General features: G+C 46.3%; 2 protein-coding genes, 1 long non-coding RNA gene and 1 other non-coding gene across 12 annotated transcripts; 2 read left to right on the top strand and 2 right to left on the bottom strand.

Moving 5' to 3' along the window:
* Window positions 1-2586: 2586 nt before the first annotated feature.
* On the bottom strand, window positions 2587-10220 carry EIF5 (eukaryotic translation initiation factor 5). 3 transcript variants are annotated; one of them, XM_069018349.1, is made up of 12 exons: window positions 10145-10220; window positions 9781-9974; window positions 7457-7736; window positions 7122-7203; window positions 6719-6891; window positions 6265-6376; window positions 5451-5590; window positions 4786-4944; window positions 4423-4584; window positions 4003-4167; window positions 3649-3783; window positions 2587-2984 (listed from the first exon to the last, which is right to left on the bottom strand). In XM_069018349.1, the coding sequence occupies exons 3-12, from the start codon at window positions 7526-7528 to the stop codon at window positions 2892-2894; spliced, it is 1293 nt and encodes a 430-aa protein (XP_068874450.1). In that variant the 5' UTR covers window positions 7529-7736; window positions 9781-9974; window positions 10145-10220; the 3' UTR covers window positions 2587-2891. The 3 variants fall into 3 exon arrangements, with proteins under 3 accessions (XP_068874450.1, XP_068874451.1, XP_068874449.1); XM_069018350.1 differs by lacking the exon at window positions 10145-10220 and adding an exon at window positions 8275-8470 and having other exon boundaries at window positions 9781-10133; XM_069018348.1 differs by lacking the exon at window positions 10145-10220 and having other exon boundaries at window positions 9781-10133.
* On the bottom strand, window positions 5791-5914 carry LOC138112140 (small nucleolar RNA SNORA28). Its single transcript, XR_011151571.1, has one exon. It is a non-coding gene; the product is annotated as a small nucleolar RNA SNORA28 (small nucleolar RNA).
* Window positions 10221-20356: 10136 nt separating the features above from the next.
* Window positions 20357-24621, top strand: LOC138111877 (uncharacterized). Of its 2 annotated transcripts, XR_011151487.1 has the most exons (4): window positions 20357-20442; window positions 23258-23383; window positions 23729-24026; window positions 24295-24621. It is a non-coding gene; the product is annotated as an uncharacterized lncRNA (long non-coding RNA). The 2 variants fall into 2 exon arrangements; XR_011151486.1 differs by having other exon boundaries at window positions 23729-24621.
* Window positions 24622-42889: 18268 nt separating this feature from the next.
* LOC138111875 (tumor necrosis factor alpha-induced protein 2-like) lies at window positions 42890-67188 on the top strand. Of its 6 annotated transcripts, XM_069018342.1 has the most exons (12): window positions 42894-43255; window positions 44608-45202; window positions 46847-46964; window positions 50558-50632; window positions 52768-52868; window positions 53868-53960; window positions 55296-55428; window positions 56371-56481; window positions 58246-58401; window positions 61397-61518; window positions 63005-63190; window positions 65091-65180. In XM_069018342.1, the coding sequence occupies exons 1-11, from the start codon at window positions 42970-42972 to the stop codon at window positions 63183-63185; spliced, it is 1971 nt and encodes a 656-aa protein (XP_068874443.1). In that variant the 5' UTR covers window positions 42894-42969; the 3' UTR covers window positions 63186-63190; window positions 65091-65180. The 6 variants fall into 6 exon arrangements, with proteins under 6 accessions (XP_068874448.1, XP_068874446.1, XP_068874447.1 ...); XM_069018345.1 differs by lacking the exon at window positions 58246-58401 and having other exon boundaries at window positions 42891-43255; XM_069018344.1 differs by lacking the exons at window positions 63005-63190; window positions 65091-65180 and adding an exon at window positions 61681-62320 and having other exon boundaries at window positions 42893-43255.
* The last annotated feature ends 2748 nt before the right edge of the window (window positions 67189-69936 follow it).

Genomic DNA, 69936 nt, shown 5'->3' with positions numbered 1-69936 from the left:
TGGTAAGGGAAGCCACTACCACAGCAAGGTAAAACAAAAGCACACATTTCTGTGCCTACTGCAATCCCTTCAAATCACTTTACCCATCTTTAGTCCTTGCCTCACTACAAGCCCAAGCTGTGCATGCTCAGGAGCAAAGAGGACTCTTTTATCTAATACATGTCCTACCAGATGCAGCTGAGGAGGCACTGGCCTCTAATGACAACTTGTAGGCTTTAACAGAAGTAAAACCAGGCAACTTTACTTCTTATGTGCACAACAACAGTCAGGATTTCAAACCCTGGTTGAAGCTGCTGAGCCTCAAGCAAAGCTGGCAGTGGAGCACTGCCTTGTCATGCTGGATGAAGAGCAGCTACTGCCGAAGGCTGCCAAGCTGCAGCAAAGCTCCCAATTTAAGCTCCTGCAAGAAGATGAGGGTTTGTAAAGCCGAGGCTGATGGACCTGCCACAAGACTCTCCACCTGCCCACAGGCAGTGCTCACACTGAGGTTTTCTAGCAGGGAGACAGTGCAGCACCAAGTGAGGGAAATCACCCAATGCTGTTTCCTTCCCGGGTGCCAGAAGTCTACCTTTGAAGCTTGCTTGGAGCAGATTTTATCTGAACTCCGTTGCCTTTTGAAGGTGTACTTGTTATTTTTAATCACATAGCAGAGGCAATACATTCAAAGACTCATGAAACAATTTTAAGTCAGACTTCCTTCCCTAGAGAAACAGTCACACAACAAACACTAAATTTTTATGAGCTGGTGGAATCATCCGTTAATGATCTGAGACAGAAACAGCAACATGAATGTGAAAATAGGGGCAGAAGTATAACTCAGCACCAGGAATCTCATAGCAGCAGCCTCAGCACTTCTAGAAGCCTCCACCATGACTGAAATTAGGGCACCACTTTGTGATACACTCACTCTGATGCACCTGTGGGCTACTACAGACAAGAACACTTTCATTCCCTGCATGCTCCTACCCTGTTTACACCAACTCTACCATCCTACAGCTTTGGTATGACATCATCAGTTCACTGACCCTATGAAAAACATTTTTGGGTGGATTCATTTCCTAGTTTCCTTGCTGGAAGGAACCGGTGTGTCTTGCTAGTCTCTACATCCTAGAGCAAAAAACCAAAATCCCAGAGATTATCACCATTGGTGGCAGCTTTCAATTGCCACTGAGTCTGCCCTGAAATGGGACTGACCACCCCCAAATGGTACTTCACTGTGTCTCAACTGGGAGCAGCCAACACCACAAAAAACCTTCAGCCAGAAACCTTCTGGTCATGAGAGTAACAGGGTGTGCTCACAACAGCTACACAAGGGAGGCATGAGCCTGCACCAGGAGAACAGGTCTTCCTGCCAGGGCACACAGGGCTTAGTAATTCATCTTCCAGGTTCCCAAACATGCATGAAAATGGACACTTCGGAAACAAACCTGGTTTAAACCCAGTGGAGAACAGATTTTCTTTGGACAAAAGAAGCCAGGAATAAACCTGTCTCTAAATTAAAAATGTTAATTCTTGTATTTTTTACATTACTGCAATAAAAGTCCATGTAAGATAAAAGGGGACTTTCAAATGCTTCAGGGCTTTACCCCATCGTTCTAGCGCTGTTTGCCACACCTGCTAGTGCCAAGTGACGACTCACTGCCAGGGCCACATGCAACACAACACTGCAGAACAGCAGAACCTGCAGCCCAAGTCACCCCTGCTGTAATTATCCAAGCACAATCTTTGTCCAAATTCTGCCAGAATAACCTGACTAGAAAAAGCAGCTCACTGTGCAGTGCAGCCTTGATCTCTCAAAACTTCTCATACTGAATCTAACAAAAAACCCCAAACCCACTCTCTTGCCACTCAATTTTCCCAGCAGGCAGCTGTGAAGGGCAACAAAACCCCCACCCTTAGCTCCTCCCTGGCCAAAACCTGTCACACACCATGTCGTACCAGGTTCCTGATTTTGATGGCCCAGGTTTTTCATTCGGCATTTCTAAAAATAATCTGATTCCTCAACACTGGCATTTAGGACACTCACTTCCAGAGATAAGCAAGTGAACTTCGGGGACTTCTTGGGCTTGAGGTACCAGATCTCCTCCTCTGCCCCTCCCTCCCCCGATGAGGCTGGAGCTGGACACCACTTGGCCTGTGCCATGGTGACACTGCACAGCTGGACACACAGCAACAGCTGGGCTCCTCAGGAGCAGTACACACCAACTGCAGCAGTAGCAGCTCCTGCAGTTTTAATCCTGGATTTGGAGCTGTTGAAAACCATAGGAAAGGAAAAAAAACCCAAGCCAAAATGCAACTCATGTAGTGAACACCAGTGGAAGTTTGCTTAAAAAAATCCCAAGCCTGCAAAGATAAGAACACAGACAGCTGTCCTGTTTTAAGAAGCTGGCAGCTGCACACTGTTGCTTACCCAACACCTGCTTCTTGCCCAGGTTTCAAATCTCCACTGTTGGAACAGTCTCGAGGGTTAAGGTGGGGTTTTTGTTGTCTTATTCTGGAGATTGTCATTGTGTGACAAGCTTTGCAAATTTCACTGAGCTGTGTAAATACTTACTTGGAAAAGCAATAAGGGGGTTGAGGCATAAATGAAGATTGACCAAAACCAAATCCTTTATTTCCACAACTGTATAAATGTGCTCCAAGTATGTGTCCAACACAAGTTAGAAAAACAAAATAGAACATGCCAGTTGCAAACTAGATCAGTTCACCGACGTGCTGACTCCTTGGTATTAGGCTTAGTTACACAAGACCAGTCACAGTAAAAAGATACATTTTAGAGTACAAAGTAGCAGGACGTTAAGCCATTTCAGCTTGTGCACATACAAGTCACACTTCTGGCAGAAAACGCAGAGAAGTTTGCATTACTATGCTGGAAGCTATGTTGCATCACTTTAAATGGCATCAATATCAATATCATCATCTTTATTGTTTGCAGGCTTCACAGTTTCAACTTTAGGTACACTGGCAGTTGTGGAGTACACCACCTGTGGAGACAAGACATTCCTTTAACTACAGCACCTACTGCCACTAAGCACTGGAGTAATTCCAACACCCAACCACACAACCACCCTCCTGACCATGGCCATGCACCACTCATCATGCTGCTTTGTAAGGCAGAGCTGTGCACGTGCACCGGGGAGGAAGAAGCATCTCACATCCCAGAGCAGAATAATAGAATGCTGGGAAGAGAACAATCAATCCCCGTGTGAAAACACTCCCAGCCACAGCCAGCTGGAGTGTAACCAACAGAATTTACCTAGGCCTGAACTGTGAGGAAACTGGTTATTCTGCCATCAGCTTAACAAACACACCCTCACCAACTCATCTAGAACATGAGACTCGATGCTCAATACCTCCGGTCAACCTTACACTCCATGAGCTGCTAGTGTGCAAGAGACTGTCACTATGGAATGGTACAGTCCTGGGCTATCCAGGTGCACTTCAGTTATTACAGTGATGTCAGATAGACAACTGACAACAATTAGCAACAATGCTGACAAAACATTGTAAATGGAACGTTCCTCCTGTTCCCAGCATGCACAGTAATATCCCAAGTAATCCCTTTCAGAATGCACCAGGACAAGGTTACAAGACTTAAGCATGCAGGTGCAACCTTGGAGCTGCTGACAGTAAATGAACCTTTCCTACCTCTATGTTTTCATCTTCATCCTCTTCTTCATTACCGGAAGATTCTTCTTCAGCTTCCTTTAGCCATTTAATAAATGGTTCTGCTTTGACACGGATTTCTTTGGCAAGCTCCTTTGAAACGTATTTCTTTGAGGCCTGAAAGACAGAGACTTCATGTGAACACTGAAGGAGTTTACACCAGACTGTACCCAAACTGCTTAAATTGGAACTCTAACCTCACCCACTGCCTTCCATAGCCTGTTTTTGCAAAGGAGGCTTCTCACTGCACAAGCTACACCAGAATGGAGAAGCCAGATTCAACAGGCTACCTTCAGGTGTTTTAACTGCTACAGTACATTACATACTGCCCTTTACCTTTTCTGCCCAGCCAAGGATGACTTCTTCTTCCAGAAGATCTGCATCATACATTTCCTTCAAAATATGTGGTATTTTTGAAATAAGCTGAGACTGATGCATGGCTACCACACACTCAAAGCCATGGAGAAGGTACCTCTGAGCTTTCTTGTTGTTGTGGCAGAACTAGAATTGTGATAAAAGCAAAAGTGACTGAATGAGCTTTTTTACTTTCTCTCCAGACTGAACAGAGAGCAGAAGCAGCTCTATGATTGTGGAGTTTACAATAGTTCATACAATCTTTCCCAGCAGTTGCCCCCAGCTAAGGAGGGGTTTAAAAGTAAAACACTACAAAAACCCAAGAATTCTTGCCCATAGTACCAAGCAACTGCTACAAAACTCCAAACAGTTGTCACAATGAGTGCAGAAGAGATGGCTTACACGAAGGAAGTGACGTCTGTATTTTCTTATTTGTTCACGAATCTTTTCGTCAAAAAGGACTTCAGTGAGAACAAGTGGGCCCATAGCCTTTACATCCAGTCTCTCTGCTTCTGCTACAATGTCTTTGTCAGAAGTATCGATGACACCTTCTTCCTTCTTTTTCTAGAGGGAAACAGGTGCAGAGAGAAACATTTTAATGCCACTTGAGGTCTGCATTAATACTCTTTGCACTCTTCCCTTCCCACCACTGGTAGAACCAGTACTCTGCAGAAGCTTGAGCACGTTGCTTTTAGTTTCCTTACAAACATTTTGTACCACTACATCTGAGTAGTTATATCAAGCAAACAACCATAGAATAGTTACCTTTACAAAATCAAATAGTAAGTTGACTCTCTCCTCCACAGTTCTTTCCAGGTCTTCACTAAGTGTGAGGTTCTTTGCATGGTCACTGATTTCATCCATTCTACGCCTCTGGGCCTCTTCTGTTGTGTCCTCACCCCAGTCATCATCATCCTCCTCCTCCTAAAATACAAAAGTAAAACAAGAGATTCACACAGTATTACTGCCGGCTTACTATTAGGCGATGGTAGAAATTATACAGACATGACAGCACTTTTATAAAACTAAAGAAATGCTTATAGTACAATTTGCAAGTCAAAGACCATGGAGAAAGTGCAAACAGGAAAGAAGTAATGGAAGCTAGACCTGAGTCTATAGCCATCTGTAGAGCTACTTGAACTGCAGTTCTACCATTCTACCTAGTACACAAGAGACAATCCAGGTGCCTGAAAAGAAGTGATAAAGGACAGGCAGCTTTCACTTAGCAAGGAGCACAAACCCTAGTACTGATGAGCTGATAAAGCTGCTGTAGAGGAGAATCAGGGATCCTTCTATTCCAGCACTAAGTTCCAGATACAGTAAGACCTTTAGGCGCAATGTTGACTAGCAAGGAATGCCAGTGATTTCAAAGGTTTAAATCGGAGCAAGACACCATACACCCTTATCTCCCCACTTTCCCTTCTACTTACCACAACCTGTGGAGGAGTAATCTCCTCTGGTGGTGGGGGTGGAAGTGTCTCATTGCTGGACACAGAACCATTCTCTTTGTCCTTGCCTTTTCTGTTCTTCTTCTCCTTTTCTTTCTTTCCTGTACCAGTGTCACCACTTTCTGCAAGTGAATTTTAATGTTTTGTTCTATGAACTAGAGCAAACTAGAAAGTCCCTGCACCTCTGCCATATCCCCAAGTGGGTTTGGATGCTTTCATCAGCTGTAAGTTATGGGTAGTACCCATCCCAAAACACACTCAGGGAAGATGTACATCTGGTGGGGAAACCCCAGTTGCAGCCAAAATCTTGTCTGTCACCAAGATTGTCCAAGTCTATATAACAGGTGACCTCACAAAGCAGAGACCCCTGGAATAGGTTAGACTTTTCTATTCTAGCAAGCTCAAATTGCAGCAGGCAACTGGATGCTTACTACAGAGTGTTGCTTGCACAGATTACAGTTCGCATTTACTACAGTTTTTACAACCTACTCTCACACTTAACACTGATTTAAAGGAACAACTGCCATGAGCTACTGCTAACTACCTTCCTTCCTCCTAAGTTTAGTCCTGCACAGGGAAATCCAGCTTTTAACAAATAGCTCTACTTCGGAAGGACACAATATAATGAGGAAAGAGACTACCAGCACAGCTACTTCATCTTGATCCTTAAACATACTCTAGAGTATGCTAGTGCCTGCTTACATCAATTAGATGCGAGCCACTTATTTTTCTACTTCCATAACACCACTAATACAGAAGTTCTCTTTATCCCCAGAAGTAAAGAAAAGGCACTTACCAGGAGGGTTTTTGAGAATGAACGTGCAGAGTTTATGGTTTGTGTCAAGCATGCCTCGATAGCCACAGGCTTTGCAAGAGTTACCTATAGTTTGTTTCTTAGGATTGACATGCTGTAAGAGACAACAATCTCCAGTGAATTTAGATCTTACAGAACAATTATGCATTAAAACCTAATGTCTACATGATTATCTCCAAATTATTAAGGTAGAGGTTTAAATACTTTGTTATCACCCCCTGAAGACAAAGTTTAAAAGTAGCAATTTATCTCATAATTTAGGAACTATTAGAAATGTAAAACCTTCCCAAAGGGTGCAAGAACGTGTACTTGATTTTCTGCTCATAGATACTGCTATACCTGTTTTTAAGTCTGCTTTTAACTTTGCACTACTTCTACAAACATTTAATATAGTGTTTCCATAGTGACACTGTTGATGTGGACAGAGAGCACTCACCAGATCAGTTTCAGGATTCTCACACTCAGGACAGAGAACAAATTTTTTAATGAATCCATCCAACATGTCTTGCAGCTTATTCGCCTCATGAGATCCATTGACAATGTAACGGTCATTCTTAACATCAAACTGGGTCTGTGCTCCCAGCTCACAACCAAAAAATTTGGTAGGATCTGTAAAGAAAGCATTATAGTCACTGCCATGTTCATATCTTCACTATGATTCTTTAACAGCAAGTAAATAGGCTATTGCTTCTCTCTGTCCATTATTTCAACCCAAGATAATCATGTTTCTTTCTTACAAATCTTTGAAGACAGTATTAATGCTTTATTAGCTAATTAACACTACCACTTCAAACACAAAAGCATTAAAAAATGCTGTGTCATTCCACACTACTACTTACACGTTGGAGGCCGATTAAGCGCCTTTGCAACGTCAACCATGTTGACTATAACCGTCTTTATTCCATTTCCTTTGCCCTCCACCTAGAGAACAAATAATGGTTTAAGGTTAAATGCCTGCAACAGCCAAGCCCAGCGTGCATTTCCCATTAAACTACACCAAAATTCTGCTTTGAAGTGCATCTCCTTCCAGGACCTAATGTGCACTTATGTGGACACTGAAGGAGCAGACACCTTCCCTCCCCTGAGCGGCCAAGCATTATCATTGCCTCTTTGCCCTCCTGGGAGAACCAGTCATGGGAGAACACTCCCTGCTTACAGCTGCTTAGGAAGTTACCTTGGCAATCAGACGGGGCATTTTGTAGCGATAGAACTGATCTGAAACACTGCGGTTGACGTTGACAGACATTTTGCCTTATTAGTAGCTTTATCAATAAGATGAAGAGATCTTTGATTGCAGTTTTTTGGTATCTTCTGTCTGGAGAAGACGGGATGACATAAACGACTGCAAGAGTTCTCGGTCTCTGACATGAAAAAATTTTCGCCACTGAGGCTGTAAGGTTCTTGCTTGTATGCTATGTTTCCCCAATACAGGTACCAGTGGCTGCGCAACAGCTCTGCAAGTGTTAACAAACAAAAAAAATTTAAGTTTAGCTTGATGTACGTCAATCTACTTTTGCTACAAAGCTATTTAAGGGATTGTATCTAGGGTGAGAAAAAGGGAAAAGTACATTTGTTATGCTACAGCTTTCTTCAACCTATGGAACTGAAAACAACAGCCTTGGATTGTACTGCTAAGGAACTTTTCTTTAACTACACCACAAAGCTTTCCACCCTCTCTAACTACCCTAAAACCACTAAACAGCTTAGGACTACTTTTTTATACAATTAACTCCTGAAGGAGTTCTGGGATCACTAAGGAAGAGCACACTCTGATTTATTATGCAGACCAGTGACTTGCCCCATAAGGGTCATGTGGTATGGTTTCAGACTGAAGGGCACAGGAAATCAGGAGGAAGATTTGGAAATCCATTTTAAATTCCGTATCATAGCATGAACCTATCACATAAACTGAAGTCTGCCAAAATGTTGAGAAATATAAGTAAGATGAAGCAGCAGCAATCTGTAGCCCAACATAGTTTGTACATGGCTTACCAGTTTTTGGATCGGAGTGGAAAAGAGTTGAAAATTACGTAATTCTCCCTCTCACTTATGGATTCTCATAGCAGCTTCTGTTGAGTTCTGACTTAACAATAAGCCTGATAAAGTCTGACAGAAGTTGCTTCACTGTAGAAAGCCTAGCAATGCAGAGGTACAGAGCAGTGCAGCAGCTTTTCCAGTTGATTTTTTTCTTGGGGGAAGGGAGGAAGGGGAGGAAGGGGAAGGAGGATGAATCCTATTATTAACGTTGCCTTGAGCAGTATTTACATATTTAAATTAACACGTGCCTCTATAATCAGATCTAAGAGTATTTAAGCCACAACCGGTTGACTACACAAGCAACCCTAACTACAGAGCATGGCTATCCTGACACGTCATCATGTTGTTATCGTTAATGACAGAAGCGTTGGCACATTAAAAAAGCCTTCTTTGTATTTATGTGTGAGAGCGTGCCGCCTATGGTGCAACACGATCTGAACCCCTCTGGTCAGGTTTACAACTTCTTTACACAATAAGCAGATAGACTGGTACGTGCCTTGTGTTCTACATTATTAGCCCTGATGCAATTTTACCCTTCCTCAGCAAAAAGTACACTACGGACTCCGTTTAAAACACACGGTTTCCTTCCCCAGGATGTCTAAAAAGAACCACCACGTAACCTGACCACGCGTTTGCAGAAGTGCTGAGGAAGCAGCTCTCTCGGTGACCGAGTTCCCAGAAGAAGCGTGCCGGTTTTCCCTCCTTCCAGAGTACAGCATTTGTCTGCTGCAGGCTGAAGCTCCCTCTCCTGGTCCCTACGACACCTCATGCCAAGCACCACCCCCCTATATGCCGCGCACGGAGGAGAGAGCGGGAAGGCAGACCGACTCCCTGCCGCACAGCGCCGCGTCCCCGCCCCTCTCGCGGTGAGTCATAAATGCAGCAATTAAGCACTGAGTCAGCGCTGGGAGCCGTGGGGGAGTCACCCCCGGCCGCGCATGCGCCGCGCCGCGGGACGGGGGCGCTCCACCGCCCCCCCACGCCCCGGGCCGCCCCCCGCGTGTCCCCCGGGGCCGCCCCTCGGGAGAGGGGCCGAGCGCCCCCCCCGCGGCCGGTGGGAACTGCGCCACCGCCCCCCCCCCCCCGCCACAGCGCGGGAGGCGCGGCCCCGCCGCCGCCATCTTGTCTCGTCGCATGGCGGCGGCGAAATGAATATAAATAAATAATTAAAAAAAAAAAAAAAGCCCCCCCCCCCCACCAAACAATTACCCTGCAGCTGAAGATCTACGGCTTTTAGATTTAAATTTTGTTGTGGGTTTTTTTGTTGTTTGTTTTCCACCGCCCCCCCCACAGTGCTTCTCTTTCCTCTCCCGTCAAAGTCCCGGACGCTTCGTTACACAAAACCTTTGCCAATATCCACCGTTCACCGGCAGCCTCAGGCCCCAGCCCAGCCTCAACCGCCCGTTCCTCCCACTCTCACCCCGCTGCCCCCACCCACCGTAGCCCACTACTAACACTCACCGTTTTCGTCCAATAAAGACATAAACCCAACGCTGCTCGCCCCGGGCTGCGACGAAGCCGATTGTGAGAGGAGAATAGGGCCGAGGGGGCGCTTATATCCAGACGGGAGAGGGAGGCGGAGGCGGACGCCGCAGCCTCCGGGTCCCGGCGTCCTGGAGCGGGCGGTATCACCAGGGAGAGCGGTGCCGGGCAATCTGCGGGCAAGACACAATCAGGAGCATCGTTAGCGGCGGCACCTGTGAGGGAGAGGGAGGAGGAGGAGGGGGGAGAAGAGGGAAGGGGGGAGGGAGAGGCGGCGAGCAGCGCGCAGCTGAGGCAGGAGGGGGCGGCGGACGGGACCCGGCAATGGCTGCCCCGAACTCACCTCTAGAATGTTCTCGCTCCGACTGAACAACGCCAGAGCTGGGATCAATCAGCCAGCGGCGCGCCCCGCCCCCCGCTATCGCTATTGGCTCGCTGTTCGGCTCGCAGCGAAGCTATTGGCTAAGGCCCCGCCGCTCCCCCCACCCATTGGTGAAGACCGCTATCAATCAAGGCTTTGCCTCCCTCCCCCCCGTGCCCTCCCCTCGCCAGTGCCCCAAAGGACATCGCGTCTACAGCGACCGAGTCTCGCGAGAGAGCGCGGGGCGGGGGGGTCGGGGCTGCGCGGGCCGGGCCGGGCCGGTGCGGCGGGGCCGAGGGGCCGGCTGGGGTTGAGGGCGCTCCGGGCCTCCCCGGCCCCTCCGGCCCCTCCGTCCTGCCCGGAGTGCCGGGACACTGCCCCGGGGGGCGAGCTGCTCCCTGGAGGGCAGTGACCCAACGCTTGACATCTTAGCAACTATGTTACAAGTTATATTACAAGTGATTTGAAGCAATTAAATTGCTGAATAAGTTGTGTTTTTCCTGCATAGCCGGCTTTTGGGGTGTGGGGAAGAGCCTGTTACTTAACCCCGGTGTCATAAAGGCTCAGCGTTGGGTGGCTCTGGGCTGCCTTACAAAGGATGACACAATTGTCATATGCATGTACTCTGTTCTTAGTGGAAAATGTTGCCAGGCCTTTGTAGCTGAATTGAGGCCCTGAATGAAACACGTTTGGATTTATTTTCACGTCAAAAGCAGAAAACATGCGTCCTTTCTTCCCTGTTATGTATTCTTTCCCATCTTCTTCCACCTTCACTCTTCCAATATCACAGGAATTCCATGTTTTGGGTATTTTAGAGTGTCAATAATGTTCAAGTGGGAAAGAATTTTTTTTCTGACTGTGAGTTGAGTGGATAACCACCTGCCTTACCCCTATAAACACTCCCCAGCAGAACAATGCTCCTCAGTTCCTATCACTGTCTTACTCAGTAACGTAAAGCTTCTTGATGGCTCTGTGGGAGTATAGAGGAAAAGAGAGGGAGCGACAATAAAACTAGTAGTGACATTAAATAGTGTTATGTACTCTAAATCTCTTCCTGCCTGAAGGTAGTTTTGATGCCTAGTTTTCCTGGCTGACTTTGATATCACATTGATGTGGTCAAAGGAGATACCCCTCCTGTTGAACCTTGAAGTACATACTGAACATTTTTGGTCTGATATGCAGAAGAACTGCACTCAGGAAGCTGGCTGATAAACAAGGCTTTCTTAGAAGTCACAAAAGCAGGGCTACTGCCACTTCCAGTGGCACACAACAACAGTAAAAAATCTTGTTTCCTCAGCTGGAGCAACCAGAGATAAATGTGCACATCTTGGTGTTTTCTATCAAAACCCTCATTGTGGCAGCTGCCCTTGCTACGTCTCCTTTCAGCACATGGAATAGCTGGTCTTTCTAGCCAGGACACTGCCCTGTAAAGCATCATGGAATGGTTTGGCTTGGAAGGGACCTTAAAGATAATCTAGTTCTAACCCCTCACCATGGACAGGGACACCTTCCACCAGACCAGCAACATCCAACCTGGCCTTGGACACTTCTGGTGATGGAGAGTCCATCATGTAAGTTTGTCTTGGGCTTCACAATCAGCATTTGAAAAACGTAAAAATTCCTCAGGATATGTTAATTGTCTCCTTGATAAATGCACAGCAACACTTTCTGAAACAAGAGAGAGTGTTAGGGCAAAATAAGGAAGCATCTCCAAAGTTTGTGAGGCTTGGCAGTTACCATGACGGAAAAAAAGTCATAAAAAAGTGGAAGGCAAGAAAAGCACCTCAGGAAATCCTTTGCTGTAAAAATATGTGGCACATAAAACTTGCTAAATGCCTCCTGTCTGTGGCTTTAGCTCTGTGTTACAACACCTAGGGGGTTAATAAATTACGAGCAGGATACTGTTGCCAACACCACTTAGTGAGCTGCTTGGAAAGAGACCCTGGATTTGGTACTATTTGATTTAATGAAAAACTCTGAACCCTTGCGATTACCATCATAAAGAAAGATACTTTTTTATGTATAGTACATAAATTGACAAAAGTTAAAGAGGTCCCTTTTAAGATGGTGATTCTTCTGCAAAGAGCAGGTCTCATCCAGGTGAAGTCACATGATGTTCTCCTGGATTATGCAAACAAGACTAAAACTGGGGATTATTGACTTCATGGTGCCTCATTGTTGATTTTTTCCTCAGCAGAAAATTCATTAATATTGAATGTTGCATCCCAAATATTTTTACTGAATCTTAATATTTACAGTTTGTTCATTTTAATATTTCATGGTGTGGACAAGACAGAAAAATATTTTCTCTCCTCCCACTTTAAAATATCACGATTTCATGAATCCTGAAGTTCATAGTTCACATTGCTTGTGTGACTTTCAAAATCCAGACTGCTTGTGTACTTTGTATTTTATTGACAGAAACTATGTATACTCTTGTAGGTATGACATTTTAAATTACATTAGTAAGTCAGGTTTTGCAAATGGTTTAATCTCTAAGAATAGGAAGTTTTCCACAGTTGAATTTAGGGTGCATTTCCTTATCACAGAAATGCTTTATTATTACTGAGTTCAGCCTTGAACAATCCAAGTTTGTTCTATGTTGCTTTAGCCAGTTTTTATTAGAAATAACCAAGAGTCAATGACTGTGACAATACAGCATAATCAAAACTCTACTGAAATTCTTAACATATTTAAAATCTTCACAAAGTGGTAATCTGAACAGTTATGATGTGTCCTCTTTATCTCTGATTGGCAACTTTGTGTCCTGTCTGTGGTTTATTCAGCAAGTTTGTCCACTATCAGTGGTGTGGCTGGCTGTAAACATAACAGTAATGCAATGCCCTCTTGGTAGCCCTGGCCTTGAAGAATGTTTTGTCTCTGCTGCGTGTGTTATCTCCCAGTGGCTGGGTCAGAGCTCTTATTTCATCCAGTGCAGGCAGGAACATTAGCACCTGAGTAAGGGATTCCTCCTCATGCCATCTTCACAGCTTTGGCTGTAATTTCAGGAGATAGAAGGAGGGCCAAGCTTATCTATAGTTACGTGGAATAGAAATAGCCTTTCTTCTTCCTATCTTGGCAATGTGTAGAGAAAGCTTAATTATTTACATTCTAGGTTGGAATAGGTAATCTTTAGGGAAGGGTGGGTCCAAAATCCATCGGGGTTGACACTAGACATTGATCAGTCACAAGGGCAGAGGTTAATTCTGGTTTTACTGTTCAGGAGCTTCACAGTAATTTCTGTCCGGCACCTCACTGGTCATCTTGGGGAAGTTCACTTTGTGAAATGCTTTCCTTTCCATGCTCTGTAGCACCATCATTCCTGCTAGCTATTGTTAGTAGCTCAGGAATTAGTAAACAGAGAAAAACATGAGAGCAAGTGTGTGGCGTTAGACACACATGTAGCCATTATTTATGGTTGTTATTTTTGTTGCTTCTATTACTATGCAGAAATGCAAAAATCTCCCAGGTGGTGTTTGGGTCTGAGTGTCCTGAAAGGCCTCAGTGTGAGCTGACAGCATGAGGTAAACTCTGCCCCAAATCTGGTCTTGTCACCAGTGAGGTTCCCTGTACCCTCCTTCTTTCTCTTCTGGTGTATGTCTGCCTATGTAAGGGAGTTACCTCAGCAAGGAGAAGCAAACAGCTTCTCTGCAGAACATAAACCAGTATTTGATAGCAGTGAAGTCCCTGCCTTGGAGACCTGTCTTTTCTCTGTGTGTCTCAGCAGTAGGTGGAAGAGCTGGTGATAGGAATCAGGGAATCCAGGTTTTCTCAGTTTGTCCAGGTAGCAGCTTTGGCTACGGGCCGAACTGGCAACCACTACCATTATCCAGCAGTTGCATGCCTGTGGTTGGCAAATCTGCCTGCTACATTTATATGGTTGCTGAAAGAAGTGGATATGGAAGATAAGGAGTCCCTGGGAATACAGCTTCCAGCTGAGAACATGCTGTCAAAGCTACCTGCCTGTTCATTATGCCCATTAGTAACCACTGCATTTACATTTCCCTGCTTCTTGTCAGTCAAGCTTCAGACATCAAAATCTGCTCTTGCTTTAAATCTCTCTTTCAGTATCATTTTAGCAATTTGCACTTCCGTTTCATTAAAGGAATTGCTTGCATCCTCTGCAGCTGTCATGTGCTTTGCCAACACCTCCACAGACTAATCCTCCTTCACCCTGTTTCTTTGGCTTCTTGTGGTCTGGCAACCAGTGCTGTGATTATCAGTATAGATTTCCCAGCAGATGTTAATTCTAAGTAGTAAAAAAGAGTAATGAGTACTTAGAGCTACCTATTGGTTTTCTACTTTTCCGAAGGGAAAGGTGTAGTAGCCCCTGGTATTGACAGCCTGTCTCCAAACCCCCTCCCAGTCTGGGGAGACCCTGGAGATCTTAAGTGCTCTCAAAGCCCTTCTCCTGTGAGCCAAAATGTGTCTGCTGAGCTTGTTTCTAGGGGTCTGCACTGCCAGGTGCAGCAAGTTTTGCTCATCTGTTCAGCCATTTGAGCATGGAGGAGTTTCTTTTCTTTATGACATGATGAGGGCATTGCTGGGAGAGCTGAGGTTTGGAGGCAGTACTGAGACCCACGTAAGGATTAAGTTTGTGCTTCTGCTGGCAGATCTAGGAAGAGGATAAGTTATCCCTGATGCTTGTGCTGAAAGGAAAGGAAAAGCCAGTTTTGAAGGCAAAGGAAAATTTTCATGTTATCCAAAACAAAACCTTTGAAGGCACTGCTTGGCTGATAGGGCAGTGCTGTGCATTTGGAGACAGACAGACACATCACAGAAAATACTTTTTTCTCTGAAGTCTGATTTTAAATCCCTAAAGAGTTGCCTCTCTTGCAACGTTGAAGGTATTTTGCAGGGAACTACAGGTCTTAGAGGATAATGTTGAATTTGTACATCATGGTTGAGAATTTGCTGCTTGTTTGGTATGTTTGGCCAGCAGCTTGAGTACAGCTGGTGCCAGCTTTTTAATAAAAACACAAGGACTACCTTTTGTAATGAAGCAAGTAATACATGACTGCCATGCAGTGCCAAAGGCTTTGAACGCTCTGGTGGTTTGCAGCTCAAATATTTATATTACTAAAGTAAATTATTTCCCAAACTACAAAACAAAGCAGGGGGAATGCTACTTAAATAGGAAAATAGAGGCAGAAACTTTGTCCTATGGTTTGCATATACCAAGCGTTATGTATGCTCAGGGTATTACACAGACTAGTAGCAATATTAAAATAGCCAATAACACACATGGTTTCCAAGAGTGGTGTAATAAATTAAGTCTGGTTTTGACCTGTGGGGATTCTTTGACACCTAATAAAAGCCGACTTGAAGCACTAATAATGTCTCGCTCTACCTGTGAATGTCACTGTGTTTGGAATTATGCAGGGGGTTCAGGAACAGGTAAATGGTGCTGAAGACACAGGCAAGTGCATACTCACACACAAACACACACACCACCATTGCATAAGTCTTTCTTGTTTGTTTAAGAAATGAGGCTAAAAAAATCCTTGAATATGCATCCGGGTCAAACATGGTGCTGACTATGAAGTGAAGTCTGGCATGATTTTACTGACTTGATGTAGACTTTTTTCTTTTGAGAATAATCCAGGAGACACTGAAGGCAAAACTTTCTTACAAGGACTTTACTTGAGTTGTTTCCAAAATCAGTTTTTCAAAAGTCTTAAGACACACAGTCGGGCCAGTGAAGGTTCAAAGGCATAACGTAGGGTGAATTTTCCCTTGAAGCTCAAGGGTGTTATTTGAAGAATGAAAATCTTATCCACATTGATTGTTTTTGAGTTTTTTACCTGGGATAGTCTTAGGAGACAAGCTTTCCTGAAACAGGCCTTTTCATAGAGTTGAAGGGATCTAAAATAAATACTAATGATAACACAATTTGTGGCTACCACACTCATCTGGGAAACTGTGGCACCAACAACTGCATTACATTATGTGGTAGCTGTGAACATTTTGACACTGTAGTTCTTTCAGAACTTGATTTTAGGATTCCAAAATGATTGTGTGCATGTGAGATCACATGTATAAAGCATTATTCAGCACTTAGTCTAATTTATACTTATTTCACCAGTGTCCCTAAGATCCCTTAAGGCTTATTTGCACAACTTATTTCATGCACAGTAGCATTTTTACTTCAGTGCCTGACGTGGACATGAGGCATCTGAATAAGCTGCAACTTGGGGCTGTACGATTCTCCACAGATTTTGTATCTGCTATGTCTTCTTTGCAATAAAGGACACAAAGCAGGACTTCTTAAAGTTCCTCACAACCACTCCAACCTTTAAAAGATGAGATGATCAAAAAATACTCTGGCTGTTTTCAGTGCTGTTTTGCTGCATCTCAACGACAGTTAGTTTTTAATCATTCTCATGAATGATTTACTGTTCCCTTTCTATCATGTTACATTTTCATTATTGCCTCCAGCAGACAAAAAGCTTTCAAAGGGTTCTTTAGGGTTTAATGTATTGTTTGTCCTAGATATTTGGCATGACTTATTCAGAAATGTGTAATAAATACACAGCTCTTCTCCTTTCTGATTGCTTGCACATCCAAAACATATCCCTGTACTCGCCCTTGTGAAGCAAATTAACTCTATCCCAGCTGAAACCAGCACAGGCATTTGACAGATTAATGGATGACCAGGTGATGGATGAATAGTGTCTTCTAGATGAAGTTAGGAAGGGGGTGTGTGCGTGCAGGTGGGATCTTGAAGGTTGTGTGTAAATACATGTGAGCACATTCAAGTCCATGGAGATGCAGCATTTTATACCTGTGGATAATATGCTGGTTTAACTCAGAGGCTTTACTTCTGAGATATCTTTCCTGGCACTAGCTTTGTGTACTTATCCCTGATTGTGGACATATAGATATAATACTTCTGTCTTCAAAGACATATAAATGGTTATTTTTTGTTAGTAGATATCCAGTTCTTTTGATTGGTTGCACCTAATGTGGCTAAAGAAAGCCTTTAGTTTCCCTGCTTGCTTTTTTTTTTTTCTGGTGCACTGAGACACAGAGTGCTGCGACAAAGGGTTTTGATACTTTAGTCTATATGCTCTGAGGGTAAGTCTCTGTGTGGGTCTGTGTGCTCTGAAGGATGTTTATAGTAGACGTTTGATAAAACTTCTTTTCATTTTATAGATTATGAATTGTGAATCTCAATGCCAGAGACTTACAGTAAACAGCTGAGTCATAAAGATGAAGCCTGAAATTTCTCCTCTCACAGATGTGAGGGAGTCCCACTGAGTTCCTCTGCAGAGAGTCCTGAGCTACTGAGTTCTACACCCTGAGAAACATTTGAGTGGGCAGGAGCATGAACAGCTTGTCCCCTGCACCTTGTCCAGCGCTGTGCTAACTCTGGTGCACAGAAGGCATATGCTGGGATGTGTGCAGGCAGATCGCTCACAGCTCACTCACATCCTGGAGCAGCAGGGAAACAGGCAAAGTACTGGTGGGCTGCCAAGTCCCAGCCTGCTGGCTAGGCTGCTTGAGAGTCAGCACAAACCTGCTATAGAGCGAGCCACTCAGGGCTTCTCTTACCCTAGCAAAGGTCTTAAAAGCAGCTCTGTAGCTTACTTTGGGTTGTAGCAGATTTGCCTGATTTTTGCCTGTTTACCTATCATGCTTCAGATCTGCAAATAGTGTTGTGTTTCTCATACTGATTCTAACCTATCTCAACATATCTCCTTAGGAATCTTTGGAAGACATGATCAGTGTTGGGGAGGTCTGTCTCCCTACATCTGTGGACTCTGCACAGGGCTATTGCACAAAAGGCTGTACAATGTATTCTTCCAAAGACCTGCTGATGAGAACACATGAATCAAAGGAGAGTTAGTGGTCATGGGTTTCCCACAGTGGTCTCTTTCATAGAGTGATAACTAATGACTGCTTCTCAACAAATAAATAAAAATATCAGACAAAACAAAGTCAGTCTTAAGCCTGTACTCAGGACCAGCTAGGCTTTAGCCATTTACTCTGACCACTCTTGAAAGCTTGGCATGCATTGCTTGCATGGGAGAGCTGTGCCAGAGCTGTGAAAAGCCATATATGTCTTAAGTCTTGTTCTGTGTCTTTTATGTTGTCCATTTCCCACTGGCACTGACTGCATTTAAAGCTTTTTAGAGGGCCTGTCATTGTGCTGTCCATGCAGTTAAGGCATGGACAGACAGTATTCTGTTCTTAAATCCTGCTTTGAAAATCTCTTCATAATATGTCCCTGAAAGAAACTTCTGGTTTGTTTATTTTGATTTGTCCTTTGGCTGTGGCTGGATGCCCAGTCATGGGCCAGAATCAAACTGGCTGAGTACCAACACAGGGCAATTTGCAGCTCCTTGTAAGCGATTTCAGTTCATTTTGGCCGTGCCTCTGCAGCATTTCCCAGAGCCAGTCATCTGTGCTTCAGCTGATTGGGGTGCAAGCTGAACTCTGACTTGCCTGGCTGAGCCTGCCAACAAAAGCATTAGCTAAGCAGAAACAGTGTGTAGCTTGGGGCAGAGGTGAGCATGCATTAAGTATCCACATCTTGATACTGAAAGGGTGCAGCTACAATCTAAACAGGGTAAAGGGGACTGGGCAGACAGACAGCTGCCTGAGGTGACCCAGGACTGCACGCCATGCTGCTCGCTGAGAAAGGCCTCTTTGTCTCCCTGCATTCTGCCTGCCTGTTTTGAGGGAGATGCAAAACAAATGCAAGAAACCAAACTATATGGCCTTGATGACATTTTTCTGTTTCTTGGCATTGGTTTGTTGTGCTTAGAAAGGCCTTGAATGTGTTGGACCATAGTGTGTATCTCATCTCCAGCCAAATCAGAGATATTTGTGCAGCTGGCTTGAAGTTCCCCTTTCCCTTATATGCAGGCTAGGGGATGGAGAGAGTTTCTGAATGCTGGGGCACCTTTCCATCACAAGAATTCACAGCTGAATCACAGCTGAGAGACAGGATATAGATACTCAAGTTCTTCGTCTGTGTTGAGGAAGAAGTGGAGAGGAGACGTTTAACCATCACCTACCCCTTTATCACCAGCTGTTGTCTGCCAGTATTTGTATTGCTTCTCTGTTCCCATTTAGATTACAGCTTGACCAGTGTGACCTGGATTTTCAGACCTTATTTTGAACACAGCTAGTGCAAGTCTTGCTTTGGTTGAAGCCCTGCTCTGTCCATGAGTATCTCTCAAAGAGACAGGAGAGTGTTTCTTATCAGTTTTAGAGGGATAGTCTTACCAGAGTTCTTGTACTTCACCTGGATATGTGCAGTTCCTTTTTGTTGTGACAAGGCTTTGCCACTTTGATAAATTACTCCTGCCATAGGCCATAGATAACGTGATAAAATAGACTTCAGTTGGAGTTACAACTGGTTTTCTTTTCAGACTGTCTTTCATATCTATTTCTGCACTGGCAAAATGGTCAGACTATGGACCTTGAAGTTGTAAGACTGAACGTGAGAGATACCAGTTCTGTGCTTCCCTGAGATTTGACAGCATTCAGGAATTTGGATGATAACTTGACTTCCATAACCACAAAATTCCTGTTTGGCAAAATAGTTTTCTTGAATGGCATGCCCCAGTTCTGTATTCAGCTCGGCACTGTTTGGCGGGGCTGTTTTGCGGGAAGAGATAGCTTCCTCCTCCTGCAGTTCATTCAGATCCAGCCAGGAGACATGTTGGGCATTGGCCTGAGGTAGCACAGTCCTATAGCAGGCCTGGCTGCTCTTAGTGAGAGGCAATTCTAGCAGTGTAAGTGCTTATTTCTTTTAGTTGCCCCCTACTGTGGTGCCCAGTAGTGACAACCTCTGAGCCCCTTGGCGTGACAGTAGCTTTGGTCACTTTTGGGAATTTGGAACTATTTGCCTTTTCATGAGAGGGCTGAGACAAGCCCCACGTCTGAGCTCCAACCCTGTGTCTTACTTGAATCTTTCCCATTTCCCATTAACTGTGGAGCTTTAAAAGTTAAACAGCAAGCCTCTTCAGACTCTCTTCTTTCTTTGTTACTCTCATGTTCGTTCTCATTTCAGCTCCCTAAGGGGAAAACCAAATGTCATTTGCAGTTCACCGCTGAGTATTACATTTATTGCCCCTGTCTTGCTCTCTTTCAGAGCATGAACCCAACAAGCCAACTTCTTATCAGTTTGACAGGCTGTGACTGTTGTCCTGGTGACTGGTGTAGTTGCACTATCAGCATGTACAGAAGGCAGAGAAAGAGATGCCTCAATGTGTGGGTGTAGCTGTGCATGCACATGACATGCCAGGAAGTCACTGGGATACGTGCAGGTAAGATCCAAGTCTTGGGCTATGTATGTGAAAGATGAAGCAAAAACAAAACGGAGAAGCATGCAAAGTTAATAGCTATAAGAGAAGAAATGGGGCTGTGTGTAGGAGTTGCAAATGCTCTGCTCTTCTCAGCATCTGATCTATGTACCCATAATTTAGTGCATTTGTATTTGAGAGATACTTGCCCGCCAGCCTGCTGTCTTTTTCTACCCACTCCATTTCTCCCATTTCTTACATAGGTTTATGGACATGAGAAAGAATAATGTTAGTAACACTTACGAGTCACGTTTTCCGTCCAGACACAGCATATTTAACCCATTCATACACATGTCCTTGACAGCATCGACTCCAGTTCACTAATTACTCACATGAATCAACCAGACTGATTTTTGCAGTGCCCTGTCACAGATTATCTCCTAGGTGCTAACAGAAAGCCCTGCTTTGAGCAGCATATGATCCAAATGGATGCCAAGGAACAACAGATGGAAAGAGATGGGTAAGGGAGCACAAAGAAATAGTGAGACATCATTACTCAGCACATAGGCAACAGTGTCAGCACACCAGCTGCCTAGTGCTTGGGACAGCTTTTGCGGGCTATGTGGTGTGTTCTTGTTTTGGTATTGGCTGCTTCATGTAATTATCGTCAGCTTTCAGCCATTGAAGAAAATGTGGCATGGGTAACCTAGATAAAACAGATCCTGGCTTGTACAGGCTATATGTTATTTAGGGGATAAGAACTTGTTCAGGTCTTCTACAGGTGAAAGGATTGTAAGAAACCTGCCAGTTTCTGTCCTGAGTGGGGACAGCTTTAACCTGCTGAGGTGAAAGTGGGGCACAGGCCAGGGGCTCGTGTTCTATGTGTGGTGCCATGGTGCTGTAGCTGTGGTTGCTATGGGGAGGGAGTGTCTGGTTAATCCCCAACCCAGCTAATCTTCCATGGCTAATTGAGAATTGAATACGTTCGGTTTACTGTAAAATCTGGGCTTTCTGGACACTCATTACTAAGTATGACTCCACAGTCACCAATGAGTTCTGCACTAGATGCAAAATCATGGGCAGACGTCTGCTGCCTGTCTTGTTTTGCTTGTATATCTATGTGCCCAGCATTACCCTTGCCTGGGTTTGCTTATCTGTGACCTACAGAGGCCTTGCAACAGATAGGATGCTCTGCTAGCCCTGCCAAATCTCTGCTCACATCTGTGTATTCCAAACAGCCTGTGTGGGGGGGCGTTTCAGTGGGACACATTGCAGGCAGGAGCTGATGCAGCAGATCTGTCTCCTCTAAGGCAATGCTTCAGGGCAGGCTGTGTTTCAAGGGTGGTCAGTAGGGAGAAGGGATAGGCCTGTGAACAACATTAGTTGGACCCTGTGCCAGGAATCCTGGTGGGATATGCCACATCTTCTGGCTGAAGGATCAGAGCTCTGATGACTAACGAGGAGAGGTTTAAATATGTTGTGGGATGGAGCTTCTGTCATGTAAAATTCATGGTGCTGGCAGGCCATTTTTAAATAAAACATTGCCCTCTCTGAAAAAGACACAAAGTCTTCATTTCATGCTTGCAAAAAAAATAAAAAAAGAAAGAAAAAAGGGATATTTAAAGAATGAGTCTGATGTGATTTTGAACTTGGTCTCCCAGCAGCTTTGTACTGGAATGACACATAACATTCCCATGAGGAGAGGTAACAGTGAGGGGAACATCACTTTGGTGAGAGGAGGAGAAGACTGGTGCTTTCGATTTAGCAAGAATAGAGGAGTGGCATTTCTCACCTCTGCACCACCTTCAGCTTCTGGGGTGGCTCTGTGACCTTGAGAGACACCATGCATGGTGCTGGTGGGCTACAGAGCAGGCTTGCACCAGCTCTCCTGTTACAGCACAGCTGATAACCCAGCTCCTGTTACACCTTTCCTTCTGCTTTTTGTTGGCCTGTGCCTATTGTCCTGCACTCATTAGTACTTCTTCTGTTACCAAGATCAGACTCTTTTCCTTCAGCTGCTCATAACTTCCATGGGTGTTGTGAATACTGAAATTTCTAAGGGACTTGTGAAAGTCCTGTGTACCTTGAGCAAGTAAGGCGTGATTATGTAGCCCTTCCTTTGTAACATGAATTCTTCCTCTTAAGGGAAGCCAGATAAATGAGGAAGAAGCTATTGTTTGTCATTGTTACAAAAGGATCTTGAGCTAAACGGGACTCTGGCACCAACTACTGACTGTGTAATTTCTGAAATGGCTGCAAATCTGTTTTTGCCATTAAAGAGTGCAGTGAATAATTGCTGCTTTCAGTTCTTTTTCAAGGGAGTATTAGCCTGCTGGTTTAAACGATAAGATAGAGAATGCATGTATAATTATATAAACATGTACTGATTAAGTATATGGGAATTAATTGATCCCCCCGAAAATATGGTTACAGAAAATTCAGTGCAACATCACATGCGAGGTGTTGCAGGTTATAGACAGCAGAAGCGATCTGTGTGTGAGTATTATATGAGGGATGGAAAAAAATGGAAAATTTGGGGTATAAGAAGCTGTCCTCATAATGTTTGTCCCAAACCAGTGGTTTCCCCAGGAGCAATATTAGAAACATGTGGCACATCAATGTTAGATGAATGTAGTGAAGCATGGCTAACCCTCCAGCCAGCTTGTATCAACCAGGCCATTCCAGCTTTCAGAATATGTCCCATGTTCTTAAAACACCTCTGAGCATTCCTGAATATCATTCTTGCTCTCTGCCTCAGACACAGAGTTGAGTGCCAACGCTATGCCATGTGTAAGGGGCCTGCCCTTTCCCTGTTCATTTGTGCTGCTTCTCTTTGCAGGATAACCTGCTGTTGCCTGTCCTGCATGGAAGATGTAGTTTGTGTAACTCCATCTGCAGTGTGTACCTGATGCTCTGTGGCAGCATGGTCTTGCTGGAGGAAGAAATGTTATTTGGAATTTGGAAGGTGAGTTGTATCTGCTCCAGTTGTCTTTGTCTCCGCCTGTGTTGTTTCTTTTGAAGTTCTTGTTCCTTTTTGCAGGTACCTAGATGGTACCAGCAGTTACCTGAGGGAGGCAGGATGCTTGGGATGGGAGTTTCAGGGCTTGAGATCAATAGAAAAGGACAGATGAAAGCAACTTTAATGAATTTTAGTCTGCTATGTGTGGTGGATTGCCAAAGAGGCACTTGAGACCCCAAAAGGCCCCTAATTCTGGGGCAGCAGGTCTTGGGCAGAGGCAGAGGCAGAAAAGGTGTCAGCAAACACCAGATTCTCCCAGCCAGCTCAACCTCTTCCCTTTCTCTGTGGCAGGAGAAGATTGTCCCCATGCTTTCATCCTCTCAGCAGCAAATTCCGATGTTCCTTGCTCAGCTTTGGAACCAAGAACCAGAGTTGTTTCCCAGCTGTGCAGAAGCTCTGGGCTGATGGTAATGTTCTGGGGAGGTGGGCAAGGAGGATTCTATGTGGAACTTCCCTCTTGCTGAGGTGACTCACCCTAGCAAGCAACTCTTGCCCGTTCCATTGTGTGATCTGCCCATCACAACCGTGACTCATGAGCCATGCAGCTGACCCTGTGCTGTCCCAGATCATATACATCTGTTTTTTGCATGTGAGTGGAGACGGGTGACGGGTTCCTGGGGCCTGGAGACGGGTTCCTGACATTCTTTGTTGTGGTTAATTTCTGGAAATTTAGGCTGTGGTTCATCTGCTCTGACATACACACATTAGTGCCTGAGCTACGCATTCTGAATTCCTTCTGCTGCTGATGAAGAGAAAGAGGCAGTGCTGGTGTGCTGCTTGACTGGCCTATTTTAGGTATCTGTATTCACTTGAGAGGAAGGACAGTGCCTGTTCCCGTGTCTTTTTTCTGCTTATAGAAGAAGTACACTTCTTCACACTGGCCATGGCCTGCAGTTCGTGGAAAGACTCACCTCCTCAGAACCTGGATAGTCTGAAGACTTAAGCACTGGGCAAAAACTCTGGATTCCCCAGATAGGCCAGGTGAAAGCCAGGCAAGTAGAGATCTGGACACAGAAGGTGCTGGCTATAGGGGCCCTCTCCCCTGGCTTGTTTGTCTGATGGATGTCTGTCAGGGTTGTGACCACTAACCTGCTGAATGAAAAGCTGGCGCAGGATTTTGTTTCCTTGATTTGTTTTGTTTGTGCCAAGGAGGTAAGAAGAGCTCTCAGAAAATAAACTCGAATCTCTGGACAAGTCTTCTGTTCACTGAACTGGGTTCTCCTGCTGACTTTTGTCTGATTGCTGAGGTCTTGGGTATACCCTTTCAGGAGTTGTGAAGATATGCGTTTTCTTTTATCCTTCCAGCTCTGCCTGATTCCCCATCTCCCATGACCCCCGGCATCTTTTCTGCTCCATATCCTCATCCCTTTTTACCTGTGTCACTGTCTTGCTTTTTCATAGTCTCTCCGTGTTCTTGTCTGGTTTGATTTGCTCACTGCTGCCTGTGCTTTGTTTCATTGACTGCCAAGGCATGCGACCTGCAAGGTCTCTTGATAGTCTGAATTTGCCTTTTAAAAAGAGGCCCCAGATCTCAGCAACCTACCCAAAGAACTAAAAAAACAAACTACCCCAAACAGGACAGACAGGAAAATATACAGTGGATCTTTCTGTGTGCTCATAAATAAAAGTCAGACAATCACATGGTTTTCTAAAAATAACACCCATAGCAAGTGTTTTGGTAGGAATAATAGTGACCTAGTTTGCATGTTGCCCATGTGCAAAAAAAAAAAAAAAAAATGTTGGTGAGGAAAACCCATTGCTTGGTGGAGTTTTTGCATTTGCTAAACCAGATCTGAATTGAGAGGTGATTAAACAGCTCTTATAGTCTCTTCTATGGACAATTCTCTTGGGCACATGGTATCTCTTGGGGATGTCCTGTGCAGGGCCAGGAGATGGACTTCTTGGGAATGATTCTTGTGAGTCCCTTCCAAGGCAGCATATTCCACGATTCTGTGATTCTTGGTGGCCCCTCTGGAGGTTTCAGAGGAGAGGGGCTGGGGGAATTCTCGCTTGCAGCATGGCCCACAGCAGTCACTTGCCTTCTGTGTAGGCTGGATGTGTAAGTTGCATCTGTGTGGTGCAGTCAGTGAGGGTCCACATGAGCAGAAATCCTCTTCTGCCACCTCAGTCTGGGATGTTCATGTCTGCACAATGGGCAGAATACCTCTGTGATCTGTGGACCTGAATTTGTGTGTGCAAGTTTAGCTTTCTGTCTTCATCTGTGGTGCAGATTGAAACATTTTGGTATTGAAGGAAATTACCCTTGACTGCCCAGCTCCTGCCCACCCCGAGGACTCAGTCTGTGCTCCTGTCCTTGTCCCTGTGGCCAGCACTGCAGCATAGCCCTGGGGCAGGAGCTGTACCTTGGGGCACATGAGAGAGTTGCCCCTGCCTGCCAAGTCCTTCTCATCCCATCTGAGTGGATGTTGTTCGGGCCCTGGCCTGGACCTGGAACTGCTCTCTGTGGGCAGCTCAGCATCAATGACAACAGTGACAGCAGCCATCAAGGGCTGGTATCAAGGTAGCATCTGTCACAGTGATGGACACCCTTGGATTTCCTGGAGATCACCCTCAGAGATCAGTGGTCTTTTGAGTATTATTGGTTAATATGCAAGATTACTGAGACAGGCATGTGGAGTGGCCTGATAGGATCTCAGGGAGATGAGGGCAAAGTGGATCAGCAGCAGAGGCAGGATGAAAAGGTCCTTTCCCCAGGGCTGACCCATCTTCCTGTCCCTCTGAGTCTACTACTATCTTTACGTTATTGAGTGCCACAGGACGCACTTCCCATGTGTTGGAGAACTGGCAGAAGGAGAAGTGTCCTGCATGGCCCACCAGTAGGACATGGCATTGCCTCATTGAGGCCTCTCTAACTTCCCAAGGGTAATGGATGTACTGTTTCTGCAGCTGGATCCCACCACGACCTGGCAGTGTAGGGCTCAGCAGCCCTCGCTGGCCCATTTCCTCTTGGCATGATGTGAAGCAGCAGTCCTTGATCCAGCACAGCCTTGCGGCCAGCAGGAGCTGCCTCCGAGCTGCCAGAAAGCTGCAGGTGGCTCCAGAGCAGCAAGCTGGCCACCCCACTGTGCGGGCGTGTCCTCCACAGCTTTGGCACATCTCTGCCTCTCCACGGAGCCGTGGCTGCCTGGCTTGTCACATGTGCTGTAAGGAGGGCTGTAGCCCTTTCCAGACTCTGAAGTGAGAGCAGAAGTGTGTTGGGGAGTGCTTTGTGGGGACACGGATAGAGCTTTTATGGCAAACGGATGCCATCACTCTCCCTTAAGTGTATATCCTCTTCCTTTTTTTCCCCCGTCTCTCATGATAAGCAATATGTGAATTTCTGACTCTGAGCAGCCTTGATACCGGGAAATGCTCTCATTCAAGCAGAGAATCTAGGTCAGCTGCTCATAAGAATAGATCAAGCCTTCATTGAATGCAGCGGACGGACCTTCAGCGGGATGGGTTTTTCCCTGGCTTGTTTTGTTCGTAGTGAGCTCCAGAAGTTGACAGACATTTTGTGGACAGCAGCTATAACATCCTGCCAGCAGGCTTGAAGCATTACTGAATCAGTGCAGCACAGGGGAAAATCAATACTGTGAGATATTAATTGTGATTTTAATTATTTTTAACCTAAGATAGGGCACTCAGTAATGAAGGATCTGTATCTGTGGTCAAGACAATCTGATTTGAGAGAACATATATTATAAAAATGGAGTTTGAACTTTTTCTCTCATTTTGCACCTATAAATAACTGCTCTTACATATGGCATCTAATTATTTAATTGTATATGCAGATTAGATAGTCATTTACATGCTGTCATCAATGACAGCAACTAATAGCACTGGCAGTTATTTCCAGGAACATATGGTAATGCCAAAGGTTTTAGATATTAGTCAGTACCTGCCATACATATCAATATTGCTCCCCATCTCTTCCTTTCAAAAATGTTAGAATAAATTAATAATCACAAGGTGCATCTGCTTCTTCTTGGAACTGGTTGCACCTCAGAAGATCCATTGTATTATATATTTTATATTAAATTACAGTACAGCTTGGAGTTCCTGATTTATCTGGGTGTGATGGCTCCTTGAGACTGGAAGAGGAAAGAAAATGTTAATATGTTTTTTCTCCATTTTATTTACATATGCAGACTGAGGGAAGGCAGTGGCAGACATGAAGGACTCAGGTCCCACTTGTACAAATGGGATCTGTAGACTTTTTATCCAGAAGATGTTTTACAGCTCTTTGGCCTTCCTTTTGTGTAGACCTAAATGTTTAACCATGGTAAGGTTAGTAGGAATCAGGGCTAGGGACTGCCTAGTTCCTCTTCTTATCCTCAACAACAAAATCAGTGCAGTCACCTTTCTCCTGATGTAAACCAGGTTTTGAACATGAAAGCTTATATTTTTGCTGCCATTTTACTTGTTTTGCCCACATGTATAAGGTATATTGAACTGTGAAGAGTGGGGTAACAGCCAAGGAGACCTCAGTGAACATATAACCATTATTGGGCTTGGAAGCTTGTCTCGGTTTGAAAGACAGGTGTCTGCTAAGGAAGGCAGAAGCCTCCCTTGGAGTGGCAGATATAACCCCTTTCCCTCTGAGTTATTATAATTTTGAAATCAAGGGTCTTTAGGCAAAGATGTGGGAAAATAGGAATAACAGTTCTTTACTATATATATATATATATATATATATATAACTAGTCAAACAAAACAACAACAACTATGGCAGTAACAGCAAACACAAACCCAGTCCCAGCCTTCTCGGCTGTCAGGCTATTTCCCCTCGGGTGCAGTTCCGCTTGCAGCCGACAGGGATCGCTGGCGGCTCCCGGGGAGCAGGGCAGGTGCGATGGTTCCCCCGCGGCTGCAGGGGGCGCTCCGGAGCGAGCTCGGGGAGCACGCGGCTGCTCTGATGCCCTGGGATCCCGGGGAAGGATGGAACAAAGGAGCTTCACAAACCGGTGGGCAGCTGGTCCCGGAGTCTCGGAAACAGCAGGCTGGACTGGTAGGCTGGAGCGGCAGGCACAAACACAAATCCCGGGTGGCAGACGAGATGTATCCAAAAGGGGAACCCCCCGGGGCTCCAGGCAGGCAGGGCAAGCACGGCTACAGCGTAGCGAAGGCTCGAAGCAGCAGCGGGGCGGGCGGCCACAGCCCAGCCTCCAGCAGGGCAGGGAAAGCAGCTTTGGGATCCCCGGTGTTGTTCCCAGCAGAAAGGAAAGACGCCGAAAACGGGAACCAGCAGCTCCTCTCTCCGCGGCTTCTCTCTCCAGACGCTGAGAGCGAACTGAACTGCCCGCCAGGTGAAAACAAAAGCCTGGACGGGCCCTTTTGTCTTTCTTAAGTATGGCTATCTCCTCTCAAGTATGGCCATTTATCTCCTAGCAACATGCTATGGGAAAAAATTCCTTTAACAGAAAAAAACTAGGACTAAACTAAAACCCCAACATTATCCACCCCGAATTTTTTTCCATACTAACATGTTACATGAAACTTAACTTTTTAACCATATAAATACAAGCATCACCTAAGTTATATACATATGTACATGCTGATACTGATACAAGTACAGAGCCATGGGTAGTTCACCCTAAAACAAGGTCCCCTTGAGGTATGCATCGGGTCTCTCCATCCCTTTGCATCACCCACCAGGTACAACCTGGTCCCTGAGCAAAAACAACCCCACGGATGGGTTTGTCTTTGCTCAAGGCAGACTTTACCCAAACAGTTTTTCCAAGCATACCTCTCATGTGCACCACTGGAACCTTATCCCCATCTGTTGTTTGTAGGGGTTCGGATTGGGCAGGGCCTGCTCGGCTGGTGGAGCCTCGGGTGTTAACTAACCAGGTGGCTTTTGCTAAATGCACCTCCCAGTTTTTGAAACTCCCCCCACCCAGTGCCTTCAAGGTGGTTTTAAGCAGTCCATTACACCGCTCAACCTTCCCAGCTGCTGGTGCGTGGTAAGGGATGTGGTACACCCACTCAATGCCATGTTCTCTAGCCCAGGTGTTTATAAGGCTGTTCTTGAAGTGAGTCCCATTGTCAGATTCAATCCTCTCAGGGGTACCATGCCTCCAAAGGACTTGCTTTTCAAGGCCCAGGATGGTGTTCCGGGCAGTAGCGTGAGGCACAGGGTAGGTCTCCAGCCATCCTGTGGTGGCTTCTACCATTGTGAGCACATGGCGCTTGCCTTGGCGGGTTTGAGGCAGTGTGATGTAATCAACCTGCCAGGCCTCCCCATACTTGTATTTGGACCACCGCCCACCATACCACAGGGGCTTCACCCGCTTGGCCTGCTTGATCGCAGCGCATGTCTCACAGTCATGGATGACCTGGGAGATACTGTCCATGGTCAGATCCACCCCTCGGTCTCGTGCCCACTTATAGGTGGCATCTCTGCCCTGATGGCCTGAGGCGTCATGGGCCCATCGAGCTAGGAACAGCTCTCCTTTATGTTGCCAATCCAGGTCTATCTGGGACACCTCTATTTTCGCAGCCTGATCTACCTGCTTGTTATTACGATGTTCTTCATTAGCCCGGCTCTTGGGAATGTGAGCATCTACATGACGGGCCTTCACAGATAGCTTCTCTACTCGAGCGGCAATGTCTTTCCACTCCTCAGCAGCCCAGATTGGTTTTCCTCTGCGCTGCCAGTTTGCCTTATTCCACCTTTCCAGCCAACCCCACAGAGCATTGGCTACCATCCATGAATCAGTGTAAAGGTAGAGCTTTGGCCACTTCTCTCTTTCAGCAATGTCCAGAGCTAATTGAACGGCTTTGAGTTCAGCAAATTGGCTCGATCCACCTTCTCCTTCCGTAGCCTGTGCAACTTGTCGTGTGGGGCTCCATACAGCAGCTTTCCATTTCCGGCTAGCGCCTACAATTCGGCAGGAACCATCAGTGAAGAGGGCATATTGTTTTTCACTCTCTGGTAGCTCGTTATACGGTGGGGCTTCTTCGGCACGCGTCACCTGCTCCTCTTCTTCTTCAGAAGATAACCCAAAAGTCTCACCTTCTGGCCAGTTCGTAATTATTTCCAAGATCCCAGGGCGACTTGGGTTTCCAATTCGGGCGCGCTGCGTGATGAGGGCGATCCATTTGCTCCAAGTAGCATCGGTGGCGTGATGCGTGGAGGGAACCTTTCCTTTGAACATCCACCCCAGCACCGGTAGTCGGGGTGCCAGGAGGAGTTGTGCCTCAGTTCCAATTACCTCTGAGGCAGCTTGGACTCCTTCATAAGCTGCCAAGATTTCTTTCTCTGTGGGAGTGTAGTTGGCTTCGGACCCTCTGTAGCTTCGGCTCCAGAATCCCAGCGGTCGGCCCCGAGTCTCACCAGGCACCTTCTGCCAGAGGCTCCAGGACAGACCATTGTTCCCGGCTGCAGAGTAGAGCACGTTCTTCACCTCTGGTCCTGTCCTGACTGGGCCAAGGGCTACGGCGTGAGCGATTTCCTGCTTGATCTGGGCAAAGGCTTGCTGTTGTTCTGGGCCCCAGTGGAAATCGTTCTTCTTGCGGGTGACCAGGTAGAGAGGGCTCACAATCTGGCTGTACTCAGGAATGTGCATCCTCCAGAAACCTATGGCGCCTAGGAAAGCTTGTGTTTCCTTCTTGTTGGTTGGTGGAGACATCGCAGTGATCTTATTGATGACCTCAGTGGGAATCTGACGCCGTCCATCTTGCCACTTCACTCCCAGGAACTGGATCTCTCGGGCAGGCCCCTTGACTTTGCTCTTCTTGATGGCGAAACCAGCTTTTAGGAGAATTTGGATTATTCTCTCTCCTTTCTCAAACACTTCTGTTGCGGTGTTCCCCCACACAATGATGTCATCAATGTACTGCAGATGTTCTGGGGCCTCACCCTTTTCCAGTGCAGCCTGGATCAGTCCATGGCAGATGGTGGGACTGTGCTTCCACCCCTGGGGCAGTCGGTTCCAGGTGTACTGCACACCCCTCCAGGTGAAAGCAAACTGGGGCCTGCACTCTGCTGCCAGAGGAATGGAGAAAAATGCATTGGCAATGTCAATAGTGGCATACCACTTCGCTGCTTTGGACTCCAGCTCATACTGGAGCTCCAACATGTCCGGCACAGCAGCGCTCAGTGGTGGAGTCACTTCATTCAAGCCACGATAGTCCACAGTCAATCTCCATTCCCCATCAGACTTGCGCACAGGCCAAATGGGGCTGTTGAAGGGTGAGTGGGTCTTGCTGACCACCCCTTGGCTCTCCAGCTCACGAATCATCTTGTGGATGGGAATCACAGCATCTCGATTCGTCCGATACTGCCGGCGGTGCACTGTTGAGGTGGCAATTGGCACTCGTTGCTCTTCCACTTTCAGGAGCCCAACTGCAGAAGGATTCTCAGACAGTCCGGACAGGGTGTTCAACTGCCTAATGCCCTCTGCCTCCACAGCAGCAATCCCAAACGCCCACCTGAGTCCCTTTGGGTCTTTGTAATAACCATTCCGGAGGAAGTCTATGCCCAGAATACATGGGGCCTCTGGGCCGGTCACAATCGGATGCTTTTGCCACTCCTTCCCAGTCAGGCTCACCTCAGCTTCCAAAAGGGTCAACTGCTGTGATCCCCCGGTCACCCCAGCAATGGATACAGGTTCTGCCCCCACATGTCCCGATGGCATTAAAGTACACTGTGCCCCAGTATCAACCAATGCATCATATTTTTGTGGCTCTGATGTGCCAGGCCATCGGATCCACACCGTCCAGAAAACCCGGTTCTCCCGTGCCTCTTCCTGGCTAGAGGCAGGGCCCCTCTAGCCCTGGTTATCATTCTTTCCCTGGGCATACATACTAGAGGTACCTTCGAGGGGATCTGACATATCATCCTCCTGTCTGTAATACCTGGCAGCTCGGTCATGGGAGGCTGAGGCTACTTTCACCTTAGCGGAACCCCCTCGGTTAGTGCCTCCCTCCTTGAGTTCACGCACCCGCGCTGCCAGGACAGAAGTGGGTTTCCCATCCCACCTTCTCATGTCTTCCCCATGCTCACACAGGAAAAACCAGAGCTCAGCTCGTGGGGTGTACCCTCTCTCTCTAGCAGGGGGACGACGGGCTCTGACCTGGGGGCCTGTGACTCGCACTGGTGCCACACTGACCTTTCTCATCTCCTCCCTTATCTCCTTTATCTCCTCTTTGAGGTCCTGGACCACAGCAGAGACATGAGTTTTCAGCGGGCCATTGACCATACTGTCATAATTCCTGAGCTTGTTGGCAACAGAGCCCACTGTTTCTCGGTTATTGTCAGCATCAATGGTTGCAATGAAGGTGGTGTATTGCGATGGCCCTAGCCTTGCCAGGTTCCACATCATCTGTCCTGTGCACCTGACCTTATCGGGGTCATTACCGTGCTGTCCATCCCTCCCAAAGAGTACCTCTAATACTGCCACCTCTCTTAGCTGCTGGATCCCTTCCTCAAGTGTCTTCCACTGCATTCTATGATGGTACTCCTGCATTCTCTCTTTGTGAATGAACCTTTCTCTCACACTCATTAAGAGCCGGTCCCAGAGAGAAAGGGGTCCTGGCTCCCTCACAAATATTTGGTTCACACCTGGGTCCTGGGTCAACGATCCCAGATACCTTGCCTCACCACTATCCAGTTGCACACTTGTGCCCATGAGGTCCCAAACCCGAAGCAGCCAGGTGGTATAAGGCTCACGCCCCCTTCGCACAATGTCGTCTCGCATACCACGGAGACTGTCGTACGACAGGGACTCAATGATGATTTCTGGCTCTGGCTCCCCTGCTGGTTGTGAGGGCCCTGGTTCCCCATCATCATTAACTGGTCGTACTGATTTGGTCTTACACTTCCTCCTTTGCACAGGGGCGACTGCTGCTGGCTGTACTTGTCCTTGGGGTTCAGCTGAAACCTGGGCGGTTGTAACATCCGTGGGTTCCACTGCTGCACCGTCGGACTCACCCTCTTTGGGGCAGGGAGAGGTTTTTTCACTAGCTGAGGAGGTGTATTCCCTTAGCAATTGGCATATCTCCTGGCGCACCTGGCCCATCTCCTGGCACATCTCCTTGCGCACCTGGCCCATCTCCTGGCACATCTCCTGCATCCCTTTCGCCAGTACCCCCACCCATTTCGGGTAGTCCATTTCTGAGGTGGGCTGTTGGGCGGTATCAGGTTGTGGGGCAGGGTCTCTAGTGTCTGGGGCTGTGTCAGGCTCTGGGGCTGAATCAGGCTCTGGGGTAGGATCTCTAGTGTCTGGGGCCGTGTCAGGTTCCGGGGCAGGATCAGGCTCTGGGGTAGGAACTCTACTCTCTGGGGCCATGTCAGGTTCTGGGGCAGGGTCAGGCTCTGGGGCAGGATCTCTAGTCTCTGGGGCTGGTGTCTGGGTAGTTATCCAAGCCAATCTCAACTTATCCTTGAATGCTAAATAGAGTAGGCCTACCAGCAGCAGGTGGTTAGTATTCAGAAGGAATCTAAACCCTTCAAAAATTGATGGGGTGGGTCCAAATAACTGGTTGAGGGGTTGGGGGAAAACTTCCCCTGGTGTCATTTCCTCACAGAAGGTACCATTGTTAACATAACCCCAAAAACATGCGCTCAGTGTGTGATAGCCATTTATCCACGTGCCCACATTCCGGAGGAAGTTAAAAACCCATGAATTCCTCACCTTCTCGACCCATAGCACAAGCTGGATAACAGCAATGGTAGCCTTAGTGAGAGGACCCATATTCAAGTAGGGAGCTGCAAAGGGGAAGAATATAGCCACGGCCACATGCCACCCGAACCAGGGCAAAGTAGACCACATAGTGCTGCCTACCAAGGTTCCTATATCCAACACACCGAATTAAGTTATCCAGGAACTGTTATTCCTTTTTTACCTCTCTCTCTTAATGCCCTCAGGCCCCACGTTGGGCGCCAAGATCTGTCTCGGTTTGAAAGACAGGTGTCTGCTAAGGAAGGCAGAAGCCTCCCTTGGAGTGGCAGATATAACCCCTTTCCCTCTGAGTTATTATAATTTTGAAATCAAGGGTCTTTAGGCAAAGATGTGGGAAAATAGGAATAACAGTTCTTTACTATATATATATATATATATATATATAACTAGTCAAACAAAACAACAACAACTATGGCAGTAACAGCAAACACAAACCCAGTCCCAGCCTTCTCGGCTGTCAGGCTATTTCCCCTCGGGTGCAGTTCCGCTTGCAGCCGACAGGGATCGCTGGCGGCTCCCGGGGAGCAGGGCAGGTGCGATGGTTCCCCCGCGGCTGCAGGGGGCGCTCCGGAGCGAGCTCGGGGAGCACGCGGCTGCTCTGATGCCCTGGGATCCCGGGGAAGGATGGAACAAAGGAGCTTCACAAACCGGTGGGCAGCTGGTCCCGGAGTCTCGGAAACAGCAGGCTGGACTGGTAGGCTGGAGCGGCAGGCACAAACACAAATCCCGGGTGGCAGACGAGATGTATCCAAAAGGGGAACCCCCCGGGGCTCCAGGCAGGCAGGGCAAGCACGGCTACAGCGTAGCGAAGGCTCGAAGCAGCAGCGGGGCGGGCGGCCACAGCCCAGCCTCCAGCAGGGCAGGGAAAGCAGCTTTGGGATCCCCGGTGTTGTTCCCAGCAGAAAGGAAAGACGCCGAAAACGGGAACCAGCAGCTCCTCTCTCCGCGGCTTCTCTCTCCAGACGCTGAGAGCGAACTGAACTGCCCGCCAGGTGAAAACAAAAGCCTGGACGGGCCCTTTTGTCTTTCTTAAGTATGGCTATCTCCTCTCAAGTATGGCCATTTATCTCCTAGCAACATGCTATGGGAAAAAATTCCTTTAACAGAAAAAAACTAGGACTAAACTAAAACCCCAACAAAGCTCCACATTAAAACTTGTGCAGAAAATACCATTAGTGACCAAGGCAGCTGCCTGAAAATCGAGTGATTCTGTCCTATGTCAAGATCAGCTGTATTGACTTGGTCTGCAGTTTGTGTCATTTTCAGAGGCTGTTGACTCCAAGGCATTTGTTTTCATGTAGCCATGGAGCGTACAAACACCACTCTGCACCACTACTTCCTGCTCACTAAAGAGATGTGTACAGGTAAGAGGCTGAATATTCTCTTTGAAACAAAAGGAAATTGTCACTTAAATCCTTTGTTGGAATGTGGCCTTAGTGCTCTTTTTTATTCATTTTCAAGAGTCTTGGCTCTTGACAGCCAGTAAATAATACGTGCTGGAGATCTAAGGTCATAACAGTGCATATAACGTGCTTGTTCATGATGGGAAAAAAATAGCAATTCCTTTTTTAATTTGCTCAATAATTTAGAAACATCCTTACAAGTCACCTAATTTTGGTTCCTCGAGGACCACATCTTTCTCCTTTGCAGGGAGAATCTTTCCGTGAGTGATGAAGGCGGCAGAGTGGCTGTGAAGGAGGCGGCAGAGGAACTGTGCCAGCATGCTGGCAGTTGGTGCTGTGCAGCTCTTGGGAACTGGGGTAGAGTCTCTGGATCTTTATATAGTGCTCCCTCCACTCTGCTGAGGCGTGGGAAGCAGTGGAAAGATGAGATATATCCTGATACTGACAGCAGATGAATGCATTACAAATACTCTTCCCTTTCCTTTACCTTGCTGGTTCCTCCCTCCCCAGGTTTTGCCCACCACAGACAGGAACGAGTCAGAAAATGCTGAAGACTCTCGGGCAGCTTCCACATCATGAAACAGTGCTGAATTTTCTAGTGCCATTTCTCTTCTAAATGCTTTTCTGGTTTTGGAAGAAAACCCAGTGATGCAGTGTAAATGTTTTATCACCATGTGTTTGGGAAGCCTGCTTTATTCAGCCTGAACTGATGGTAATAAAAATTTAATGCTTCTCTTTGTGCTCATGAAGAGTTCCTCCCCAGGGTATTTTTCTGAAGTAGTTTCAGAGGATGATTAGCTCTCTCCTAGGACCCTTTTGGGTGCCTCTTGCTATAGCAAGTCCTTCCCTGTAGCTAGCTAGCTCCAGTGCTAAGATTGCAAAAATCTCTCAAAACTGACCTTTTAACAGTGTGATTTGGCACCTTCTTGGATATCCTGAGCTTTACCAGGGCTAGTGGCTAAAACAGGTTCCTGCTCACTGTGGGGTGGGAATGGAGTTCTTGCTCAGGTTGTCCAGAAGTGACAACAGGAGATGCTTGGTGCTGAGCATTTCTGAAGGTTGTCTATACAAAAGCTGATCTCTTTTCTTCTGACTCCTCTCCTAAATAACCTGTTCAGCCATGAGGATAAGGGCCCTGAGTTGTGTTGTCAATATACCCCACCCCATACTAATAAATGTATTAATATATTGATATATTAATACATTACATATTAATATGTCAATGTGGTAATATATAAATATATATTTATTCAAATATATTAATATATCAATATGCCCCATCCAAGAGCTCCTTTGGCAGTGCAGGTGCGTGGGGCATTCCTGCCTTAGTTTGTAGCCAGACACACTTGCAGTGAATGTTGAGTGGAGAAACAGTTGAGTTTTGATATTTTGTTAGTATTGAAATGTGCCTGGCTCCTGTCAGAAGTCTCGGGGTATCCTGGCAGCTGATCTGTAGTTATAATTTTTAGCCTCCAGATGGTGTCTGGCAGATGTGCCTGTGGAGCCATGTCAGTACACTTGGGGGTGAAACACTGAAGACTGGAATTTACACAATCACTGGCCTCTTGTGGCAGCAGAAAAAGCATGCAAATGATGTCATGTGGATTTTCAGTCCCAAATCTCAGCTTATGCTGCTCTATGTAGGGTACAGATGTGTGTAGGAAGTTTCCTGTGAAGTTGAACCTGAAGTTTTTACTTCTGGAAAGAATTGATGTGAAAATGCACAGAGGAATCCTGTCGATCTAAGGCAAATGAAGAGACTCAAAATTTTAGGCTTGTCTGTCCAAATGTAGATGGAATATTCATAATATAAACTTTCCAAAAAAGCCCCCCTGCATGAAACAATAGATCACCTTGAATGAGACATGACAGTTGTTGAGGTAATGCATTCTTCACCATGCTAGCAAACAATATGAATTATTAACTTTTTTAAAAAGCTGTTTCCATTCCTAGGACACTAAACAGCATTTAAGTTGTAGATTTCCTCTGGCAAAGCTGCCCTTGGAACCTTCCTTGGATGTCTTCAGATAACTCATAAGGTTAGAAACCAAGCTGTTGGGTGGCTGCTCTTCTAGGACGTGACCAGATTGGCAGCCTGCAGCACTGTGGTGTTTCCTGTAGCAGAAAACTTTCCTGAAGACTAAGTTGCTACTCCAAAAAGTATTGCTTTAGTCTTCTCTTACTATGTGGATTAAGATATTCTCAATGCGAGGATTTTTGGGGCCACTTCAAACACCCCTGTTGCTTGACTCTGTACAGTTCATCTTTAAAATTTTGGGGATTGTGTGTTTTATTTATTATTACTACTATTGCCATTGTTGTCAAAAGGGGAAGCATCTTCCTTAAAGCAATACTTGTTTCATTCTGAGAAGAAAAAACAGAATTAGGCAACATCCCCAGGAATTAGCTAAAAATATTCTAAAGGAACAGCAAAGTAGGTTACTAATTAAGTGAAAATTGAGGTCAGTTCGAAATGGGGTCCTCACAATCAGAGGGAAAACAGAGGCAGTGCAAAATTTTGTATCACATCCAGTGTTTTGTTTCAGTGTTCAGGGCAGGGGAAGGAGCAGTATCCAATTCTTCTGAACTTGTCCTTAGGACTTCAGTGTGGTTGCTGAAGGTGCTGGGACTGTGCAGCCTCTCTGTCAATACACCTGCCTGTCCTCTCCTCATAAACCAAATTCCTTCAATTTCAAACAAATCCAGAGAAGGACAGAAGTCTCAGATTAACTTCTTCAAAATTGGATAAAAATCAGTGGCTGAGCAGAGAAAAGCTACTCAGGAAAACACACTCAGGAAGAGAAAGGAAGAAGCTTCCTTCTTTCCCTTTTTCTTCAAAATCTCTGGCCTGTTTGGGGTAGCACAGATCTCAGATGAGAGGTTGCAGCCTGGCACCAGGAGTCACTGCAGAGAAGCAACTTTCTTTCATCTGTTGCTATAGGAGAGGCTACTTGTATTAAATATTTGTGCTGCTTTATTTGCTCTTGCACACACACAGAGGTCATCTGGAGAGCACAGGGATTTGCTGAGCAACAGAGGCAAGGAAACCATGTTTGTGTACCTTCAGACTGAGCTGCTGGGTGGAGTGTCTGATGGGAAACAAAGGCTGAGTTCATGCTGTGTTTTCTTCCTTAGCAGGAGCAGTGAAGGTCTATCCTCTCCTCAGACATGTATTTTTACAAAGTGTGTAAGGATATACTACTTTGTGTGAGCCACCTTCTGTCAGTTGGGTTAAAACTGGCTTTAAAATTGGTTAAAACTGACTTAAAATCCACTCTTGTGCATTAGGGCAGGGGATCACATGAATACAGAGATACATGCAACCTCTGGCTGTGTTGTCTTGCTTCCTTAGGAAATAAGAATTAATTTTCCACAGGATGATAAACCTCTAAATGTGCACAATAGACAAAGTCACCTCTTGCATATGACTGTGATGGCAATGCCAGCTGCAATGTCAAATGTGAGGGGGAGGTGCTTTTGTTTTGTTTCTTTGTTGGTTTGTTTGTTTTCTCTCTCTCCAAAAAAACTTTCCTTGCTTGGAATAGAGACTTGCTCTTCTTTGATTGCTGATGAAATCAAAGATGCTGTGTGTGAGTGAAGGAGCACATTGTCAGACTACAGCATAGCTTCCCAGCGTGGTTTTGCATGGATTTGTATCCTAGGGAGCCAGCATCTTTCTGTGCCATACTCTGCAGATTTTATCATCATAATTAATATCCCTTTCTGCCATGTTTCACGCCTTTGGTTCAAAGTGGTGGAAAGTACCAGCATGTTCTGGAAACAAAAGAAGGAGGTGAAAAAAACCCTATCTCTCCACATACTGCAGATCCACCTGTCTGTTAGGACCAAGTGTATTTCATATAGCAGATGCTACTGAGCACAAAGTTTCCATTGTCTGTGCCTGACTGTGTTCGCATAGTGTCCCTGCAAAGCAAGCAGGGGCATCACTGCATTGCTGGAATTGGAATATTAATGTAATTGGACTCTTGCAAAGTCATTTAATTTGTAGCGCTAATAGTCTGACTTCATCGGATTAGCATCCAGACCAAACAGCTATTTTTCGAGTCAGGCACACAATCCACTTATTATGAAGAGGTTTTATCTAAACAGGCAGAAGAAATGGGAAACAGCAAGATAAAGAGTTAAGTCAACAGAGAAACAGTATAAAAATTTATCCAAGATATTCACTTGTTTAATGGAAAATCCCAAAGACAAAGGAGTTACAGTTTTTCCGAGATAGGAAGACAGAGTCTCAGTGATGTGGGGAGGCTGTGGACTTTTCCAGGAGCTCCAGGCAATGAGGGAAACTCCTGAATGCTGGGGATGTTCCTAGGAGACAAATTGCTCCTCTTTCACAGTAGGCATAGCAAGGGTCATGGCAGGGAGAATGACCCTGCTAGAGGACATCCCACTGTGGATAAATGGAGGCATTGAAACACCAGCAAGGAGAGGGCTGGCTTCCAAGAAGTGGCTTTGGAGGAAGAAAAAAGTTGTTTGGTACACCTGACAAAGGAGTTTGCTCAGAAGCAGAACTGTCCTTGCTCTTGGTCCCGTGTCCTTGTGGTTTCCTATTGCCCTTCTTTCCTTGGAACGGCTCCCCTTGTGTGAGTATCTCAGGAGCCCATGGAAGGAGCAGATAAAACATGGCTGTGCCCCAGTTCATCTGCCCAAAACAATGGTTTTGGACAGCAAACAATCCCCTTTGCATTATGTAAACTCTTAGTGAAAAACCTCTGTTCTAGTTTGGTCTCAACACTTTTATGTAAAGGTGTAGCTTCCCTGTGAGCTCTGCCTGTCTCAGCATAACACCATCCATGAGAGCAGTATGGTAGATGATGTTCCTAGAGACTCAAATCATCCCCACATTTTAAGTGCAGAATTTTAGCCTGAGCAGTAAAATAGCATTAGAGACAGAGGGCAGAGACCTGTACACCCTGCATGTACTGCTAAGGCACACAGGCCCAGAAAAGCAGGCTGCTGGTGGCCTCTGGGCAGCTCCTTTGTGGCATGTCCCCTTCTGTGAGAACGCATTCCCCTCAGTGACAATGTCCTTCAAGCCAAAGCAATTGTGGGCAGGGGGTGCAGAGTGGGTGGCGATGGATTGCTGCTCCACTGGGGCATCACCTCCTGCTGCTGCTGGGCTCAGCACCCTTGGTCAGACTGACCACCCCCATCCTGCTGCCCCTTCACAGGATGCTCCTGGACTGCCTGCTCCCGGAGGCCATGGCCTGCCCTGCCTACACACACTGGTTGCCCTGGTTTGTGAGTGAGGGGAAGGCAGGACAGAGGAGCCATCTGGGTTGTTGGTGCTGCAGTGCTCGGGTGGGCTGTGCTCTGGGAACACTCTCATCTTGGGGAGTGTCTGACATTCCCTTGATTGAGTGGGTCAAGTGGTTCATGGAGTAAGAGTTGGTCCTAGCCTCAGGATGTCTGTCCATCTCTGCAGTCACTCCTCACTTTCCACAGGCTTGTATTTTATTCCCTTGAAAGAAACTTTCTGGGAAAACACAGCAATTCCCACACATCATGTTGCCACGGTCTAGGGCATGATCTGCAATTGTGTGTTCAAAATGTGTGTACTGAAGAAAATCTTGCCTTCAGGACTGGCGCTTTGACATCTAATTTCCTTCCACAGAGAAGTCTAGGGAAATGTCTAGGTTTTTGTTGGAGACAGGCTTGTTGGGAAAAGTGAAACATAAACATATTATGTTAGAATTTGCATGGGAAAATATTGCTGAAGGGTTTCAGCATCCCTGGAATGCTTCTCTCAGTACTGACCCTCTTACTCCATCTTGTATTCATATACTGTGCAGCTATAACATTCCAAATGAAACATTTTGACTTCTGCTGATTGAAAACTAAGGTCAAAATGGAATGTGTATAAAGCCTCCTAATTTTCAACTTTATTCGCAAGCTGGGAAAACACTGTATTTTGCAACCTCAGTATTTCCTACTGGCAGCAGTTCAAATGTGTGACCACTGCTGGAATTTCTGTTTCTCTTTCCAACTGAAATGTATTTATTTCCTCCTCCCTATTGTTGAATCAAATGGCTTTGTGATAACATGCTGGTGGAATTAAGCACTGATAAAAGAGCCAGAACAACGTAACATTTACTTGGTTTCCAAGGAGGAAACTAGTGGAATTTTACTATCATGAAAATGTAGAAAATCTTGAAAGAAACTGCAGGCATTAAACCCAGAAATATGAATTCACATATTTGAAACAGTCTAGATAATGTGTGGAAAAATCACCCCTTAAATTCTTATCCCTGAAATCATTGTTGCATAGTGTATGGTTTTGAATCAATACAGCTTGTAATGATTAATACAAACTATCCTCAGCTGATGAAAATCCTCAAGTTCTTGATTTAATCTTTATAATAATGGAATGGAGAATTAAACCCAGTTTGTAATTCTCTTGCAAGGAGGGTGTGGTAAGGACAGCATTTCAACTTCTCTCCAAGTCCTCACAGAAGTGTAGGGACTTTAAAAGAAATCTATTTTAAATGCAAGCTCCTGGATTTAAAAGATACTTTCTGTGGAGGAATTTTTTCTGTGGTTTATGGTCAGAACCTTTAGCAGCCCAATACAGACCTCGTGCTAAGCAGACATATATCCCCTTTTTTTCACTTGTGGATACTGGCTGGTGAAGTGATCCATATGTGTGCATACACACACTCACACACACACACACACACACACACACATATGTATATGGTGGATTGCTGCAATGTTATGCCATTTATATCTGTGTGTGTATATAAATTTAAAATAATACATAATAGTGTACATAGTTGCTGGAGTATTGCACATTCCAGAAGGCTGAGATCACTCATCTCCTCTGAATGGTGTTATTGAAACATGGAACACTCATTCTCTGGGCCTTTACATCCCTGGTGGCTAGCACTAGGCTTGCTGGGAGGTGAGGGAAAAACTTGTCTCCAAACCCAGATGTAATCTCCCTGCCAAAGAAAAACTCAGGTGCAGCCTGGGCACATGCAGTGGGTGGAAAAGGATGTGTGCTCCATAGAAACTATTACTAATCAACTCCCCATAACTGATAGGATTGTCATCAAGATAAATGGCAGCGCAGGGATGTTTTAATCATTTAGAAATTGCCAAAAATCCCCCTGGCTTTCCCCCAGTGGTTGTGGTTAGATTATGTATGAGGTTTCTGACATTATTTTCCTAGAAGAGGGAAGGATTGCATAAGAGGGCTGGAAGCCTATAAAAGTGTCCTCACTTGTCACGGAGAGGAACCAGGTTAGACTTTTTCAAAGGCAGCTGAAGCCTGTAGCTGCACAGAAAAAAAAATAAATCAGAAGAAGAGAGAACTTCTTTGGAAGATAGACACTAAGATTACTTTGCATAGAAGTGTTTCTCATGTTTTCTTCTGATAGTATTCCCAGTTGGGTAGAAAGCACCTGAATCTGCTTGGATCATGAGGAAAACAAAGTATTCCTGGGCAGCCTTCGTGGGAGGAGGCAACAAGAAGGGGGAGAAAATGGCTGGGGAAAATGCAAGAATACTGCCTGAGGCCACACATGAGGAGAGAAAGAAGCAGGAGGTGAAGAGGAAAGGGAAATTGAAAACCTTGGCAAACAAATTGCTGAAGACTGTGGTTGGTGGGAAGGAGACAGTGGAGAAGGCTGGTGCTGAGGATGTGGCAGGGAATTTGCTGAAGATGTCGACTGGTAGGAAGGGAGTTGAGAGAGGGATGCCTGCAGGTAACCTTGAAGTTATCTCTGGGTCCAGGCCTGGATCTTGTCTGCCCCTCCCAGCCCTACAGGCTCTTGTTTTTCATTAACTTCTGGATTAGGTTCTTTCCACTCTCCTCCTCCCCATCCTTGTCCTGAATTCTTGTCCCTTCTGAACCATACACTTGCTACTCTGGACTGTTCTGTATTTCACTTTCCATTTGCCTCAAAATGTTTCTCTTTACTGTTCTTATCTTTATCCCTGCAAAGACTCCTGATGTGTCTTGTGAGAAAGATGATGTACATGTGACTGACACCCCATTGGTGTGACTGTGCTGTTCCTCCACAGGTGGGAGGGGGAGGTGGGTTGTACAGGGGCTGGTTGTGCCAATTGAACATCTCCTGTGTCTTGCATGTATCGAGGCAGGACAGGTGCAGTTTACAGACCCCTCCTGAATAACTTGACAATTGCTTTGCTGGAAATCCTTGCCTCATCCCTTCTGCATTTCACGTCATGTTCGTCCCTCCAGTCCTGTTCAGTTTAATTCTTACTATATATATGAGATGTTTTCATAGAGGAAAGGTAGGAAGGATATAGGCAAAATATAGTGGAAGCTCATGCTTTTTCATTCTTCACTATACACCCAAAGTTGTATCCTGAATTATTTAAGTCCCACTGCTTTTGGCTTTACCTAATTTTCCCTGCATTCTCATCAAGTTCTATTTGTCCTCTGGGCTCTGTTCCAGATACCTTTGGACAAATCTTAGCCCTCCATTGCTCAACCTTGTAATCTGCAAAACCCGTGGAAAAAAACCCTGCAGCTCTGTGCAGCTGTTGTGAGAGTACATCTAACACTTGTTGGTTGGCTGAATGTGCTAGGTAAGAGACTTTGGAAACAAGCAACACTGAAAAATTTCCTTCCAAGGGAGCTTGCAGCACTTTGGTCCTGCCAAGGTTTCTGTAGAGGAGGCAGAGAATTCCTTCCAGACTTGACTTTCAGCTGTTGGTTTGTTCAGAAGATGTCCTTTCTTTAATGCTTTTCTTCTGGACAGAAGGTACATTTCTTAAGGAAAGACTGTAATTAATGAACCTTCATTGCTCACGTGAGGAGGTCTCTGGAATGATGACAGAAAGCTGCAGACTAATCTGCAGGCTTGGTTAACCTGGAGGAGAAAGGATGGAAGAAATTTAGAAACAAAAATGTGCTTGCCCTGAGGAAACTGGGAGATGCCAGTGCTAGACCTTAAGTGGGCTGATCTTGATTAGATCCTGAGGAATTGCGGGATACATGTAAACTAGATACTTCATAACTTGGATATTAAAGTGATGGGTCCTATACATAAGTGGACAAACAGCAAGTTGTGTTCTTTTTCTGTTGCAGAGGAAACCATCTGCACATTAATTGAGCAAGGAAAATTTTTGGAAGCTTGTAATCAAATTTATAATCTGGATCCTTCTGGAAATGATGGTGTGGGAAAGTCTGAATCACTTTATGCACTGCTGGCTGAACAAATGTGGACTGTAGTGGGAGAAGTGCTCAGTGGAAGTGATAGGATGCTCCTGGAGCCACTGCAGTCAGTGGGGGAATCACTGAAGTGGGAGAAGCAGAAGGAAGCAGAGTGGCTTGGCAACAGCCGAGAGATGGAGTCTGTTTCCACCTGGAGTCCAAACTTCTGGAGAAAAGATCTGGAGGAAAAACTAACGCAGTACATGGCAGCCCAGATTCCCCTGTTTGGTTCCTCTACTAACACAGATGAGACTGCACTAAAACAGCACCTGAGTCATCTGGAAACAACATTTCTCCCCAGCCTGGAGCACAGGAGTGATGTCTTCAAGGAAGCAGGACTGCTCGTCACCTATGCCCGCTGCTGTCATGCCTGTTTGTGTTCTCACCTTGCCACACTTACTGACAGTAACTGTCTCAGCTTCAGCCAATGTCTTTTAATTTATGAATGGAGCATTAAAATGTACAAAAGGTATGTCTGAGGGACTTTTTCCTTAATTTTTTCTGTATCTCTATTTTTCATGTCTGAGAACAATCCCTGCTTCCTGATAATGCTGTGATGATCGGGATTCTTGCTGAGTTTAGATTTGCCCACTGTCTCTTTTATCTTCTGTGCTCTCAGAGCCTTTTTTTCATTGCAGTACTCCCTCTTTCTAAAGCCTTAATACCACATTCAGGGTTTACCTAGGGTGGGCAGGTATTTCTCTGCCTGTTGGACATGCACAGTTTTCTGCTTTATTGAACAATTTCTTTCCTCGCATCAAGCCTTTTTTAGCAAGATCCATAATACCCCAATTACCCCAGAGTAATTTTCCCTGGTCTTTATGTCAGCATGGTACGCTATAGATTTCTCTTGTTCTGCCCTTGGGTCTCATGCTGCTTTATCTGGCTTGTAATTTTTCCAGTTTTTTATGTATTTCCTTCATTAGTGTTCAGATCACTGGAAAAACATATAACAGATCATTAAATTCCTTCCCAAGTTTGGGGAAACAGATATGGCTTTCCCCTTGATCTGAAGAGTGGCACATCTGGGACCCTTTGGCCCAATGTGAATTCAAAGTCTGTGGGTGTCATCAAAGCCTGCAACCTTCTTGTGATTTCTTTTTTTATGGTGGATGAGGCGTTTGATTCTCTGTGTTTGTGGTTTAATTGCTGCTTGGCAGCTCCAATCTACTTATGCCCTAATAGTTCTCAGCCTTTTTGGATTATTTGATTGCTTTCATTCAAGCCTACAGCTTCTCTGTTTCTTGTATTAATTACACTTATAAACCCTTGAGTAGCTTAAGCAGTTCATCAGGTGGGCTCTTCTCCCAGCCAGCTCCTGAAGGAGGGAAGTGATGTGGTAGGTACTCACTGGCCATCATCAGGCAAGTGGTCAGGAGTACCACTTGCTGCTGCTTTTAAAATGGTAAAGCTTTGGAGTAATGGATTGATGAAATATTGAAAATTTAATAAAATTGGAGGTGAAAAATTATGTAATTTAAATATATAAAGGAAAGTCAAATATAGGAAAAAATGTATTATACAAATGCTGAATTCCTTCAAGAAAAAAAAAAAAAAACAACCAAACAAGTAAGACCAGTAACTGTATTAGTCAGATGGCAGTGAAAAAAGTGGAAATGAGAAGAGCAGAGATTCTAGACTTCAGCATTTGATTTTTCCTCTCTAAATACAGTTACAACCTCTTTGAAAGCTCATGAATAGATGCAGTTGTCTTGGTATATAGCTGCTTCTTATTCCATTCTGAGAGAGTATGTGACACTTGTAAAATTGTGCACTCATGCAAGTGTGCTTGGGAGACTCTCCCCAAGCCTAAGGAATTCAGCAGCAGCAGTGAGGGAAAGGGAGAGGGAAGCAACAAGCAAAAATCTTAATTTGGGCAGCAAATGTAGGAAGAAGGAAAAGAAACAGCACAAAAGAATAGCTGGCAAAAGGCCATTGTAAAGATCATCTACTGTGCTGTGGCTGCCCAAGCATGACAAACACTGCTGGGTCCTTGCAGGACACCCTGTTTGCCCCGAGTGAGGCTGTGGTGCCAGGCAGGGGGTGCCAGGCAGGCGACGCTGCGGACCCGCGGGAAGCTGCTCTCTGGCTGAGCTCTTGTTTCTGTACACAGTGGCAGCCAGGCGTGTGAGAGACCCGGGCACATCCCCCAGCACAGCCCTTCCCTTGGTGCGCAGTGCCTCATGCGGATTATTTTGAAGACTGAGGAAAAGTTACTTGCAACCGCGCTGGTAAGAGCTCAGGAGTTTTACCCCAATCTGCCTGTTCTTTTCCCCAGGTCCTAAATTAGGGGTGCCCTTGTTAAATAGCCAGCTCTGCTCAGGCATGTGAGAGCCCCGAGGTCTCCATCTTCACCAAGTTTCATTGCAGAGCACAGATGTGAAGATCCATCCCTGCTGCCAAAGGGATGCTGGCCTGTCCTTGCTCCTTAGCAAGGAAATGCTGCAACATTTGCAAATCTCTCTTCGTTCCACTGCTGCATGTTCAGAGACCTGCAATCTGCTCTGCTCAGAAACGCATTTATCTGAAGGAAAGGGAGACTATGGGTGAAACCCACTTCCATACTGAGGGCCATTTCCAGATGCTGTTCATCTTTTCTCCATCTGTTAATGATCCCATCATGTGCAACAGTTGGGGTTTTTTTGCAGCCCCTTTGCCTCAGCTGTGCAGGATATTGAGGCTGCTAAGTCTGTCTGTGCGTGGACCCCTCACAGTTCTCTCCAGTCTACTGGACTGACTCTGCTGAGGTTAGAGCAAAGATTATTTCCAGAACTCAGCACCAGAAAATGTGCAGCTGGTTCCCACCCAGCAGCCCTCTGCAGAGAATCCTGCCTTGTGATCCCACAGGTGACCCCAGCCCTGAGGAGGCTGCAGCATCTCTTTCTTCTCTCAGCAAAGCTCCCCCTTTGAAGAATTCTGTTGAGACATGTGGAATACAAATGAAGCCAGGAAGATGTGTTGTAGCAACGGGGAGTTCCAGAGGAAACCATGTTATTTGGAAAACTCAGCGGGGCCTCTTTTATTCAGCTAAAGCTGAAATGAAACTGCAGGAGTTACCTCACTCAGCTCTCTTGCTTTCCATTTCCACCAGCCCCTGGGGAGCAGAGGAGGGGAAATTCCATGGCAAACTGCTGAATCATCCCAGGGAAGGTACTCTAAATTGCAGAGATTTTCCTCAAGACTTATTCCCTGAGAGAGAACACAAAGGTAGTCACAGACACGGGAGTAGAAGTGCCAGCTGGTGACAATGTGCTTAAAGCCTACTGGTTTCAGTGTTTAAGTATCATTATGGGCTGTTTCTAATCATTGCCCTGGAGAAGACCACGTGTTATTAAGCTCTTTTTTTATCATTTGTTTCAAAGAAGGAGGTGACTTAACTCAGGACAGTGCCACTGAGGTTATCCTGGAGCAAGTCACTGAGTCATTGACAAGCCCTCAAAGAGCCTGACTAACAGTGATGGGAAATTTAACTACTTTTTTTTTTTTTTTTTTCAGTTCTCTCTAATGTAATAGCTGAAGAATGCTTTTGCTTAACCATGGGCTTTCTGCTTTCCTGATACACCATGTGCTTAGCAGACTCACCTCAATCTGGTAGTGGTTATGAGCTCTTGTGCCATGCTGCCCTGAGTTTTCATGCCACTTTGGATCCTGAAGCATTGTAGCTCTATGTGGTGCTGCATTGTACAGAGAGAACAGAGCTGGAAGTGCTGGACAGGGTAGCACAGCATTGCCCCAGCTTGCTTCAAACCTGGCCAGCTTGGGACCAGCTCCAGATTCAAGCTAATGAGCTTGAGTGGACATAAGCTGACTCCATATGGAAAAATTATGGCTGTCTCTTCAGCTCAGTGGCACATCTTATAAAACCTGTTTTATCCCTCTATTTTTGGTTCTAGGGTAATTCAGCCCTTCATTATGCTAATATACAGGAAGCTGCTATTGAGCAAAAATCCTGTCATTATCTCTGAACAATTGTCATATATAATTGTGACTAAACCACGTGGTGTGTGTTTTGCCACTTCAATGGATGACTACATTCTTCAGAATGAGAAGATCCTGACCAGAAAAAGTCATGGTCTGCTTTGCTTATGAATACCTGGCTTATCGCTGGGTGTGGCAGCCTGATACCTGTGCAAAGTAAAAGCACTTTAAACAGAAATGAGTGGTGAGAACTGTGACCATATCTGAAGGTGCTGAGATCTCAGATGCCACATGGGGTTCAAAACCACTTCCAAACTCCAATGTGGGGAACTTGGTCATCTCTGCATGCAGGAAGCATTGCCCTCAGCCTGGACACTCTGGGGCAAGGGAGCTTTGTGCCTTTGAGGTTGCAAAATTGGTGAACTGAAAATGCTGATGCCATTGAGTGGGTTGTCAGTCTGTCACTTCTGCCCTTTTTGTACCGGGGAATTTGACATGAGTGCAAGGCAGACCTTCCAGCATGATGCCAGCGTTCATTCTCATACTCATTTACACTGACTGGCAGAGGATCACTTGGGTCTGTGTCTTCTCCCCACCACCCCTCTGTTTTTTCAAATGGACAAAAGGAGGACTGAGAAGTTCATGTTCTGCAGGCAGCACAGGCGTACTGACCATCCACGGATCTGAAGCCTTGCAACATTTTGGTCAGACAGGAAGGAACAAGAAGGAAGCTGTGCCTGTTTATTACAGCAGAAGTTCTGGTCCTCTCCACATTGGAGCTTTGGTGCCTGAGGTGCTGGTATCACTACAAGAGCTAGGACAAGCAAGCTGTTTCTATTTCAGACACATCATCTGATCCAAAACAACTAAGTGCTGTGGCTCAACAAGTTATTAATTGCCTTGCAGTTCCTCACTAAGCCCTGCTTTGTCCCATTGTGGGGGGTAGGCTCGAAGTGTTTGTGCAGCTCAGCTGGGATGTGCTATCTCAGCACATTGTGTTCACACATTTGCTCACAGTCAGGTGATGGCACTTGTGAGGAAAGGAATTTTTCTTGGTTGTTTACAACTGCTTACTTGTCTTTGATTAACATTTTTCAGTGAATATGGGAGAGCAGTTGTTTTGAATATACTTTTGATTAAATTCTTCAGCTGACAACCAAAAATTTCCTAATTCATCAGCCAGAAAAGAACAAAGACAAAAATGGGAGATCAGACTTTACATTCCTTGGAGGAAGATTCAGAAATGAAATAAATAAGCGAGCCAGTCTTTTCAGTTTAAAGCTTCTATAAAGGTCAGATCATGTTTTAAGCAACAAGCCCTTTCTCTGCAGTGTTAGTTTTGTTTTTACAGTCATTCAAACTAGCATAAGCCAGCCAAGTCTTGGGAAATTTCCCGTTGTGCAGCCTCATGGGGCCCATCTCACCATGACAGTAGCTCTAAACACTAACCCCTCTCCTCTTGGCATTCACAAGTCCCTGGCTCAAGCAAGGGAATGGTTTTAATTTATGCTTGCTGGTTTCTGCGGGTGCTGGTTGGAGAGAGGAAGGGTGGAAAATCTCAGCTACAGTAGCTGGCAGCATGGAGATGTGTCTAAGCATTGTTTTGCTGTGTGGGCGCCTTCATTTGAGCTAAGCTAACTAGGGAAGACTGTAGATAACCCAAGCTGACACTGGGATGAAAGAAAGCTGCAAATCATTTAAACTCAAACAAACAATGTAGAACAAAACAGAACAATGTTATTAGGTCAGCTGGAAAATAGCCAGGCTTTGGGTTAAATGAGACAGCCAAAAAAATAGAAGCAGAACTTCATCTAGTCCAAATGCATAATGAGAGGCTGGGAAAGCTAACTCATTATGAATGCCATTGTATCTTAACTGTACTTTTTCATTTTCTTTTGTCATTTAGAAGGAAGTAGGGAAAGCCCTGAAAGAAGCCTTTGATATTGGGAAACCCCCTTGTGCAGATGCTGCAGTCATTGAGGTAAACGGGGGGGAACTGAAAAGCTCCCATACTTCGGGGCAGTTATGTTTTTGCACACAAGTATGTGGGTATTTGGCAAGACTCAGTTTTGCATGTCTCAGGCTAAGCTCAATGTATTAAAATCCTGCAAGCTGGCTGCCATACTTAAACTGTGTCTGTTTGTTCCCAAACCTGTTTTTGTCCTGGGCATACATAAGGAAAAAAAAAAACCTTACTAAACTAAGGATAAGCCTGAGCTGATTCGAGCTGAAGCTGCATTTTCATACAGACACCTGGATCTTCATGTAATCTTTTGGCAAGTTGTGGTGTATGTTACCCAGTCTGCTCTGTGTGAATTCTGCAAAGTGCTTTTATAAAAGGAGGAAGAGCTGCCGAGCTGTGGCAGGGCCCCATGTCTGGCAGTGCAAAATGCAGGCAGGCTGCTCCCTGCTTGTCCCTGCTGAGACTGCTGCCCTGGTGGATCAGGCAGAGCAAGGGGATTCTGCAGAGCACAGCAAAGGCAAGTGCTCCCAGGGCATTGCAGGAGCACACCCTGCTGATTGATGAGCAGCACATACCTGTGGGCAGTGGGTGTTTGGATCAAGACCTGCAGAAGGATTAAAATAAATCTTGGAGTTTACATGTGGGCTCAAGTGGTGCTAGAGATCAGGGGCAGGTTGTGGGCTGCCATGACTATATCTTTCTTCTCCACTTCCACCACCCCAGCGGCAGTCCCGTTTCAGGTCATGAGAGAGGGAAGTAGTTCCATGGTCCTTTGGGATGGCAGCAACCTCAGGCTTTGGAAGCATTGCAGATCAACAGCAGCTGGTTTTCCTTGTGAGGATACAGCTTTAGCTGGCAAGCACTGGCTTTTCTGGCCAATCTCAAACCCAGGCACCAAATGCAGAGCTCACAGCAGGGACTGTTTCCTCCTTGCCTTGCCCTGTACCTGCTGGAGCAACGGAGAAATGATGTACCTGTGCTAGGGGGACTTTTAGCTACCAAGCTGTTTCTTTTCCTGCTCCTGGCTCACAGTGAAAAGTGAACTAAGACAAAGTCTGGTTTGAATCCCCTAGTCCTCATATCTGTAACATCTGGCCATGCTTCAGCATGAGCTGTTTCACTGTGTTGTGTATGCAACTGACAGGTTTGAATGCTCTGGGGTGGGTGATGGAAAAGCCTGGATAAATAGGAAAGCCTTATGAAATTACTACCTCCTCAGTTTTCTCAGGCTGACACTTAAGCTTCAGATAGAAAATGAACAAGGTGTCATGGAAACTCATTGGCCGTGATTTTCTGACACTTTGGGGTGGTGTATTTTATCCTGTCCTTTTGGGTGAGCTTTTACATCTGTTGTAAGCAGTGGAAAAAACCCTTCATGGTGTGAGGCACCCTTTGTCCCTGGCTGACAAACACTGGGAGAGCACAGCATATGGGTCCATCTGTCTCCTTTTATCCATCTGGCTCTCCTCCCCTTGCAAGCTTTTGTTTCCACAGAGCAACTAATGGGCACCATTAGGTTGCCATCTGCTCAAGCCAGCCCGATATGGGGTGAATTTTGAGCTGTCTGGCATAGCCCACCTCCTGCAGACACCTGGGCCACCCAGCTGAGGTCAGTGGGGCAGGACATGTGCAGTAGGGTTTAACACACAGCTCTGTGTCAGGTGTGAGCGGTGGTGGCTGGGAAGGTGACACCTGCCCTCTCCAGGCACCCCATGTAGAGACCCTGGCAGAGGTGCAGGGCACACAGTTAGATCTGTCTGACCTTCTTTTTAGTGGCTGTACCCAAATTTGTCTGTGAGGGTGAGTCAGGTAGAAGCACAGGTGCTCCTGCAGATGGCAGGTCTACGTAGGGATGAGCTGAGCTGCCGGGCTGGATGTGGCCAGCAGAGAACATCTGCAGGGACAGGCTTTTCCCCAAGCACAGGCCTGCTGACTACAACAAAAACAGTGGTAGCAAAGGTGTAGGGTCAGGCATTACAATCAGGTTAATGAAAAATACCTCTATTTCCATGAGGGCTCTCAACTGAAGTCAAAGTTGTTGCCTAGAGGGCAGAGGGATTTGCTGCAGGGTAAGCAGTAGGATGTATTCCTGTTCACTGCATAGGGAACAAATGGCCCTGGCCAGTTCTTTTCTCACATGTTGAAATCCACAGATACTAACAGAGAAGACAGAGACTGCCAGGCGAGTCAGTGAGAGCCTGAGCAAGAAGGTGGAAGCTGAGTGCCTGGAGGAGTGCCTGAGGTTCCTGGAGAGGTAGGAAGGATGCTGTTTTCTTCCTTGGGGACATTCTTAATGCTCAAAAGAAAGAAATCCTGATGAAGCAGATGGTGATGCTATGTTCACCTGGATCTAGATGGCTGTTTCCCATCAAGCTGTTACCAGAGAGACAGCACTTCACTGCTGTTTGTGTCCTCAGTATTTGTTGTTGGACTAAAGCTGAGGGAACAGAGTGCATCTGGACTAGCTGGGACAGGATAAAGCCTTGGGGGATGTTCTGGAGAGGCTCAGACCTTAAACACACCTGGGAAGAGGGGTAGCCATGTGTCCAGTACCCAGGCCTAGCCCTTCCTACCCTGGCTGTGCTTCCCAGGCACAGTGTTTTCTGCTGGCTCCGTGGGAGGCTGGGGAGCTCTGCTCTGTCCTGGTTCTCATAGGAGGATGAATGTCTTCTCATCTTGCCTCTCACCACTTCCTCTGACTCCCTTCATCTGCTTTTTGTTCTTGGGTATTTCTCTCCCTGTGTATCCCCTGCAGCAGAAAATGCCAGGACTGTTGGTTACAGGTGGTATTTCAGATGGAGATTTGATTTAAGATCCTTGACCCTCCACATGATGAGAGGAAGGAAATTCCTATAAAATGGAGTTGTTCAGGAGCTGTTTGTGAGACTGAGACTGACAAAGCAGTTGACAGACCTTGTGGGTTATTCATACACACTGAGACTTTGTTCTGCTGCTTTATCAGCAGAGCCTGAGTTGCTTCCCAGAAGGAAGTGTTGTAAATCAACCTCCTGCCTCTTAGTCCTTGGCAGGGGTACCCAGGCAGCTCAAGGGCTCTCCCTGCCATTCCTGTGTTTCTCTTCCTCACCAGCTGGGCAGGGCAGAGACTGCCTTTGTCATGCTGTAGATCCCACCTTGGGGATTGAAAATGTGTGCTAAAAAGAAAAATAATCACAGAATATTTCTTCAGTTTGCTATTGCTGTCAGACATGTTATGGAGCATGCCAGATTAAAGGTATTTCCTGTTTTAATTTAGCTATGAATATGAAGTAAGAAGCTTTCTCCAGCTTGATGGCTGCCTGCAGATCTGCACCAGCTTACGAGTCCTGGAGAACTGCTGCCTTCTCAGGTTAGAAAACAGAGCCTCATGACATGGGGATCAAAATGAGTTTTCTGCTGGTCTGATCTCCTTCTGACTGTAGTATGAGGCCAACCTTGCCTCCAGCTGGATCTGGTCATCCAACCCTGTGCACACCAGCCTTTAAGCATGGAGGAAGCCAGCTGCTGTCAGCAAGACCCCTTCAGAGCTGTTCTGGCTGCCCCAGCAAGAGGGAGGCTCAGATGGGGGCTGACTGTGGGTGACTGGCCAGGGCCTTGATTGCTGCATTGGCAGGGCTGTACTGCCACTTTTTGCCTGCTCCCAGGCCCTGCAGGTGCAGGGGCTGTAGCCATTTCCCCATTCTTGCACTGAACAGGAGGCAGGCAGCAGTGCTGAGCCACATGTGGGGACACTATCCTGACTAACCCTGCCATGGGTTGTGATGTCGTTCCTTTCCCTGGCTTGATCGTCCTTCAGCAGGAAAGCCTCATAAAGGTTGTGTTGAGATGTGTGTGCTAATGCACTTGGCAGGTGCAATCTTAAGTGCTTTGCTGAATGAAACCCCATGGAATATGCCAGGCTCTCCCTGGGGTTGCTAGGAAGGAGGGAAGCAATAAAGCACAGAAGGGTGGAGGAGGATGTTTGCACCTATGAGCTAATTTCAGAAGCACTTGCAGCAATGGAGAAAACAAGGTTGCTTCTCTTCTTCCTGTGTAAAGTTATCTGGGGATCTCTGGAGTCAGCAAAATGCCAAAATCCAACATATGAACAGTGATTACTTGACGTCAGAGCCTTGTGTTGAGCCTAGGTAGCTGCTTTGTTTGTTGTATTTGCATGTTGCTGATGCTGGATCCTACACTGAATACTTATGAGTCTCTTTTATGTAATCCTTTACAGTGTTACTGAGAATGAAGTTGTACACTGAGCCTTTCCAGAATGTAAAATGTCTGGTTTCAAGCTGGTGATAATTTTAACTAGGATTTCCTGACTGGAAGACTGTTCTGATGGAAGATAATTGTTTGCCTTGTATTTGTAGGTTGTCGAAGGCCCACAGGAGGCTTACCCAGACTCTATTTGTTGAGGCTGCTTCATGCTTACTTGTTTTTGAAAATACTAACATTTTTTACTGATCTGATCTCACTAGTGATGGGTACAAGTGGCATTTGTGTGCACTGAGCTTTCGTGTCCTTGTGGCCGTGTCTTAACGAATGCACAAATGCAAATCACTGAGCTGGCTTTGGACCTGAGCATGTGTCCGTTCAATTACCCAGGCAGCTGTGTTGGTTACAGTAGAAAGAGTTTTGATCTGAGAGAATAGCATGATTTGATCTGATCAATACTTTCCATATTTATTTTTTTTAACAGAACTGTCTGGCATAAGCTAACATACATTTGCAGTGTCAGCACTGGCCAGAATGTTAAGGTAAATGCATTTCTAGACAGAATGGAAGATGACATTATGGAGCATTTTCTGCAGACCATCACTTCTAAAGTCAAGGTATTGGAGACCCATTTTAATTCTGACTGTTTTCAGACCATATGAGTGGCATGCACTTCCCTCTCATGATCTGATTTGGAAAGGGTGAAGCCATAGTTTGGCTTTCAAGCCCAGTATTCTCCTCTGCCTTGTCAGAATCTGTATGGACAGCTTCACCTTTCCCAGTTTTGGGATCCCAGTTTCACTGTGTGTTTGCTGTTGTGCTACAGATGGGTACCCAGATCCCAAAAGTTGAATTTCACCTGGTACCTATTCATTCCCATCAGCTGAGCATCTTCCCACGACAGTGATAACTCACAGAGCCCAGGGCTGTGCTAGGTAGTCAGGATGCAGAGAAGGCTGACCAGAAATGTGTCCCTTCCTTGAGATAAGGTCCCCTCCCTTCACACTTAGTATCAGCCTATTAGCCCAGACACCCTTCACCCTTGTGTCTGGAAAACACAGAATTCCAGGCTCCTAAAAGTGTGTGATCCTGTGCAATTCCCTGGGAAGCTCCCCTGAGCATCTTCAGGCTCATTGCACAGGATCCCTTGGGCATGCTGAAGGCAGCAAAAAGAAAATGACAAGAGAAACTCTGGCTACACTGTGCAGTTTTGGTCTCCAGAGCTCAGTGCCAGCCTGTCCCATGGGCCCACACATCTACATGGGAACTGGGGGTGGTTCTGACAGGGAGCACGGGCAACCCTGGGGGGGAACAGGAGACCTAGGGCTCAGCTTTCAGTCTTCCAGGTTTGGGCTTAAGAAGTTAGTACATCCTTCCCGAGCTGGAATTGTTTCTTTCTTTCATGTTTTGCTTTTCTTTGAAATAAAGGCACAGGATGCTGCAGTTTGTGGAGGAGTCTTGTTTCCAAGAGCAGAAAGAGCAAAGGCACAATGATCTGTGTCTGTTGTTTGTGCAGTGTCTCTACATGTGCACCCTTTGACTCTGATTCTTTTCCTCAGGGAACACTGAAGGACCACTTCAAAAAGTGTGACAGTGGTTTTGACCACATCCTTGAATCCTTAAAGCAAAGCTTTTTGACCTTTGGGAAGAAAAAACCAGATATATATGAGGTAAGAAATAAGTAAGAAAGTGAGAACAAGATGTTACTCAGGAAATCATCCTACAAGAAAGATGGAGAGGGATTTTTTCCAAGGGCATGTAGTGACAGGACAAGGGGGAATAGATTCGAACTGAGAGTAGGTTTAGGTTTCAGGGGGAAGTTCTTTGCTGTGGGAGTGGTGAGATGCTGGGAGAAGCTGCCCACAGAAGCTATGGATGCCCCACCTCTGGAAGTGTTCAAGGCCAGGTTGGATGGGGTTCTGAGCAACCGGTTCTGGTGGAAGGTGTCCTTGCCCATGGAAGGGGGTTGGAACTAGATGATCTTTAAGGTCCCTTCCAACCCAAACCATTCTATTATTCTGTGAAATCACTAAAACTAATAATTGAATTTTTGGATGACACAGTATTAGAACATTAATCCAAACTACAGTTTTGCCTGTTGTCAAATGGGCTTTTAAATATCTAGTGGTCTCAGTCCAATACCTCTGCCCACCTCAGATGGACAGTGACAGCTGGGACCTTTCTGTGATTTCAGCAGAGAAATCAACAAGTGAAGAAATGGGGAAACTGAATGTATCTCCCAAATACAGAGGGGAATATTAGTCTCCCTCTGATCCTACCGTTGCCCCAATACCATTATACTGGAAATCTTCTCAGCTTCTAATGTGTTTCAACCTTATTTGTAAGGATTATTTATCTCTTTGATGTGGAATGGACACAGAGGGGTGAAAAGTCCAGATTCTTAAAGGGCATAGTCTCTCACGCAGAGCATTGGCAAAGAGAACCTCACAAAGTCCCCAAGTTTTTTCACCTTTACAGTAGCCTAAACAACTTGTCTAGGATCTCACAACACCCTTGAGTTTATCTCTTCAGCAATGAGGTTGGTACCTGGTGTACCCTCTCTTGTGTGCAGGCTGGATTTGCTGCTGCTATGTGTGCCACATGTCCTCCTAAGCATGGGACTCCTGTATCTGCAGTCTCTTTGTCAGTGATGATTTTAATTAACATTTTGCAATATGGAAAAAGGTAATGGAAGAGAAAAAAATAGGATCTATTCTGCTGTTGTTCAAAGCCTGTCACTGGACATTATGTCACATTACTGCTGGGGCAAGCAGCAGCTCAGTGGTGAAATGCTGTGCCAGAGCTCTCTGTCTCTTGCTTTGTCTGTTTTGGACAGAGCTGGGGATTTCCTGTACCTTTGGACTGCAGCCTAAAACTGCTCTGATTTCAACTGCTAATGAAATGTGGTTTCTGTGCAGCAGCCCACCTCCCTTCAGAAACACTCACTGTCCCTGTTGGGCACTTCATGGCCTCTGCACTGGGGTTCCTCAGCAGGTAGTGGGAGCTCAGAGGGAGTTGCCCAGGTGACTTCTCTGTGCCCAGCCACAACTGTGTGACCAGGGGCCCTGTGTCTAGTGTGGATGCTCCAGGGAGGCTGCATCTGGCTTTGTAGCCCAAGCTCTCCCCAGGTGATGTATTTTTTAGCCAAGCCAAGTGTCACTGCAGCTCTGGAGTGTGACTGACCTCTGGCTCAGCTAACTGGTCCCATTGCTTTTGATTGGATGTCTCTGCACTTGTCATCAAGGTTTATGTCATCCACATACAGCTTGGGGGTTGTTCAAGTGTTAGACCAAGAATTTAAAATTAATACTTAAGCAAAGAAGTGGGACAGCCATCTGCATGGGCAGAATATCCGCTGTCTGCCCTGGTATAGGTGTGGTCTGGACCTTGCTCAGTGCAGGGAAGTTAATCTGGGTGTCTTTGCTCTGGAACAGGCCCTCGTCAAGGCTGTCAATGCCATCATTATTACAGAATACATGCAGGCCCTCCTGACCACTCCCAGGAAACCATCTTCTATGCAGAGGAGGAGGATTGTCAACAAGATAGAAGAAGATCATAGGATGATGCAAACCATCTTTAAAGAGTGCTTAGTAAGTCTTTGATATGGTTACAGTTTTGCTCTCTTTCATCAAGAGCAATACCAGCAGAGGAAAAGACTCTGAAAGCAACAAAAAGGTTAAGAGTTTTTACCACAGGGGTATCAAGCTTCACAGAAATGACAGTCAGATGTGCTGACAGCCCTTCTGATCTGCCAGAAGCTGTTAGTCCATGGTTTTGAAATGTGTGACCGAAGGAGGCAAGTTTCGCACTGCTGCCACTGACACAAGAATGAGGCGTGCTCCTCTGAGCTGGTGAGACAGCTCCAAAGCTGCCAGCTCCTCCCATCAGGCCTCTGGTACATGGCATCGGGTGGCAGTGCTTTCCCTTGAGCCTCTGGAGTGATGAACCAAAGAGGCTGCTCCACATCTTCACCTGCTCTGTGGATTGTCCTGTATGGCTGCTCCTCCCTGGACATGGAGTGTGCATTACTATCGCTCCATCCAGCCCCTCCCTCCCCACAGGCCCTTTCCAGCCCCTCAGAGCTGGGATAATGGCTGCCTGAGCCATTTCCCTGTGCTGTGGCATTTCCTCATGGCAAAAACATGCTGATGCTGTTGTGGTTGCTGACGGTTGTGGAGAGGAACGAGTCTTCCTGCAGGGGTAAACACCTCACACCATCAGGAGGTAAAGGCGCATTGCAGAAGATTGGGTGTAAAAGCAGAGCCACACCTCTGAAGAAAACTTGTGCAGAAGTGCTGGTTCTGATTTGCAGAAACAACTTCAGAAGCTTAAAAAAGCCTCTTTGCTCAATTCATAATCGGGTGTCATTGGCAGGGCTGCACACAGCATCTGTGGGTGCCACCAGGCTGTCACATGGGTCCTTTGATTACCCAAGGGCAAGGACTGCAGTGGCAGCAGTGTCCTCTCTTGCGTCTGGTCCAGTTGGAGAATCACTGCTGTGCAGTGTCCCTGGCATGGCTCATTAGCAGATGCTAATGGCTGGGAATGTCCAAGCATGGTGTTTCATAAGGGGCTGGGCTGAGCAGCACAGCAGCAGTTGCAAAGTCAGTCTGGTAACAGGACTCAGATGGGACAGGGCATATAAACCCCCGTAGCTATACTGGTTTTAATAATTTCACAAATGCTGAGTCATTCTCACAACTTGCCAATTTAAGTGCTAGGGACTGAAAATCTATTTTCTCACAGATGAGTCTCTTGCAAGCCATTTGTCAGCAATTCTTACCTTGTCCAACAAATAAAATGAAATAAAAATGATCGCCTGTAGGCTTCTCTAAAATCCTCTCAGACCCATTATAATGAATGCATTAGTTTCATGGTGGAAAGCTGGAAGCTGACAGTGCTCTTAGCTGAAGACCCACCTCTCCTGGAGTGATCAATCACAGATGAATCAATGCTTTGAGCAACTGAGCCATGAGTAATAGCAGGAATATTCTCTAATCTTAACTCTGAAGTTTACCAGTAATGCTATGCTCAGCATCAGCTTTGGATGTAATGTGCATGGAATAGTGCAAAGGAGATACAGGAAATCTACTTATCTATTAAAACCCTACATTCAGCTTGGGTGGAAAAGGGCTGCATCTGGTTAGCACTGTTTTCACCAGTGTCCCCAGTGTGTGCACTTTCTTACTTGATGTGAGAGCACTGAAAACCTTGGAGGTGAAATGCACAAGTGATTTGCAGGGAACAGCCTGATCCTCAGTCATGAGGCACACGGTTATGCATGCGAAATATGTACTCTGCTGCAGACTGAATTTATTGTGCAGTTTCTGCATAGGCTGCACCTGCTCCCTGCCCTCTCTTCAGGCTCTTCCTTCCCCTCCATTCCCAAAACACATTAGGAAATACCTTGCTTTTCTCCTAAGAGCATTACGTGTCAAAGGCACTTAAACACTGCTGACAAGACACCTCTTTTTTTTTCCTTTTAGACTGCAGGCTGTTTGCCTCTGACCTTGCCTGTCTGTGTAGTGCTTAACTAAATCTGACGCCTTCAAATTAATTAGCATTTTGTAATAGTGAGCTTGCCAAGTATGAAGCTGTACAGTACCAGTGCCTCAGGAGCTGAGTACAGCTTATGCACTGAGCAGAGCTAGACATGCTGTGTGCCTGCAGTGCAGGGGGAGAGGGGGAAGGCTGTCTTCAAGTATTACTATTATTTTTAATTTATATTCAATGCAGAGGTGCCACATGGAGAATGTGACTGCTGTTTCTAATGCCCTCTGGAGATCAGGGGAACCTGGGCTTCTCCTGCTCCATTTTAGCAGCCCGTTCTCCAGGTTTGCTTTGTCACAGAGTCTCTGTTGATGTGGTGGCATCAATAATTCAGGGAAGCAATTTAATTGCATTACTGCACTGATGAAAAATGTGAGCAAGACCTGAAGTTCTCTCTTGGTGGTTCATCTGCATTCTGCTTCTCCAGCTCTGCTAAAAATGCAGTGTGTTTTTTGATGAGACTTTTTTCTCCTGTGTGCAGATTAGAGGGAGTTGATCGTATGCAGCATCAACCATGTTATGTTCTTTACACTGTCCAGCCCTGTTTCCCACTTTTTTTCTCTTAGAGGATCTGTGACCCCTCATCCTGTCCCCGAGGTTGCTTTTCTGTCCCTGGGCTTGTTTTGGGGCAGCAGAAATGCCAGCATGTTTGGCCAATGAAGCTTGTTTTCACATAGGTCAAGCATGGGGCTGTGCTTACCTCTAGAAGCAAACCATCTCTCACAGGGTGAAATGGCCCTGAAAGGACAGGCAGTTTAGGGGAAAATGAGGTACATTTGCCAACTTTGCCAAAACAAATGCAGGAGGGGATTCTGCACTGCTGAAGATAGTTGCCCAGATACCCTGGAAGCAGTCTGTGACTGCTCTCCAGGTTCTTTTCTGCTACCCTGGGGAAAACCACATTTCTATACATGCACAGACACTCCTGCAAAGCTTCTAAGCCACACAGAGAGATTCCCAGTCTGACACAAGTCCAGCTCTTAACACGGTGTGCTATTTCTCTTGTCCTGAACACATCATTGCTTTTCTCCCCAGGGTCCTGCAGCTGGTTCTCTCAAGGATCCCATAAAACTAATTTTAGAACTTCTTCAAACTTCTGATCCTGAGGGGATGAAAATAGCACTTCTGCCCATTCTAAAAGAATTTCCTGACCTCAGGTAATATCTTTTATTGGTTTGACTTCTGTACTTTCTTACATGATTACTTGACACCAGAAGACCTACAACAATATTAGTCCTGTAATACTTTTGCAGTGTGTTGGGCTAGGCACAGGGGCCATTTGAATGTACTCACTGGTGCCTGGTTTATAACTTTGTCAGACATGAACTGGTGGTGGAACCATCTGTGAAGGTGAAGGATGGATGAAGTTGCTGTCAACAAAGCAGAAATGCTGTGGAAAAGTACTACCTGAATGCAGAATTTACAGGCACATGTGTGTCAAATGTAGGTTTCAAGAACATCCTTAACTCGGGCATTTCATAACTTCCAAATCCTTGGCTTTTCGCTTCAACACTTCACCAAACCTTATATAACTAATTTCACAAATTTCTAGGTGTATTCAGCAAGAATATACACTTACATTTCTTGCAGGAAACTTAACAGAATTGAAACACAGCTTTTACTAAGAAGGAGAGATCTGAGCTAACTGCATTTGTTCCAAAGCCTGTGGTTTATTGCATCTATCTTTTGTTCTGATGTGCTCTGCTAGTGCCTGTGTTTTTCCAACGTGACATGATTGCAGTTTAGAGCTCTCCATCACTGGATGGTGTGAAGGCCAAAAGTGTAAACACCTTCAAATGTGGGGCAGACAATTTATGGTAGATAATTATTTCAGTGCCTATTCAACATGTACAGTCATGGTATAACCTGTAGCAAGGGAAGTCTCTAGACTTCTGTATGAAGGACTGCTGTAGGCAGAGAAAAAAACAAAAAGAAAGACAAAGAGATTATGTTATGCTTCATCTAGTTTCTTACTTCTTTTTTATTTTACTACTTTTGAAGATGCTATTGAGCTAAAAAGCTGCTTATCTGATACAGCATAGCAATGAGATATATATATATATATATATGTATATATATATATAGTATAGGAAGTGGGTATAGAAAATTCTCAGAAGACCCAGATCTCAGAGGAGGTCATCCTGGTGTGAGTGGATGCGTTGCTCTTGATTACAACAGATTTCTCTGTTTCAAGCTGTTTGGCTTGGTTACATTTGACTTATATCCAATATGGTGTTACCCTGCTCAGCAGAACAGTGCTCTGTAGAACAAAATCCCCCTTCCACATGAACAAGAATTAGCTCCATTTGAGGGGAGAAAAGATACCAGAAATGCTTCCCAATGGTCATACATTGAGTTATCTGAAACCTTTTATGATAGATACAGGCCTTTTTCTAGGAATGACCTGAGCTGAACACTTTCAATAGTTCACAGGGATGCTGTGTGCCCTGGGCTTGGGACCCATGAGCTCAGCCCTATCCCACACAGCTCTTGGGATATGGTCTCCCCCTTAGGTAGCCAGAGGGTGTCAAAAAGCAGCTTCCAATATTTAGTCTGGTCCAGCAAAACTGAGTGATAGGAAACAAGCTTTTTTTTTTTTTTTCTTGACTCATTCACTGACCTGCCCTCTTATTGTTTTGGAAGGAAGGAACACCTGAGTGCAGTGCTGGACATGAAAGACTCACTCAGCCGAGAAGACAGAGCTGCTCTCTTGAAGGCATTTCATGATAATTGCAGGGAATCGGAAACAGAAGCAAACTTGCTTTTTGCAGATATAGAAACAAAACCTAGAAAATATGGACTCTGTGGCTGCCTCTGCTGCTAGCAATGGTGGGTGTGTGTGAGTGTGCTTGTGTGTAACACGGGTACCTGCGCAGGTAGGCGTCCCTGCTTGCAGGAGGTGGAGCTGTAGCTTCACCTCCCCAAGGTCCTCAATGGTCTATTATCTGGCTCTACTTCCCCCTCTCTGCCTTCAGACTCCCACATCCTGGAGGATCATGTTCTAGGCAGTGCAGGGTGCTGAATGCTCAGATGAGTGATTCAGGTTACAGCAGGGACAAAGGAGAATACAGGGCTCTTTCTCCCCATCTTTCAGTCCTGTCTGTGTGTCCCTGCAGCAAGGTCTCTCTGCAGCATCCTGTCCCTCCCAGCTCTTACCCTCTGCATGGGCAGGGTCTCCCAGGCAAGTACTGTTTCCTCCTAGCAGGGCAAGCCAAGGGATCCTCTAAGTGATCCTCCTGCTTCCCTGGTGCCGAGGGGAGGGATATGTGAACCCCACTACTGCCCACCCCATGACAGCCGCATTAATTAAACCAGGCTTGGCCCCATTTAGGTGACTGTGCCATGCTGTGAGAACCAGAGGCAAGCGTACCCACTGCATGCTGGCAGCAGCAGCTGGTGGCAGAAGGGAGGAGGGTTAAAATCAGAGGGATGACTGTGACTGTAAGGTGTTAAATCCAATGGCCAATTGCCAAAGCTCATTTGGAGCACTTGCAATTGCCTTTCAGTCTCCCAAGGGACTCCTTTGTAGTCACAAATGGGCATTTTTATTTTGGGGCGGGTAAGTTGCAGCAGATATCGAAGTTAAGCAGCTCCTCATGGTTTTAAAATACTTAGTGGAGAACATACAGCTATTTTCTTCACTTTAAATAATTAGCAACTTCTTGTTAGTCCAAGTTTATCCAGCTCCAGCTCAGAGATGGGGAATTTTGTTTTATGTCGGCCAGGTCAGAGCCCTCAGCGATCAGAAATAGTCCTGCTCAGTTAATAACTACAGATTGTCACCAGTCACCTTCTGTTGCATAAGCTGACTAGACTATCTCAGGTTGAGAAGCACAGTCCCTTTCCTCCTCCACTCTCAGATGTCACCATTTATTTATAGTTGCCCATGTTAGCAGATCAGGGATGAGTTATGCAGGACTCTGCCCTCCAGGCACAGACAGGCAGCAGGCTGCCCTGGTAGCAGGGAGAGAAAGCAATTAGAGAAACAATTAATAAGCACACAAGCTTCCTCTCCTAATGAAAACTGATTCTGATATAATGAACTGGCTGTCAGCCGCCCACGTTTATACCCTCCTTTAAAGAAATTACCCATAGCTTCACTTTTGCTTTAGTAAAGATATCGAGGAACACGATTTTAAAGCATTGTAAGTCACTTAATCTCCTATTTGCTGAAATCCCCTGGGTAAACAGGCTCCCAAATCCCAGCAGACCTGGCTGAATCTGCAGTGTGTTGGACACATGTCTAGCACAGTTTGGTGGCCTTACCTGAGCTCAGAGGTACCAGTAAAGGTGAAATTAGTTCTGGGATGTTCCACCTTCCTCCTTCCATCCCAGCCCTGTGATTTTGCTGCCATGCTCTGGGGTGTGACCTGTAGGCACTCTGGAAATCAGCTACATTTTCCTAGCCAGGAATACATTTGTTCCTCCTGCTTATGGAGGTGGCAGGGCTTTGGAAAAGCACTGTTTTTGGTTGTTTCATGTTAGCACAAAACATCCTTCCAGAAGAGGAGCGAGAATTGGCTAGAGAGGGCAGGCAGCAGCAGGGGTGCTGCTCAAGGCTGTGGGCCCATGGATTGCTTAGCCCAGGAAGTGGAGGATTTCAGCAGGTAAGTGTCGATACAGCTTCATACAAGAGTGCGCACAGGAGGGATGTTTCTGCTGTTTGACTCTTGCACATGTTCTGATGAGTGCTATTTAATTATCCAGCTTTTTTCTTGCCTTCCCTCAGGTCTGCTGGGAGAAACATGAGGCCTTGGTCCGCTGTGCCAGAATACGCAATCACAGCTCCTTGAAAGCTTCACATACAGCTGGATGCATGGAGAAGCCCGTCAGCCATGGAAGACAATTCCTGCACATTTGCAGGAAAACTATGTGGCACAAATCCTATTCTTATATGTAAAGTCCAGGAGAAGGATGAATGGGATATGGTAGAAAGACATTTCTTCAAAATTTCCTAAAGACTGCCACTCAGCTGAGTCCTAGTGGTTATTCCCAGGTTGTGGCATGGTGGCAAGTGTGGAGGAGGAAGAGGGTTTCCCCTCACCAAATTCCTCTCTGTTTCCATCCCTCGTTCCATGAAATCTCTAATGAAACCATGGACTGCTGCACCACATGGTGTCCCAGCATTGCAACCTCCCGAGGGATCCAAGACCTGTTAGGGAATCTTGCCTGGCGCATTGTGCTGGAAATGCCTGCAGGTCTGGGCACCTTGGTCTACCCCTCAAAGCCTGATCTGCACCAGGAGGGTGCAGACAGAGCTGCCTCTTCCCTCTCTCATGAAGGCTGTGACCTGCTTTGGGGGCAGCTTGCCATGGTGAGATGTGGGATGGGAAACTCCTCCTGTATGAGTTTTACAGCTGGCTCTGGAGCACAGTCTTGCATTAATTTTTATACCTCAGTTACTGGAAATTTCCTGTTGGAGAGGGAGGGGAAAGCCTCATGGGAAGCAGGCAGTAAAAGGAGCTGTTTGTCCCAGCCTCCGGGCAAGGTCTCTGCTAGTTTTCAGATGTAAATAGGCAGTTCCAAAGGGAAAACAGTGACTTTTCTTCCTGGTTATCTATGGACTGGTCACAGTCCCTAAGTTGGGTGTACTTCAAGGCCCTCCTTTGCTATTGTGTGAATATAGGCCATGACTGCTCCTCTATGACACCATTAGCAAGCAAACAAACTCTACCTCAGATGTGCCAGTGCTCTTCTGAGCAGCCATTTCCCCTCAAGTCTGTTTCCCTAACAAGAAAAGGGAAAATTTGTGCATAAAATGTCAATGCGTGATGTGTCATGCCCTGGTACCCTGGGAAATGCAGACCCAGCTGGGTGCTGCCACATTCTGCAGTGCTGTGCCATCACCCCAGGGAACAGGTGTCCCATCCTAGAGCTCTGCATGCAGACAGGGTTCTGTGAGCTGGACAGGAGCCAGGGCAGGTTTGTAATTGTCATTAGCTTTGCTCCTGGCGCAGTGCTGAGCGTGGGGTGAGTGTCAGAGGAGCAGGAAGAAACAGGTTGCTCCACCTCCAGGGAGTCCTCTGTGTACTTTCAGGGCACCAGGAGACCTTGGCACTGTTACACTTCGTCCTTCATATCACTGAAGGGCAGTGAGAGCAGCCCGTGGCCTGCCTGCTCTTCCTGACTGCACAGCTGCTCCAAAAGCCAGTGCTGGTGCTCCTCACATTTTATAGCTATCCATTGTGGCTTCAGTGAGACCTTCCCTGGGATGTGGGAAGGCTGGGGAATCTGGGGGAGCTGCAGCCTGGCTGGGTGGGCATGGGTTGGGATGCACAGCTGGATGAGCACCTGCCTTCTGAAGGTTGCCAGCCCTGCCAGGCACTCTGGGCCAGTCACCCTCCCCTCCTGCCAAACTGCACATTTTTTTAAGGGTGGGAAGGGATGAGAGACCTGGATGGCAGGCCCTATTGTGAGAGCAGGGTCAGGGTCAGCCTCTGCCAATAGGGATTTCAAGCAACAAGCCTTCCAGAGAAAATAAATAGAACCCTCTCTGACATTTCGATCACTGTTGGGCTAAAAATAATCCTTCTGCATGTGGACAGCTCTGGCCACACGCACGTCAATGTCTGTGTGTGTCTGTGCCATTTGACATCTGCAGCCAGACAAGGGTGTGTTCTGCTTGGAATCAGCAGCTGGGAGCCCCGAGGGATGCCAGGCTTGCCATTGCTGTGTGTGCATCAATGAGGTTTTGTAGCAGCAAGTTTCTGCACTCTGTGTGAAGCATCCAGTCATGGAGAGACCAAATAAAGACTTGAGTTTGTCCATGAAGTTTAGTGCTGGCGGCACAAGTGAAGTTTTCCAGAGCCAGAGGGCCCAGGGATGTTGGCTGAAGTGGGCAGGGGGGGCGATGAGGAGAGGCAGCCTGGTGTGGAGGCAGATGGTGTGGGAGGGATGTCCTTGGGCACCTGCAAGTGACCTGCAGAGAGCAGATGGTGTGTGGGGAGGCTCCTGGTGGCTCCCCAGGAGGAGAGGCAGTGGCAGGGATAATGCTGGGTCACTCCCTAGGACTGTTTGAGGTGATCAGGGAGGGGAGGAGAGGCTGCAGGGAAGGAGAATGTGGGATTTTCCTTGTTTGATGGAATGGATAAGGGATTTTAATCCACTCTGTTGTGTGACCTGAACTTCCCAAGTGATCCAGCCTCCTCCTTTCTAGCCTTCACCCTAACCTGGGGTTAAAGCACTTGTGTGGGATTTGCACCACTCTCTGCAGAGGGCTGGAAGCAGGGTCACACTCAGGATCCTTCTGCAGGATTACCTTGTGGCCTTGGGATGTGGGCAGGGACAGCTCTGCCACTGCCACCAGCCTGCCAGCGCCACCACAGAGCTGTGCTGTGCATCTCCCATTTGGCCTTGCATCCAGTGACTCCACCTCTGCAAGCAGGACAGGATCCCTCAGAGGCTCCCTGCACAAAGTCCCTCTCCCACTTCCTTTGCACCCAAGGCTTCACTGGGATCTCCTCGGCACAAGGATTGTGCCATTGCCATGTTCACCCATCACCCAGACCTGCCAGGCTTGGGATGTGGGCAGGAAGGAGTGACAAGCTGTTCTGGCTCTTTTGGAAGCTGTGCTCCATCATCTCTCCAGCTCTGCACTGGGCAGAAGGGTTGTGTGATGAGCAATGATTTGTCACCCGAGTCCCCCACACAGCTCAAGGCCAGGGTCTGGCTGGCTGCTTTGAAGTGCTGCTACAGGGCCTTGCCAGCCAGTCCCCTCATTTGAGCTCTTGTCTCCGAGGGTCACCTTCAGTGCTTGATGCTGAGGACAGTGGAAAGCAGATGCTCCTTAATTACGCTGCAAGGTCTGAGGAAAGACCTGACATTTGCTGAGGTGCCACCTGTGCTTCCCTGGTTTACTTAGTGGCTTTGCCAAGGATGTGACAGGGAATGGAGGGCTTGATAGTGAAAAACACAGGTAATACTCTAGGACATGCTGAGCTCTGTTGGATATCAAATGTACATGAGGAGAATCAATCTCAAACTGTGAGAACTCAGAGAAGGCAAACCTTCTGATGGAAAAGTTATATAGTAAATTGTGTTTTATTCCCTTCCCTCCCAAGAGGAAACTCATACGCTAATCCCAATATTAATCAGAATAATCTCAATATTAATCACCCACCTTTGAGGCTTTCTTCTCCAGCACCCAGCTGGGAGTGATGCCTCGTCCATGGGTGGGGAAAGGGGTGTGAGTGTGATGGGCAGCATGGCAAAAGCCACCACAGGCTATTCCCCCCGAGCACATCACTAAAGGCTGGATTTTAAGGCTGAAATGCCTGTCTTTACCGCAGCACCCCACTGTCCACGAGGAAAAGACGAGGAGGAGGCACTGGCGTGGGCTGAGGTCTCTGGCTCTGCAGCAAGGGCTGGGCTGCATTCCCCCAGTTCCCCCAGCGGCCCTGTGGACACCCGGACTGGGAAGGGTACACTCCTGGTGCCATCTAGTGGCACTGGAACATAAAAAGGGCCGTGGCTCTTTCATGTTTATTATTTGCGTTATTATTGTGGGGCATTGCAGGGAAATATGCCTACGTGAAATATCAATTGTATGGGCTGTGAGTGGCCTCTTACCAGAATGTGAGACTTGCAGGATAACAAAACGCTGGGAACTTTGCTGTAAAGTCGGGTGCGCAGAGAACTTAGATGTCTCTGCCTGCCAAATGACCAGCAGGTTTATGGGAAGGTTGGGAAAGACAGTGATGAACAGGATGGTTGGGATGTGTCCTGTGCTTTAGAGAAACAGCTGGAGCTTGTGAGTGTGGAGAGGAGAGGTTGGGAGGCAGTGCTGCAGAGCCAGGAACCAAGGACCTGATTTCTTCCCACTCCACAGCAGCCAGGCTTCCTGCTGCATTAGAGGACTTTAGGATAAGGTTTCAGTTGGCTTAATCCAACCTAAGGCCACAAGTTTCTGCCCTCACCCCTGCGTGCCTCCTCACCACCCTATCGTGTGGCTCCACTTCTGTGACAGCAAATTAGCAGCCAAAATAAATAGTTGTGCATGGGTTTGCCTCTCCTATTTGCTTTCCAGGAGCTCTGGTTACATCTCTCGGAGCTCCAGCTGCCAGCTTCACACCTGCTAACTCTCCTGTCTCCTATTGCTATCCTGGTTTTCAACCTGGTCCCAGCTGCCCTTCCTGAGCTGGCCCCCAGGAGCTGTGGTTGCCTGTCCTGTCCAACTTTGCTCACACAGCCTGTATGGGGCCATAGCAGATTGCCATAATGGGCTGTTCTAAAAGGGGTGCCAGTCTGCCAGCTAAAAAAATGGACTGAGTTTAAAGCAGATGCCAGAAAAACCCCTGTTTTTCAGGGCTGGGACAAAGTACTAGCAAGAGCAGACTGTCTGGAGCTGTTTGTTATATCATGTACCCTTGCAGGGGTTTGGAAAAATTGTAAAGTCAATCTTGGTTCACAGATGAGTATCAGATTTTTTTCTTCACTGGATTCTACCCTCTGAACTTCTTCACACTGATCTTTTGTGCCGGACAAAATGGGCTTGTGCTATGAGGAATGATGTCATTTTATTCCCTTCCAGGCTGCCCAGTGCTGAGAAAGATTCAAATCTTCATTCCCAAATGCTT

The sequence above is a fragment of the Aphelocoma coerulescens genome, chromosome 5 (assembly GCF_041296385.1).
Source record: "Aphelocoma coerulescens isolate FSJ_1873_10779 chromosome 5, UR_Acoe_1.0, whole genome shotgun sequence".
NCBI classification, from domain to species: domain Eukaryota; kingdom Metazoa; phylum Chordata; class Aves; order Passeriformes; family Corvidae; genus Aphelocoma; species Aphelocoma coerulescens.
The sequence above is the reverse complement of the archived record's forward strand: the minus strand, read 5'-3'. Positions and strand labels throughout refer to the sequence as shown.

Bases quoted from the DNA above. Each gene is read 5' to 3' on its own strand.
- EIF5 (XM_069018349.1), bottom strand. From the start codon at position 7,528: ATGTCTGTCAACGTCAACCGCAGTGTTTCAGATCAGTTCTATCGCTAC. The intron at 7,204-7,456 runs GTAACTTCCTAA...TTTGTTCTCTAG, and splicing joins TGCCCCGTCTGATTGCCAAG to GTGGAGGGCAAAGGAAATGG. The intron at 4,168-4,422 runs GTAAGCCATCTC...TCACAATTCTAG, and splicing joins ACAGACGTCACTTCCTTCGT to TTCTGCCACAACAACAAGAA.
- LOC138111875 (XM_069018342.1), top strand. From the start codon at position 42,970: ATGAGGAAAACAAAGTATTCCTGGGCAGCCTTCGTGGGAGGAGGCAAC. The intron at 52,869-53,867 runs GTAGGAAGGATG...GTTTTAATTTAG, and splicing joins TGCCTGAGGTTCCTGGAGAG to CTATGAATATGAAGTAAGAA. The intron at 55,429-56,370 runs GTATTGGAGACC...TCTTTTCCTCAG, and splicing joins CCATCACTTCTAAAGTCAAG to GGAACACTGAAGGACCACTT.